This window comes from Pristiophorus japonicus, chromosome 4 (genome assembly GCF_044704955.1).
Source record: "Pristiophorus japonicus isolate sPriJap1 chromosome 4, sPriJap1.hap1, whole genome shotgun sequence".
Lineage (NCBI taxonomy): Eukaryota > Metazoa > Chordata > Chondrichthyes > Pristiophoridae > Pristiophorus > Pristiophorus japonicus.
The window spans coordinates 262,308,557-262,380,645 of record NC_091980.1 but is presented as its reverse complement, the minus strand read 5'-3'; positions in this window follow the sequence as shown (position 1 = coordinate 262,380,645).

Below are 72,089 nucleotides of genomic sequence, written 5' to 3'. Positions count from 1 at the left end.
GGCGGGTAAAGCAAGAGGTGTATGCTTACACCACGTGCAGCTTATAAATCTGAAGCGATTGTGGGATCAGGGGGCAGTGGGATGCGAGAAGGAGCATAACATATGAGGATACCGGCATCTTATTGTATTGCAGCTCTGCCGCTGACCAAGGGCTCAGCCAGGCCTTTGCCAAGAATGGCCAGCACCGTCTCCTCCAAGGGGGTGAGGTGAAGCTAGGAATGTGCAGTGTGCATCGTGTTTGGTAGACATTGATGGCAGGTGAGTGATGGGGGGGAGGGCGGCGGTGGCGGTGGGCATGAGGGCAGTGTTGTGCATTAAGCAGTGTGTGAGGCTAGTGGTACAGTTGGTAGGAGATGGCTTTTGAAGATGCAATCACTGACCTTGACCAATTATCTAAGTTCATGAAACTTCTTTGGGCACTGGGACCAGGTCGTGGGGACGACACTGCTGGCAGTGACTGCCTCAGCGCTCTGGTCCCACATTCTTCTTTCTGGGGACCTCCTGGCCCCCTGTGGGTAGAGGACCTCTCTTCCAGTGTTGAATCCCTGCACAAAGATTGACCGCTGCGTCCAAGACCGTGGGTGCCATTTCCCTGGCCTATTGAGCCATTTATGTTAATGCTGAAATGCTTTTAGCAGAACAGCAGAAAGCAGCTCACTGTTAAAAGGTTCAGCCTGCCTAGTTGTGAAGAATTTTAATGTTTTAATCTGCAGAAGGCAATTCAACTTTAAGATGTGCAGACTGCCTAGTGTTGAAGGAATTTTAATTTTTTATCTGCAAAAGGTAGCTCAGCTTTAAGAGCTGTAGATTGCCTTGAAGAGGAGCATGCTAGCTTTAAGTAAAGCTAGCCTCGCTCCAGTGATGCAAACTTTAGCCGCCTACTAAGTGCACAACCTGTCAGCAGCATGTTCTACGCTAGGCTGTGTGGTACAATAATGGTAATTAGCAGGCAGCACAAAATTAACATGCTTACTGCGCTTTTTGAACGGGCACAGGCATATCTCGCCCTTTTTCCAGTGTTAGTGAATTTCACCCCTCTGATTCTATAGTACTGGCAGCTCAGGAAGATTTCCATGCTTTGTCACGTTTCCTTTGCTTACAGTGCAAAATAGGAACAAGGTTAAAAATATCTGCCAGGAATTGCTGCAGGGTTTTCTACTGACCTCCTGTCGTAACTTCGGAACAAGATTAGCGGAAACGCCGGAGTGTTTCCGCCAACCTTCCAGCAAAGTTATGGCAGGAAATCAGAAGAACCCCTGTGGAAATTCTACCATATCATAACTATGGCCCCAAGCTTATAAAATATCCCAGAAGTGACTGGCACCTGTCACTACTCAACTGTATTAGAAGTAAAAACCTAAAATGTTGGAAGGATACAGCTAGTCCATCAGCATTTTCAAAGGGCAAATATAGGTTAGCATTTATTAGTAGAGGCCCTTCATCAGAACTGATTTTGTTTAAGTCATTGTATACAACTATAACATTGTCTTCATTGGGCCAATAATCAAGGAGTATTTCATTTGTACCTGAAAATGATTGAAAACTTTAAAAATTACTGCATAGAATATCTGCAATGAGTCAATATAGAAATGGGCACAAATTACCACAGAACAATTCACGTTACAAGCTCTTCTTTATTTATTGACTGCTTCATTGATTATTATACAATGGCTGTGGCCTCTCCTGCAGTGTAATCACAAAAGTGTGATATCAATTTTTTACAAGCCGGCGTTAACAATTCAGAACTGCACCACGTGGGTAGATTGCACATTGATCCTGTCAATCTCCTCCACAGCCGCAATTCAATGAAAAACAAACTGAAATATAATTTAAACTAAAAACACAACAACCCTGTACATAAACACTTAACCCTTAAATTCCTGACAGGGCAGGTCTCCATGGGCTGATCTGTAGTTTTTAAGGTTTTAGCTAGCAATAAAAGAAAACTGGTATTACACCAATTAATGCACTGAAATGTCAGAACACCTTCATTGCTAAAATATTAATCATATGCTACAAAAGTAAAATGACAATTTTCAACAAAATCCTCCTGTTCTGCCACTTCCCTTACCTATATTTATCGCTTCAACTTTAACTTTACTTTATTCTGCTTGGTTTAAATTAGCCTATCTATTCTATACCTTTTCTGATTAAAAATTTCAAACACCTTCCTTACCTGTTGTGTTCTTGCTCTCAGAGATGGAGCAACTTAGCAGAGCCCTGTACAATTGTAGCAAGACTTCCTTACTCTTGTACTGCTAGAGGGGTGGAGTACAATACTAAGGCAGCCTTGCTACAATTGTATAGGCTCTGGTGAAACCATACCTGGAGTGCTGTGCACAGTTTTGGTCTCCTTATTTAAGGAAGGATATATTTGCCTTAGAGGTGATGCAACGAAGGTTCACTAGAATGCTCTCTGAGATGAGAGGGTTGTCCTATGAAGGGAGATTGAGTAGATTTGGCCTATGCTCTCTGGAGTTTAGAAGAATGAGAGGTGATCTCATTGAAACATATAAGATTCTGGGGGGGATTAATATGGTAGATGCTGAGAGATTGTTTCCCCTTGGCTGGAGAATCTAGAACTAGGGCACAATCTCAGGGTAAGGGGCTGGTCTTTTAAGACTGAGATGAGGAGGAATTTCTTCACTCAGAGGGTTGTGAATGTTTGGAATTTTCTGTCCCAAAGTGCTGTGAATGCACCGTTGTTGAATATATTCAAGACAGAGATCGATAGACTTTGGATATTAAGGGAATCAAGGGATATGGAGATAGTGCGGGAAGGTGCAGTTGAGGTCAAAGATCAGCCAGGATCTTATTGAATGACGGAGGAGGCTCGAGGGGTCGAATGGCCTACTCCTGCTCCTACTTCTTATGTTCTTATGTTCTTCTGTTCTTATGTTCCAGCTTTTGGCTGGAACATGGCTTTTGTTTGGCAGAAAATCAAATAGGAACATAGGAACATAAAAATAGGAGTAGGCCATTTAACCCCTCGAGCCTGTTCCGCCATTCAATGAGATCATGACTGATCTGTCAGCTAACTCCATATACCCGCCTTGGTCCCGTCTCCCTTAATACCTTTGATTAACAAAAATCTATCCATCTCCGATTTTAAATTAACAATTAACCCAGCATCAACTGTCATTTGCGGAAGAGAGTTCTAAACTTATACCACCCTTTGCGTGTTTCCTAACTTCACTCCTGAAAGGGCTGGTTCTAATTTTTAGACTGTGCTCCCTAATCCTAGACACCCAAACCAGCGAAAATAGTTTATCTCCATCTACCAGTTCCCCTTAATATCTTGAAAAGTTTGATCAAATCATCCCTTTATTTTCTAAATTCCAGGCAATACAACACTCGTTTGTGTAATCTCTCCTCTTTTCCAGCCAATTGTAAGCCAAAATAGAAAATACTAAGCAATTGTGTTTTCTCTCATCTCATAGGCAGTCCCTCGAAGTGAGGATGACTTGCTTCCACGCCAAAAAGGGATGAATTCACAGGTGTTTCAATGAAGGACCGAATATTCCAGTTCCAGAACTACATCATGAAGGGTGGAAGATGCCTGTGCTTGGATTTTTTTAACGTGTGGTGGCCGTTGCACACCAGCCACCACACAGGCTTGACAGAGCTAGATCTTGGTCCAGTGGCAAGGGTTACCCAAGATTAGCTGGAGAACAGCTCTGCTGCACAGACCGAGCGCGCACACATATCGCAAGACCACCAGCATATATTCTACCCCTCTTGCAATAAAGGTCAACATTTCATTTGCCTTCCTGATTACTTGCTGTACCTGCATACTAACTTTTTGTGTTTCATGCACAAGGACCCCCAGGTCCCTCTGTACTGCAGTACTTGGCAACTTTTCTCCATTTAAATTATAATTTGCTTTTCTATTTTTTCTGCCGAAGTGGATAACCTCACATTTTCCCACATTATATTCTATCTGCCAAATTTTTGCCCACTCACTTAGCCTGTCTATATCAAGTTTGCGCCCTTTTGACTTCAGGGAGCAAAGATGAGGGCTGTACCAGGGGGAACAGCCAGCGTGGGAGTAATCTTTTTAATACAGACTAGGGAATTAAAGGTAGTGGTGAGGGTGTGGGTTGAGTAGATGGGTGGCTGCAGAATTGTCATTGTTAAAAGAGGGCCAAAGGTTGGACAGTTGTGAATTGATAAGTGCAGTTGTAAGAGAGATGGAGAGTTTTTTTTTCCAGGGGCAGATGCAGAAGGAAGTAGGTTTGGATTGGTGAAGGGAGATGTGGGCTGAGGATGTAACAAGCAGCGTGGATAAGGGGGAACCAGTGGATGTGGTGTATTGGATTTCCAGAAAGCATTCGATAAGGTGCCACATAAAAGGTGACTGCAAAAGTAAAAGTTCACGAGGTTGGTGGTTAATATATTAGCATGGATAGAGGATTGGTTAACTAACAGAAAACAGAGTGGGGATAAATGGATCATTTTCCGCTTGGCAAACAGTAACTAGTGGGGTGCCGCAGGGATTAGTGCTGGGTCCTCAACTATTTATAATTACAGGCATCTTCCACCGTTAAAATGAGTTAATCAGTCATCTGAGTACTAATTTTTTAGTGTGGAAGCAAGTCATCCTCGACCCTGAGGGATTGCCTATGATGATGATGATGATAATCTATATTAATGACTTGGATGAAGGGACCGAGTGTAATGTAGCCAAGTTTGCTGATGATACAAAGCTGGGTGGGGAGGACACAAAATTGTGTTTTAGACATGAACAGACCACATCACATCAGAAGGGCTGTGTCTGGACTGCTTTCCAGTGTTGTTATCAGTGGAGGCTGCAATTACAGCTTCAATTATTCTGTTAATGTGAATGCTCAGCTGGAATATTTGTTAAGGCTCCAATTCAAGTTCACATATATCCTTACAAAGCAAATTGTTGGTTTATAGTAATAGCTTATAATAGGCCTGTATTTCACAGGCATAATTCTCAGCTACTGCTGTAACTGATATCTTAATTACACTGGTAAATAAAATTACATTATCCAAAAGCAATAGTTTGAATTTATTTGGACTCAGTTAAGTAAGTTAGATTTTTCACAAATGGAGAACCACATCATCATCATAGGCAGTCCCTCAAAATCGAGGAAGACTTGCTTCCACTCTAAAAGTGAGTTCTTAGTGACTGAACAGTCGAATACAGGAATTGCAGTCTCTGATACAGGTGGGACAGACAGTCGTTGAAGGAAAGGGTGGGTGGGGAGTCTAGTTTGCCGCACGCTCCTGCCGCTGTCTGCGCTTGGCTTTCTGCATGCTCTCGGCGACGAGACTCGTAGTGCTCAGCGCCCTCCCGGATGCTCTTTCTCCACTTAGAGCGGTCTTAGGCCACGGACTCCCAGGTGTCGGTGGGGATGTTGCATTTTATCAAGGAGGTTTTGAGGGTGTCCTTGAAATGTTTCCTCTGCCCACCTGGGGCTCGCTTGCCATGTAGGAGTTCCGAGTAGAGCGCTTGCTTTAGGAGTCTTATGTCAGCCATGCAGACAATGTGGCCCGCTGGTCAAGTGTGGTCAGTGCTTCGATGCTGGGGATGTTGGCCTGATCGAGGACGCTGATGTTGGTGCGTCTGCCCTCCGGGGATTTGCAGGATGTTGCAGAGACATTGTTGGTGGTATTTTTCCAGCGATTTGAGGTGTCTACTGTATATGGTCCATGTCTCTGAGCCATACAGGAGGGCGGGTATCACTACAGCCTGTAGACCCTATAGTTTAAGTAAGAGCTGAGATTTTGTATAACTGGAACATTTTCTTGTAACAGACTCAATCCTAAGCAGGTTCATGCGCCTGTCCATTCACTCAGCAACTAATAAAAATAAGCCTGTTGGTAGAGATACGTTAATGCTTCTGGTTCTCAGGCATTCCCAGCACCTTTTCTTGATCAGGATCCGCACACATTTGGGGTGAAATTCGACAGGCAGCAGCACAAAACAGGCAATAGCAAATCGGTAGCCTGATTTAAAACCGCTCGGTTTTCCTTTCCATTGAAACAAGCAGTCGATTCGCCAGCACCCAAATTGTGCTATCGCTGAGGTCAAATTTCACTCCCATATTTCTAATTGTGTTTAAAAAATATATCATTGGATGAAAGAAAGAAAGAAAGAAAGGGATTTATATAGCATCTTTCACGACCACCGGACATCTCAAAGTGCTTTACAGCCAAAAAAGTACTTTTGGAGTGTAGCCACTGTTGTAATGTAGGAAACATGGCAGCCAATTTGCTCACTGCAAGCTCCCACAAACAGCAACATGATAATGACCAGATAATCTGCATTTTTTTGGTATGTTGATTGAGGAATAAATATTAGCCAGGACACCAGGGCTAACTTCCATGCTCTTCTTCAAAATAGTGCCAAGGGAACTTTTACATCCACTTGAGAGAGCAGGGGGTCTTGGTTTAACGTTTCATCCGTAAAACAGCACCTCTGATATTGCAGCACTCCCTCAACACTGCACTGGAGTGTTAGCCTCGATTTCTTTTTGTGCTCAAGTCCCTGGAGTGTGACTTGAACCCACAGCCTTCTGACTCGGATGCGAGAGTGCTGCCCACTGAGCCACAGCTGACACTGAAGCATGAAATGAATGCTCCAAATAAAATGGGGTTTTAGAGGCTCCAACTGGGATAATAAAAGGTCAGTTGAGTTTTTTTATTGCCTGCAACAGAATTAATTACAGCAGCTACTTCCTCATTGAGCTAAGTTGTGTAAGAGATTTACCCTACAGTACTGAGGACAGCTAGGCTGGAGTGAAGGCTCTATGGACATGTCCTAATTAGATAGTAGCCACATATATAAGGCAGACACAAGAAGTATAATTATGAAGTTTAAATTCATGAAGAGATTTGTAACTAAAGATTAGCTGGCACATTTGAAGATTTGTACAATAGACATGATTGGCCGATAGTAGTTTTAAAATGCTACTTGCTTAGTTAGAAAATTCAGAAAAGAAACTTGAGTTTTTTTTCTTTTGAAGCATAATTATATACTAAACTAAATATTGTATTTCTAAGCAAAGCGACTACAATGTGTCACCATAAAGCCTGCGCATCAATCCACTCCTAACCCCAGGATTGCAGTAAATATTCACGTTTCTGCTGGAGCAACTGGCTATAGAAAGGCAACAATTGATGAAAAAAACAAATGACAGCTATTGCCTAGCTGTGGCAGGATTATAGGTAAATAGTAGTGAGTTTGACTGTGATCTTCAAACCTGCTACCACACCAAGGGAACAGTAGCATAGCGATTATTATTATTGGACGAGTAATCCAGAGACCTGAACTAATGATCCAGAGATGTGAGTTCAAATTGAACCACAGTTTCTGGAGAATTTAAATTCAGTTAATTAAATAAATCTGGAATAAAAAGTTAGTATCTATAACGGTGACCATGTAACTATCGGGATTTGTAAAAACCCATCTAGTTCACTTTAGGGAAGGAAATCTGCTGTCCTTACCTGGTCTGGCCTGTATGTGACTCCATTGCTATGATTGACTCTTAACTGCCCTCTGAAATGGCCCAGCAAGCCACTCAGATGGGCAATAAATGCTGGGCTTGCCAGCAACACACCCATGTGAATGAAAAAAAACAATGACAGTGCTGAGCCGACATAATTCTGATATTCTATTGAGGGTCAATCAAATCCATATAGAGAATGAGCCAAGTGTTTCATTTGTTTGGTATCGTTGAGCTAGAGCAATGAATTAACAGTCATATTAAGGTCACATCTATATAGGCCTCAATAACGGTTTGATAAATCAATGCTATGGTTAGTCTCTGGAAGACTTCTATCAAATGAAGCTGCAACTATTAGGCATGAGAATTACGTGCCTTCATATGTACTTTTCCATTTGGGTGGTGGATTAGTTCAAACTGTAAATACGGAGATTAAATCGTTCTGTAAACATTGCATGCCGTGCATTTGGACACACAGTGAGAATCAATATAAAGCCCATGCAAGATCTAGATAACAGAACTCTTTAACCCATCATAGAGCAAATATTAATGTTCAGAATCTCACTAAATGGAATGGTTTCCTTTTTTAGAAAATGTCTGGTATTTATCAGAACTGGAATCAAACCTGACTTTAATGCAAACACTTTTGAGCCTTATTTCAAACACTTTTTGATTGTGTAGCGCCCGTTGTTTGTGTGTTACAAGTGCCGTTTTGGGTTGAAAATTGCCTCTGAGCCGTGCTCGCACAATTCTGGCACGGGCCGCACTGGATGGCGTCTTGGTGAGGACGTTAGTGTCGCGTCCACCAGAAGTGTGTAGAGCAGGCAGATCATGACATCAATCAGTGTGCAATGGTAATTTGACACCTGTGCTACTAATTTCATCCTCAACGCTGCAAGTAATGGTCTGAATTACCCACGCACAGCTGAACATGCGTTCAACCGCTGCAAGGATCCCCTACCACTGCTATTTAAAGGTATCACAAATCAGAGTCAGGTTAGTTGCTGATGCATTTCTCCTGGCTTTGTGTAGGTTTCTGGAAGATTTTGCAGCTTTCTAGAGGTGTTTAAAGTTAGTGAGGTGACGGGGAATGGTGCTGCAATGGTTCTGCTCAGACCACTTGCTCACAGTCATGGGTGCTCTAATTGTCAACCTCCTTGGCCTGCAGCTTGACAGGGAGATGGAGCAGAAGCAGCGAAGAAGAGGACAAGCTGTTCACAGAGAGAGAAGAACCAGGGGGAGAAGGCACTTAGCAGGAGGCCTCACCCATCTAGAATCTTTCGAGAGCAATTCTCCTACTCCAACCTGAGCCAGGTTCAGTGTGTGAGGCATCTGCGCTTTACAAAAGAGATGCTCACAGAACTCTTCCACCTCTTGTGGCCAGACCTAAAGTCTCCGACCAGGGCAAGGGCAGCAATGCCAGTGACTGTTAAGGTGACTGTGACCCTGAATATCTTTGCATCAGAATTCTTCCAAGCTGGAGCAGTCGACATCTATAACATCTCCCAGTTTGCCGTTCACTCCTGCACAAGAGAGATGACAGGTGCTATTTTTGCCAGGAAAGGGGATATTCATTATCTTCTCTCTGAACATAGAGAAGCAGCCGATGTGTGAACATGGCTTTGCCAGGATAGTGGACACCATCGACTGCACACATAGCTTTGCGGGCACCACATCTAAATGCTGAGAAGTACCTGACCCAGAGTATAAATCAAGAAATAATGGTGCCTTGGAAGAAAGGTACAGCAATAATCATGGGTGATTTTAATCTTCATATTGATTGGACAAATCAAATTGGCCAAGGTAGCCTTGAGGAAGAGTTCATAGAGTGTATCCGTGATGGTTTCCTTGGACATTACGTTCAGGTACCAACCAGGGAGCAGGCTTTCTTAGATCTGGTACTGTTCAATGAGATAGGATTAATAAATGATCTCATAGTAAAGGATCCTCTAGGAAAGAGTGATCATAACATGGTGAGAAAGTTGGATCTCAAACTAGTGTCCTGATCTTAAATAAAGGCGATTACAAAGGTATGAAGGCAGAGTTGGCTAAAGTGGACTGGGAAAATAGATTAAAGTGCAAGACTGTTGATGAGTAGTGGCAGACATTTAAGGAGATATTCCATAGCTCTCAGCAAAAACACATTCCAGTAAGAAGGAAAGACTTTAAGAGAAGGGATAACCATCTGTGGCTAACTAATGAAGTAAAGGCTGTTATCACGTTGAAAACAATGGCATACAATGTTGCCAAGATTAGTGGGAACCAGAGGATTGGGAAATTTTTAAAAAACAGCAAAGGACAACTAAAAAAATAATAAAGAGAGAGAAGATGGATTATGAGAGTAAACTAACAAGAAATATAACAACAGATAGTAAGAGTTACGACAGGTATATAAAAAGAAAGAGAGTGGCAAAAGTAAATATTGGTCCCCGAGAGGATGAGACTGGGAAATTAATAATAGGGAACAGGGAATGGTGGAGACTTTGAACAAATATTTTTTATCGGTCTTCACGGTAGAAGACACTAAAAACATCCCATTATTGGATAATCAAGGGGTTGTGGGTGGGGGGGGATCTAAAACAATCACTATCACTAATGAAGTAGTACTCAGTGAAATAATGGGACGAAAGGTGGACAAGTCCCTTGGACCTGATGGCCTGCATCCGTGGCTCTTAAAAGATGTGGCTGTAGAGATAGTGGATGAATAGGTTGCAATCTACCAAAATTCCCCGGAGTCTGGAGAGGTCCCAGCGGATTGGAAAATGTAAAAGTAACAGCCCTATTTAAAAAAGGAGGGAGACAGAAAGCAGGAAACTATAGACCAGTTAGCCTAACATCTGTTGTTGGGAAAATGCTGGAGTCCATTAAGGAAGCAGTAGCAGGACATTTGGAAAATCATAATACAGTCAAACAGAGTCAGCATGGTTTTATGAAAGGTAAATCATCTTTGACAAATTTGCTGGAGTTCTTTGAGGATGTAACGAGCAGGGTGGATAAGGGGAACAGTGGATGTGGTGTATTTGGATTTCCAGAAGGCATTCGATAAGGTGTCACATAAAAGGTTACTACACAAGATAAGAGCTCCTGGGGGTTGGGGGTAATATATTAGAATGGATAAAGGATTGGCTAACTAACAGAAAACAGAGAGTTGGGATAAATGGATCATTTTCCAGTAGGCAAATGGTGACCAGTGGGGTACTATAGCGATCAGTGTTAGGGCCTCAATTATTTACAATCTATATCAATGACTTGGATGAAGGGACCGAGTGTAATGAAGTCAAGTTTGCTGATGGGTGGGAAAGCAAATTGTGAGGAGGACACACAAAATCTGTAAAGGGATATAGACAGGGCTAAGTGAGTGGGCAAAAATTTGGCAGCTGGAGTATAATGTGAGAAAGTGTGAGGTGATCCACTTTGGCAGGAAAAATAAAAAAGCAAATTATTATTTAAATGGAGAAAGATTACAAAATGTTGCAGCACAAAGGGACCTGGAGGTCTTTGTGCATGAAACACAAAAAATTAGTATGCAGGTACAGCAAGTAATCGGGAAGACAATGGAATGTTGGCCTTTATTGCAAGTGAATGGAGTATAAAAGCAGGGAAGTCCTGCTACAACTGTACAGGGTATTGGTGAGATCACACCAAGAGTACTGCGTATAGTTTTGGTCTCCTTATTTAAGGAAGGATACACTTGTACTGGAGGCAGTTCAGAGAAGGTTCACTAGGTTGATTCTGGAGATGAGGGGGTTGACTTATAAAGAAAAGTTGAGCAGGTTGGGCCGATACTCACTGGAGTTTAGAAAATTGAGAGATGATCTTATTGAAATATATAAGATAATGAAGAGGCTCGACAAGGTGGATGCAGAGAGGATGTTTCCATTCGTGGTGGAATCTAGAACTTGGGGGCATAGTTTTAGAATAAGGGGTCGCTCGTTTACAACTGAGATGAGGAGTAATTTCTTCTCTCATAGAGTCATATATCTGTGAAATTCTCCTCCCCAGAGAGCTGTGGAGGCTGGGTCATTGAATATATTTAAGGTGGAGATAGACAGATTTTTGAACGATAAGGGACTAAAGAGTTATGGGGAGCAGGCGGGGAAGTGGAGCAGAGCCCAAGGTCAGATCAGCCATGATCTTATTAAATGGCGGAGCAGGGTCAAGGGGTTTGTGAACATGCTCAGCACATCATGATGGTGAATGCCCGGTATTCTGGCAGCAGTTATGATACTTTTATTCTGTGCTAGTTTGCTGTTTCCTCAGTCTTTGAGCCACCATGACAAACCAGGGGGTGGCTATTGGGTGACAAGGGCTCTCCATTAACAACATGGCTCATGACTCCGCTCTGCAATCCAATGGCTCATGGCCAGCATGCTTACAATGAGAGCCATGCTACCACACAGAATCTGATAGAGCAGACTATTGGCATTCTTAAACAACTTTTCCGCTGCCTGGTCCTCATTTCTCACGACTGAACAATCAGCTATGTTTTTGTTAATGTACAGACATTTATTTATAACACTTCAGGTAACTGCAATGGCGATAAGCAGTTACCAAGTAAAAAGTAAAGAAATTTAAGAATGAAGCACAAAGGCATGATCAAAGAGATAAGCCTTTAGGACTCTTCTGCTGGCAGCTAGGGACGTCTGCTAAACACACATCTTCACAAACTAGTTGGGCAGCCAACAGAATATCCTGTGGGAAAACAATGCATTTTAAATTGAAAGTGGCTGCTCCTAGAACCTCCAATGATAACTGTAGTGATGAACATTAATACATGATTAATATTCATCTGAATTATATTTCAAATAGTCATCTTTGTAAAATCCAGTTATGGCACTGGTTAATTCACACTGGGCGCAGACTGTCCGGCCCTGGAGAGATTACCGCCCTCGACTGGGGCGATAGGGAATTTCGGACCCCAGGTTTTATTGCAGAGACCGAGTGCTTTGCTAGCAAATAATGGGAGCAGAGTTCCACTGTTTACCAGAATAAAAGGATTCTTTATGTACACAGGTTTCTGATTTTATTGCAGCTTATGCACAGAGGAAATATTTCCCAGTGCTCTCTGATTCAAGGTAGTGCATGAAGGGCAATGTCACGGATATGGATTCTAGATTGGAATGTAATGCAACAGTAATTCTAACAGAATGGAGATGGGGAATGGGGAGTGAGGCCTACTTCACTGGACCACCATCAGCATGGTTCCCCTGGGACGCTGTGGCAGCAGCCCTGAGTTGCCCTTTGGGAGAGTGTCTTGTCACAGCTTCCTCTCCATCTAGTCTGCCCCAGTCTTAACTGTTGCCTCTAGTGGGACATCCATTCCGATCTTCAGGCTGCAATCTGCCCCTTTAAGATCTCTTGCGAGGTCTTCTGGTGCTGCAGCTACAGTATGCCATGCATGAGCCCTGACCCAGGAAAATGGATCAGGGTTGGGGTAGATATGCTGATGTGGGAGGCCCTGTTGAAACTCCGCCCTGAAAACAAGATCACTTTTTAAAAAAGGAGGGAGAGAGAAAACAGGGAATTATAGACCGGTCAGCCTGACATCGGTAGTGGGTAAAATGATGGAATCAATTATTAAGGATGTCATAGCAGTGCATTTGGAAAGAGGTGACATGATAGGTCCAAGTCAGCATGGATTTGTGAAAGGGAAATCATGCTTGACAAATCTTCTGGAATTTTTTGAGGATGTTTCCAGTAGAGTGGATAAGGGAGAACCAGTTGATGTGGTATATTTGGACTTTCAGAAGGCGTTCGACAAGGTCCCACACAAGAGATTGATGTGCAAAGTTAGAGCACATGGGATTGGGGGTAGTGTACTGACATGGATTGAGAACTGGTTGTCAGACAGGAAGCAAAGAGTAGGAGTAAATGGGTACTTTTCAGAATGGCAGGCAGTGACTAGTGGGGTACCGCAAGGTTCTGTGCTGGGGCCCCAGCTGTTTACACTGTACATTAATGATTTAGATGAGGGGATTAAATGTAGTATCTTCAAATTTGCGGATGACACTAAGTTGGGTGGCAGTGTGAGCTGCGAGGAGGATGCTGTGAGGCTGCAGAGCGACTTGGATAGGTTAGGTGAGTGGGCAAATGCATGGCAGATGAAGTATAATGTGGATAAATGTGAGGTTATCCACTTTGGTGGTAAAAACAGAGAGACAGACTATTATCTGAATGGTGACAGATTAGGAAAAGGGGAGGTGCAAAGAGACCTGGGTGTCATGGTACATCAGTCATTGAAGGTTGGCATGCAGGTGCAGCAGGCGGTTAAGAAAGCAAATGGCATGTTGGCCTTCATAGCAAGGGGATTTGAGTACAGGGGCAGGGAGGTGTTGCTACAGTTATACAGGGCATTGGTGAGGCCACACCTGGAGTATTGTGTACAGTTTTGGTCTCCTAACCTGAGGAAGGACATTCTTGCTATTGAGGGAGTGCAGCGAAGGTTCACCAGACTGATTCCCGGGATGGCGGGACTGACCTATCAAGAAAGACTGGATCAACTGGGCTTGTACTCACTGGAGTTCAGAAGAATGAGAGGGGACCTCATAGAAACATATAAAATTCTGACGGGGTTAGACAGGTTAGATGCAGGAAGAATGTTCCCAATGTTGGGGAAGTCCAGAACCAGGGGTCACAGTCTAAGGATAAGGGGTAAGCCATTTAGGACCGAGATGCGGAGGAACTTCTTCACCCAGAGAGTGGTGAACCTGTGGAATTCTCTACCACAGAAAGTTGTTGAGGCCAATTCACTAAATATATTCAAAAAGGAGTTAGATGAGGTCCTTACTGCTAGGGGGATCAAGGGGTATGGCGAGAAAGCAGGAATGGGGTACTGAAGTTGAATGTTCAGCCATGAACTCATTGAATGGCGGTGCAGGCTAGAAGGGCCGAATGGCCTACTCCTGCACCTATTTTCTATGTTTCTATGTTTCTATGTATTTATGACTATCCAATGATTTAAGCCCCGATTTTAACCTAACCCTCCAGCGCAATGGTCGGCAACAGATCTGTGCCAGCAGATTTTTAAAGACGGCTTTGCAGGTGTCCCAGGCAGCCACTTAAAACAGGCATTAGGCACCTTGCACATATCAATGAGGGGCCGAGCACTTGTTGCAGGACCTCACTGACAAATTGGGCTGTCCTAAGTAGAGTTGGTGCTCGGCCTGCCACGCTCAGGTTTTCCTGTCGTGGACACGGCCGAGCAAGCGGCCACCATCAAAACATGTTGACACAGAAATTCCGGCCTCCCAGGTCTGTACGGAGTGTGTACAGACCCGGGAAGGCATCGCAAAAGTTGTTTTTTAGCGCACAATGCGCTTGTGCTGAAAACCTGCTTTTCCGATCTGTTAAGCTGGATCATGACAGATCTTCCCTATCTCGGGAGCGAGGACATTCACATGGGCAAGATTGCGGTATTTACCCATATCTTGCCCAGCAAATGTCCTGAAAACTCTTGCGCGTGATAAAAACAGGCGCATAGCCTACTTTTACAGGCGTAAGAATTTTAAATACGCAAAAACATTTTTAAATAAAATTATAAAACACATTTTATTGTTAAAAACCCTCCCCATTACAATAAGTTTATTTTAAACCATAATTAAAAAAACTTTTTAAAAAATCAGAAAAATATATATTTTTAAATACATAAATATCTTAATTTAAATGAATAAAAATGTTGTATATCTGTAAAGCATGCACTCCCATGTTCCGCCACCAGGGAGCTCATCTCCTGAAGTCCCAAGGGATCCCAGCATCATCTGTGTTAGGAACACAATAACTGGCGATGAGAATACGAATCCAACGCAAAGATGCAGCAAACTGGAAAAATTCTCGGAGGGTGAGGACTGGGACGCCTATGTCGAACAGCTTGACCAGTACTTTGCAGCCAACGAGCTGGATGGAGAAGGAAGCGCTGCAAAAAGGAGAGCGGTCCTCCTCACAGTCTGTGGGGCACCGACCGACAGCCTCATGAAGAATCTTCTGGCTCCAGTGAAACCCACAGATAAGTCATATGAGGAGCTGTGTACACTGGTTCGGGAGCATCTTAACCCGAGGGAGAGTGTGCTAATCGGTTCTACACGTGCCAGCGATCTGAAGATCAGGAAGTGGCGAGCTATGTCGCCAAGCTAAGGCAACTTGCAGGACAATGTGAGTTTGATGGCTACCTGGAGCAAATGCTCAGAGACTTTTTTGTACTGGGCATTGGCCACAAGACCATCCTACAAAAACTTTTGACTGTAGAGACACTGACCCTCAGTAAGGCCATTGTGATAGCACAGGCGTTTATGTTCACCAGTGATACCACCAAACAAATCTCTCAGCACACTAGTGCTAGCAATGTTCATAAATTAACTGGAACTCTAAATGCAGAAATATACAGGGCAGAACCCATGAGTCTGCAACTGCCAGCAGGCCTCAGGTGACCCAGATGACTCAGAGTCCCAAACAAAGGATGAATGCAAGGCAATGCACAGCTTGTTGGCATTGTGGAGGCTTCCATTCAGCCTATTCATGCCGCTTCAAAGGGTATGTTTGCAAGAGCTGTGGAACAATGGGGCACCTCCAACGAGCTTGTAAATGAGCTGCAAGCTCTGCAGAACCTGCTAACCACCACGTGGCAGAGGAAGATCGGTCCCTGCTAGATCAAAGCAATTTCAAGCCACAGGCACACATTTTCGACGAAATGTCCACCTATAATGCTAAACATAAAATTAAATGGCTTACCCGTAGCCATGGAACTGGACACTGGCGCTAGCCAATCCATCATGAGTTAAAAGATGTTTGAGAGACTGTGATGCAACAAGGCATTCAGACCAGCCCTGAGCCCTATCCACATGAAACTGAGAACGTACACCAAAGAGCTTATCACTGTCATGGGCAGCGTCATGGTCAAGGTCACCTACGAGGGCATGGTGCACGAACTGCCACTCTGAATTGTCCCAGGCGATGGCCCCACACTGCTTGGAAGGAGCTAGCTGGGCAAAGTCCGCTGGAACTGGGATGACATCCGAGCGCTATCAAATGACAATGAGGCCTCATGTACCCAGGTTCTTAACAAATTTCCTTCCCTTTTTGAGCCAGGCATTGGAAACTTTTCCGGGGCAAAGGTGCGGATCCACTTGGTCCCAGAGGCACGACCCATTCACCACAAGGTGCGAGCGGTACCTCACATGATGTGGGAGAGAGTGGAAATCGAGCTGGACAGGCTACAACGCGAGGGCATCATCTCCCCAGTGGAATTCAGCGAGTGGGCCAGCCCGATTGTTCCAGTACTCAAAAGTGATGGCACGGTCAGGATTTGCAGCAATTATAAAGTAACTATTAATCATTTCTTGCTACAGGACCAATACCCGCTACCTAAAGCAGACGACCTATTTGCGACGCTGGCAGGAGGCAAGACGTTCACCCAAGCTCGACCTGACTTCGGCCTACATGACGCAGAAGCTGGAGGAGTCTTTGAAAGGCCTCACCTGCTTAAACACGCACAAGGGACTGTTCATCTACAACAGATGCCCATTTGGAATTTGGTCGGCTGCAGCGATCTTCCAGAGAAACATGGAGAGCCTACTCAAGTCGGTACCAAACACGGTGTTCTTTCAGGATGACATATTGGTCATGGGTCGGGACACAGCCGAGCACCTACAAAACCTGGAGGAGGTCCTGCAGCGACTGGCTCGCGTAGGGCTGCGGCTGAAGAGGTCGAAATGCGTCTTCATAGCAACAGAAGTGGAGTTTTTGGGGAGAAAGATCGCGGCGGATGGCATATGGCCCACAGATGCCAAGACAGAGGCTATCAGGAACGTGCACAGGCCACAGAACGTCACAGAGCTGCGGTCGTTCCTGGGACTCCTCAACTATTTTGGTAACTTCCTATTGGGGTTAGGCATCCTTTTAGAGCCCTACATGTGTTATTGCGCAAAGGTGCGAACTGGGTGTGGGGAAAAAAACAAGTAATTGCTTTTGAGAAAGCCAGAAACATTTTATGCTCCAACAAGCTGCTTGTATTGTATAACCCGTGTAAAAGTGTCATGCTAGTATGTGATGCGTCGTCGTACTGTGTCGGGTGTGTATTACAACAAGCTAACGTTGCGGGGAAGTTGCAACCTGTCGCCTATGTTTCTAGGAGCTTGTCTGAGGCTGAGAGGGCCTGCAGCATGATTGAGAAAGAGGCATTAGCATGTGTGTTCGGAGTAAAGAAAATGCAACAGTACCTGTTTGGACTCAAATTTGAGCTGGAAACCGATCACAAGCCCCTCACATCCCTGTTCGCTGAAAACAAGGGGATAAATACTAATGCCTCAGCCCACATACAAAGGTGGGCACTCGCGCTATCAGTGTATAACTATACCATCCGCCACAGGCCAGGCACCGAGAACTGTGCGGATGCTCTCAGTCGGCTACCATTGCCCACCACGGGGGTGGAAATGGCGCAGCCTGCAAACTTGTTGATGGTGGCGCAGCCCGCAGACTTGTTGATGGTCATGGAAGCGTTTGAAAATGATAAATCACCTGTCACAGCCCGCCAGATTAGGACTTGGACCAGCCAAGATCCTCTGCTGTCCCTAGTAAAAAACTGTGTACTGCATGGGAGATGGGCCAGCATCCCCGTTGAAATGCAAGATCCAATCAAGCCGTTCCTGCGGCGAAAGGACGAGCTGTCCATTCAGGCAGACTGCCTGTTGTGGGGTAACCGCGTAGTGCTATCAAAAAAGGGCAGGGAGACGTTCGTTTCAGATCTCCACAGCACACACCCGGGTATAGTCATGATGAAAGCGATAGTCAGATCCCACGTGTGGTGGCCCGGTATCGACTCTGACTTAGAGTCCTGTGTACGGCAATGCAGCGTATGTGCTCAGTTGAGCAACACACCCATAGAGGCACCACTAAGTTTGTGGTCCTGGCCCCCCAGACCATGGTCGAGGATCTATGTCGACTATGCAGGCCCGTTTCTCAGTAAAATGTTCCTGGTGGTGATGGATGCTTTTTCAAAATGGATTGAATGTGAAATAATGTTGGGAAGCACTGCCACCGCAACCATTGAAAGCCTGAGGGCCATGTTTGCCACCCACGGCCTGCCTGACATACTGGTCAGTGACAATGGGCCATGTTTCACCAGTGCCGAATTTAAAGAATTCATGACCCGCAACAGGATCAAACATGTCACCTCGGCCCCGCTTAAACCAGCCTCCAATGGGCAGGCAGAGCGGGTAGTACAAACCATCAAACAGAGCTTTAAACGAGTCACAGAAGGCTCACTCCAAACCTGCCTGTCCCGAGCACTGCTCAGCTAACGCACAAGACCCCACTCACTCACAGGGGTGCCCCCAGCTGAGCTACTCATGAAAAGGACACTTAAAACCAGACTCTCACTGGTTCAACCCAACCTGCATGATCAGGTAGAGAGCAGGCGGCAGCAACAAAATGTAAACGATGGTCGCGCCACTGTGTCATGGGAAATTGATCTGAATGACCCTGTGTATGTGCTAAACTATGGACATGGTCCCAAGTGGATCGCGGGCATGGTGATAGCTAAAGAAGGGAGTAGGGTGTTTGTAGTCAAACTAGACAATGGACAAATTTGCAGAAAGCACCTGGACCAAACAAGGCTGCGGTTCACAGACTGCCCTGAACAACCCACAGCAGACACCACCTTTTTCGAGGCCACAACACACACCCAAAAGATCAACAACACCACGCCGGACCAGGAAATCGAACCCATCACGCCCAACAGCCCAGCAAGGCCAGCCTCATCCAGCAGCCCTGCAGGGCCAACAACATGCCAGCCCAGTGAGGGTTCAGCCAACACACCGGAGCAGACATTTGTACCGAGGCGGTCCACCAGGGAAAGAAAGGCTCCTGACCACCTCACCTTGTAAATAGTTTTCACTTTGACTTTGCGGGGGGAGTGATGTTGTGTATCTGTAAAGCATGCACTCCCATGTTCCGCCACCAGGGAGCTCATCCCCTGAAATCCCAAGGGATCGCATTAAATACTGAGGTCACTGTTACTTTAACTTCCCTGTGTGCAGCCTCATCTGTGTTAGGAACACAATAAAAACTATGTGTTTTTTTCTATTTTTTAAATTATTGGTTTTGTGTGTTTTGGGGGCTGGTTCTCATTCATAATAATGGGAACTCCAACTTACGGAGTTCCCATTATTATGAATGAGAACATACTTTACCTGATTTGCTGCCCAGAGCCATGTGACTGCAGCACCAGATGTGCACGCATTGCGACGTGCAGTCAGAGGAGGCCTCAGGACCGGGAACTCGCGTGGGTGCAGCAGGATAAGGTAAGTGCGCATTTTTTTAACGTTTTTTAACCGATCGCCCACAGGAAGCAGTCGACTGGGATTTCTGGGCCGTTGTTTGTTTTTAAGCAGCTTGATATGGAGCAGCTGTGCTTTTCCCGACTCCATAGTGCTCCCAAGGACCGTTGCTGACCCACCATTGGCTCCCCTCCTGTTATCCTTCCCTCCTCTCGCGTAATACACTTCAGGGTCACTGTCGGCAAGACAAGCGTTCCGAAATTAATCTTGTTGAAAAGGCCAAGCTGTCTCTCAAGGCATGAAAGGCCATGGAAGCCAATCTTTACTTTAATTTCTTCTTTGGATGCGCGGCCCATTCCAATTTCTGCAAATTAGTGTTTTTCCCCCATTGTGAAGCCGGCAAGTAGCCTGCGCGGGACATCCAGAGCTCTGCGTGGCTGCACAGCTTGACTGGAACATTGCTAGCAGCTCACTCAAATTATTGAAATGAGTCCCAACGCCCAATTTTCAATGAGTTTCGGGACGCTTTAAGTTTATGTTTCCTTTTTCAGATGCTGTCTGACCTACTTGTCCATATTACAGATTTTCACATTTCGGGTAATTTTTTTCATTCTTTCACCGGATGTTGGCATCACTGACAAAGCCAGCATTTATTGCTCATCCCCAATTGCCCTTGAGAAGGTGTTGGTGAGCTGCCTTCTTGAATACAACTGAGGCAGTTAAGAGTCAATCACATTGCTTTGGGTCTGCAGCCACATACAAGCCAGACCAGATAAGGGCAGCAGGTTCCTTCCCTAAAGGACATTAGTGAACCAGATGGGTTTTTACGACAATCGAATAGTTTCATGGTCACCATTACTGATGCCAGTTTTTATTCCCGATTCATTTAATTGAATTTAAATTTCCTAGCTGCCGTGGTGGGATTTGAACTCGTATTTCCAGATCATTATTCCAGTAACATAACCACTATGCTACCGTACCCGGTATTTTGGCCTAACCCCATCTGCAAAAAACTGATGGGATCGGCTGAGCCGCCCATTTACACTTCATCTGATTTGTTCTTTCCAAATAGTTAGGTTAAAATTACACCCTTTGTTTCCTGATAAAGAAAGTATGAATGTTCATCGGTAGTGCACACTACTGCACACTAGATCCAGAAGTTTCCAGCAGCTTGTTGCCCCTTGTGGGGAGATCTGCCCTGTCACAGAAGAGTCAAACACGTGCACACTCACACAAACTTGATCTTCATGTCCCTCCATTTTAGCAGAAGGCACACAGTAACAGGAATAGTTCAAATAAGTAATTACAGTAATTCAAGTAAATGGCAATGTTCTTTTAAACTATTGTCATTTTCAAGATAAGCCTACAAGTGGCCTGTTTATTACAGCTTTTAAGCAAAAAAGAAAGAAAATGAAGACATAATTATAGGAATTGAAGTAGAGGATGATGAATCTTTATCACAAAGCTTTAAGCACAGTATGGTTTGCCAGCTGACTGTGAAATTGTTCACTTGGACTGTTTCTAGAAAGGAAATGGTGCAACACGAAATAAGCAAACTGTTTTAATTTAGAAGGGCTCAGATACAAGCACCCTGAATTTCTATGCAGTGAGTTGCACTGCTGATGCTCTGCAGAGGTATTTTGACCAGAATTTATTGGGTCAGCTCATTTGCATATCCATTGGAGTAGTGATTGGTATAAACACTGTGTTAAAAGGAAGTAATATGTTGCGGTGTTTGTGAATTAAAGGGCAGCCTTTGAAAAAACAGTTCTGGCTGAAACTTGAAGCAGCTGACTGGGGAGCAGCGGGTAAATAATAGATGGTGGACCGAAGTCTGGTTTCTTGCCCAGATTTTTAGTTCTGTAGTCTCCGCGTGTGAAGTACCTCGAACCATGCTAAATATGTTAAACCTATTTTTCTAAAGCAAAAACCAAATGTTCCCAAGTCTAAAAATTGAGTGTTCCTGAGAAATGGCCAAAAAAAAAGAAAAACATAAAAATGGTTGCTATGGATTTTCTTTTCCCCAGGAACAGAGACATATCAGTGCTCTTGCCAAATTTTAAGCATGGATAGTGTAAGTATTGATAAAAAGAAGTATCACTGAGGACATCTCAGGTCTGGACGCATCATATGGTGCAATTATCCATAAATCTAAGTTTTGTTTTCATATCCGTTGCAAAGAAAGAAATCTACCAGAGCAACCATTTATTTCATGCACATTTATTGACATTTCAGATGGACACCCGCACTCATTTGTCAACCATATAATTATAAAAGTAATAATATTGATTTTTTTAAAAGATAGAAGTACTGAAAAAAAGTTAGAGGCTGAAAAGGAATGCATATAGAAACATAGAAAATAGGTGCAGGAGTAGGCCATTCGGCCCTTCGAGCCTGCACCACCATTCAATAAGATCATGGCTGATCATTCACCTCAGTACCCCTTTCCTGCTTTCTCTCCATACCCCTTGATCCCTTTAGTCGTAAGGGCCATATCTAACTCCCCCTTAAATATATTCAATGAACTGGCATCAACAACTCTCTGCAGTAGAGAATTCCACAGGTTAACAACTCTCTGAGTGAAGAAGTTTCTCCTCATCTCGGTCCTAAATGGCTTACCTCTTATCCTTTAACTGTGTCCCCTGGTTCTGGACTTCCCCAACATTCTACCTGCATCTAACCTGTCCAGTCCCGTCAGAATTTTATATGTTTCTATGAGATCCCCTCTCATCCTTCCAAAGTCAAGTGAATACAGGCCCAGTCAATCCAGTCTCTCCTCATATGTCAGTCCAGCCATCTCGGGAATCAGTCTGGTGAACCTTCGCTGCACTCCCTCAATAACAAGAACATCCTTCCTCAGATTAGGAGACCAAAACTGAACACAATATTCCAGGTGAGGCCTCACCAAGGCCCTATACAACTGCAGTAAGACCTCCTATACTCAAATCCTCTCGCTATGAAGGCCAACATGCCATTTGCCTTCTTCACCGCCTGCTGTACCTGCATGCCAACTTTCAATGACTGATGTACCATGACACCCAGGTCTCATTGCACCTCCCCTTTTCCTAATCTGTCGCCATTCAGAAAATATTCTACCTTCGTGTTTTTGCCACCAAAGTGGATAACCTCACATTTATCCACATTATACTGCATCTTCCATGCATTTGCCCACTCACCTAGCCTGTCCAAGTCACCCTGCAGCCTCTTAGCATCCTCCTCACAGCTCACACCGCCACCCAGCTTAGTGTCATCTACAAACTTGGAGATATTACACTCAATTCCTTCATCTAAATCATTGATGTATATTGTAAATAGCTGGGGTCCCAGCACTGAGCCCTGCGGCACCCCACTAGTCACTGCCTGCCATTCTGAAAAGGACTCTTTTATCCCGACTCTCTGCTTCCTGTCTGCCAATCAGTTCTCTATCCACATCAATACATTACCCCCAATACCATGTGCTTTAATTTTGCACATCAATCTCTCTTGTCAAAAGCCTTTTGAAAGTCCAAATACGCCACATCCACTGGTTCGCCCTTGTCCACTCTACTAGTTATATCCTCAAAAAATTCTAGAAGATTTGTCAAGCATGATTTCCCTTTCATAAATTCATGCTGACTTGTACCGATCCTGTCACTGCTTTCCAAATGCGTTGCTATTTCATGTTTAATAATTGATTCCAACATATCTATGAATCATCATCAGAATCAAGGTTACCTATTTCCTTAGCCCTAGACGTCTAGGGCAAAGATGCAACATTCTCACAACCTACACTTGAGCAGATATCTGAGCAAGGTAGCTTGTTGAGAAGCCAAGAGCACTTTCATTGTGCACACTGGGTCTTTTTGCATGAACAATGTGCAAGCTCCATTACACTTGTTGGTGCTGGAGGAAGTGTCATCCAGTCTGTGACAATTCATCATCTTCAAGTTTCCACTCATGGTCCTTTGGAGATGGGATTCATGGCATGTTCTCAAGACATTACCTATGAATTGCAGACTGTTAATTGGCACGCTGTATATGCTTGTACAGTGAATCTTTATTTCGTTTCAAGCATTTTTCTGCCTAACTTCCGGTCTTGAATATTTGACATCTGGCCTGGTTCACATCTCTGCATTCACTTTGCCCGTAAAGTTCACAAGTGTATGCCTCTAGTTCTTCACAAAGGGATTGTGAAACAGCAAACGAGGTCCCTAACTTCTCAAATGTCGAACAATGCTCTTTGCTGGCTGGCGATCAGGACTTTTGCTGATTTCACCTTTCCCATTCCATACAGAGCACTCACTGAATCACATCCTGTAAAGCAGTGAAATCCTATCAGTTGGGTTTTCGGGTGGTTTGCGGCCGGGTTCTCACCTTGTTTTGACCCTCTGCGGCCAAAAACCGGGAGCTCAGCTGTTTCACGCCCGGTCGCGATCCTCAGCTCGATTTTTGCAGCGGCGCTTGCAAGCACCGCCAGGGAGTGCTGTACCGGGGTGTAATGATTCAGATTGCGTTACCATCCGAGTTTTGGCACTCACCCAATCCGTACGCCATGCCCAGAAGACACCCGCTACTTTGGCTTGTTGTAAGGTACCCCCAACCCCAGATGATAATACATCATTGGCCGCGAAAGACCACTCACATGGGTTACACAGTGCAAACAACTTATTGGATCGTAGTGGGTACCTGGCCTTCTCAGCGGCTGCCCCTTTACCTTTGCCCCAAGCCCAGTCATCTTCCTTGCTGGGCAACACATGCCTCTGTTTCGTTTCGGCGACACCCCATGGTCTGGACGTTCTCTCGTCCCATGGTCTGGACGCTTTCTCGTCCCGTTTTCTGGACGCACTTTCGTCTCGTTGTCTGGATGCACTCTCGTCTGTGTCGGTGATGCCGACTGCCACAATCTTCCTCCCCAGGGATTTTGCCTCTGGCGTGGGATCATTTCGGCCGGAGTCCCACTCTGCTTGGTCGACCTGGAGCCTCTTCCATCGTCGCGAAGAGGTCGTCAGCTTTGGATGGTGGGTACCGCACCTGTTCCGCTGCTCGGTTGATCTTTACCTCCTCGTGGTCGTGATGAGCGGGCTGTGCCTCAGGGATCTGTAAATGGATCTGCACTTCGATGCCTGGTTCAGCTGAAGGTGGGGGCTTGCTCAGCCTTTGAGCAAGGGAGACGTCGTTCGCCGGAGAAGGTACGCAGAGGTCTTCCCAGTTCCATCGAATCTTCCCCATCCACCTTCTACCAAGCAGCGTTGGCCCATCACCTGAAACAATCTACAGTGGTAAATCGTGCACCGCTCCCTCATGGGATACTCTTATGTCCGCACTACCAACAACTGATATCAGTTCCTTGGTGTAGGTGCGCAGCTTTGCCTGAATTGGGATCATCTTGGGTCGCTGTGCTCTGTCACCCCACAGCATCTCGAATGCCTTCTGGCTCATTATTGATTGACTCGTCCCCATGCCCAATTCCATGGAGACTGGAGTGCCATTGAGTTTAACTTTTAACATTATTGGAGGGCTTTTGGTGTTGAAGGTGTGTATTTCATATATATCCTCTTCATCCTCAGGTTGAGATGTCTCTCTTGCTCATTCAGAGTGATCCTCGCTGGATCGGTTGTCCTCTCCTGACTTTGCCACGTGGTGAGTCACAGGTCATTTGCACATTCGCTGGAGGTGCCCCATTGTTCCACAGCTCTTGCACACATAGTGCTTGAATCGACATTGATGGGCGCTATGACTGCCCCCGCAACGCCAACATCGTGTTAATGGATACGCATTCACGCCCCATGGCGGACTCTGAGTCGCCCTAAGTCTGGTCGTGTAGGCCCTGCCATGTACAGTTCTGCCTGCTGAAAGCATTATTTTATGCACAGCACTTGCCGGTGAGCTTCGATTCTGTGAAGATATCTGTTTCCTGTTGTCGCTCGTGGATATGAAAGCCTGGGCAATCGTGATGGCCCTGTTCAGATCTAGAGATTCGGCAGACAGCAGTTTGCGAAGAATGACCTCGTGGCCAATTCCAAGCATGAAAAAGTCCAACAACATTTCCTCCAAAGATCTGTCAAATTCACACTGTCCCGCAAGGCGTCTTAGGTTGGCGAGAAAGCTTGCAACGTTCTGGCCCTCGGAGTGATGGTGCGTGTAAAAGCGATACCTGGCCATTAAGATGCTCTCCTTTGGCTTGAGTTGTTCCTGAACCAGCGTGTACAGCTCTGTGTAAGTCTTGAACGTTGGTTTGTCCAGTGCCAGCAGGTTTTTGAGGAGGCCATGTATCAAAGAACCACATACGGTGAGGAGAATCGCCCTGTGCTTGACCGCAGTCTTAGCCTTGTCCAGTTCGTTGGCCACAAAATACTGGTCGAGACGCTCAGCGAAGGCTTCCCAATCATCACCCTCAACAAATCTCTCAAGAATACCAGTGGCAGCCATTACCACGTGAAAGTTCGTGATCCGTTACTCGTCGTCAATTTGTTATGTTCAGAATGACTCCACAAGACTGTATTGTAAGCTCAAACTGTTGTGACCTTGGTCTCTTTATTCAGACTCCAGAGTGAGGAAGCAGCATGGTAGATTACCTTTTATACCTGCTTGCCCAGGGTGCACAGGTGACCCTTAGGTCTCCCACAGGTGTGCCCCCTAGTGACAAGTCTTACATTTTGGTGAGGTTTACATACATAACATAACAGTGTCTCTGGGTGCGAAGGTGGGTGCGGTGGATATGGGTGATGTTGGGGGGCGGTGAGGGGTGGAGGAAGGAGCTGGTGTATTGGGCTGCTGACAACGTCAAGGTAGAAGGCGTTGGTGTCACACACTGCCTTTGTATGCCAGAGGTGGATGGGCTGCATTGCTCAGTGCTGTCCGAATCAACATCTGCAAATAGAGGACAACGTTTCAGTGTATAGCTGGGGTTGGGATTGCTCAAGCTGACATGTGATCCGTAACATTTTACATTCTTACTTCAAGGACTTCCATCGCTACATGAGCACACCATTAATGGCCGACACAGAGTGCGTCAAAAGACATTTGACTTAACATTGCTTGATATTGCATGACATGAGCGTAACGCAGACCGGAGATTAGTATAAGCTTACCATGCTCCAGCATGGGATCTGCAGCGCCCTTTGTGGTGGCACGACGGTGATCACCCACCAATGCCAAGGCAGGCTCCTCTAGGCTGCTCAACTCGACATCTGCTGGGCCCCCTCCCGTGCAACTCAGGCTTGATAGGTTGGCTGATCTTTCTTCTGCAGAAAGAAAAGTTGCAGCCTTTACCTGTTTTACTCATGCAACACATACACACACACACACACAGACACACACACAACTGCCACAGAACCTTTTGGAGTAGCACGGGAGTGCAACAATAAATGTTTACTCACTCTTGCTGACGCCACCACATCGTTCTGTCGTTTCCGACACGGGTCTCCATCACGCACAATGTTGTCCGCTGAGGACACGACCTCACCAATCTCGCTCCAGTTGTGTCTATATTAGGGTGGTGACGCTTGCCAGGACCATCCCGGGTGAGGTCTTTATACCGGCACTCCACCTCAGATACAAGTTCATAGAAACATAGAAACATAGAAAATAGGTGCAGGAGTAGGCCATTCAGCCCTTCTAGCCTGCACCGCCATTCAATGAGTTCATGGCTGAACATGCAACTTCAGTACCCCGTTCCTGCTCTCTCGCCATCCCCCTTGATCCCCCCCAGTAGTAAGGACTTCATCTAACTCCCTTTTGAATATATTTAGTGAATTGGCCTCAACAACTTTCTGTGGTAGAAAATTCCACAGGTTCACCACTCTCTGGATGAAGAAGTTTCTCCTCATCTCGGTCCTAAATGGCTTACCCCTTATCCTTAGACTGTGACCCCTGGTTCTGGACTTCCCCAACATCGGGAACATTCTTCCTGCATCTAACCTGTATAAACCCGTCAGAATTTTAAACGTTTCTATGAAGTCCCCTCTCATTCTTCTGAACTCCAGTGAATACAAGCCCAGTTGATCCAGTCTTTCTTGATAGGTCAGTCCCACCATCCCGGGAATCAGTCTGGTGAATCTTCGCTGCACTCTCTCAATAGCAAGAATGTCCTTCCTCAAGTTAGGAGACCAAAACTGTACACAATACTCCAGGTGTGGCCTCACCAAGGCCCTGTACAACTGCAGCAACACCTCCCTGCCCCTGTACTCAAATCCCCTCGCTATGAAGGCCAACATGCCATTTGCTTTCTTAACCGCCTGCTGTTCCTCCAGCTCCTCTTCATTAAACCAGGGAGCTCTGGGCTTCTCTCCATCAGACTTCTTGGAAGCTTTTTTGCACTCATTATAAATTCCCTAGATGGATGGCTGATGATGATTTTGTTTCTCTCTCTCCAACTGGCAGGTGCTAGTGAGTACACAGCTTTTAGAGCATAAGAACATAAGAACATAAGAATTAGGAACAGGAGTAGGCCATCTAGCCCCTCGAGCCTGCTCTGCCATTCAACAAGATCATGGCTGATCTGGTCGTGGACTCAGCTCCACTTACCTGCCTGCTCCCCATAACCCTTAATTCCATTATTGGTTAAAAATCTATCTATCTGTGACTTGAATACATTCAATGAGCTAGCCTCAACTGCTTCCTTGGGCAGAGAATTCCACAGATTCACAATCCTCTGGGAGAAGAAATTCCTTCTCAACTCGGTTTTAAATTGGCTCCCCCGTATTTTGAGGCTGTGCCCCCTAGTTCTAGTCTCCCCGACCAGTGGAAACAACCTCTCTGCCTCAATCTTGTCTATCCCTTTCATTATTTTAAATGTTTCTATAAGATCACCCCTCATCCTTCTGAACTCCAACGAGTAAAGACACAATCTACTCAATCTATCATCACAAGGTAACCCCCTCATCTCTGGAATTAGCCTAGTGAATCGTCTCTGTACCCCCTCCAAAGCTAGTATATCCTTCCTGAAGTAAGGTGACCAAAACTGCACGCAGTACTCCAGGTGCGGCCTCACCAATACCCTGTACAGCTGCAGAAGGACCTCCCTGCTTTTGTACTCCATCCCTCTCGCAATGAAGGCCGACATTCCATTCGCCTTCCTGATTACCTGCTGCACCTGCAAACTAACTTTTTGGGATTCATGCACAAGGACCCCCAGGTCCCTCTGCACCGTACCATGTTGTAATTTCTCCTCATTCAAATAATATTCACTTTTACTGTTTTTTTTCCCAAGGTGGATGACCTCACACTTTCCGACATTGTATTCCATCTGCCAAACCTTAGCCCATTCGCTTAACCTATCCAAATCTCTTTGCAGCCTCTCTGTTTCCTCTACACATCCCGCTTTCCCACTAATCTTTGTGTCATCTGCAAATTTTGTTACACTACACTCTATCCCCTCTTCCAGGTCATCGATGTATATTGTAAACAGTTGTGGTCCCAGCACCGATCCCTGTGGCACACCACTAACCACCGATTTCCAACCCGAAAAGGACCCTTTTATCCCAACTCTCTGCTTTCTGTTCGCCAGCCAATTCTCTATCCATGCGAATACATTTCCTCTGACTCCGCGTACCTCTATCTTCTGCAGTAACCTTTTGTGTGGCACCTTATCGAATGCCTTTTGGAAATCTAAATACATCATATCCATCGGTATACCTCTATCCATCATGCTCCTTATATCCTCAAATGATTCCAGTAAATTTGTTTAACATGATTTCCACTTCACGAATCCATGCTGCATCTGCTTGATTGCACTATTCCTATCTCGATGTCCCGCTATTTCTTCCTTAATGATAGTTTCAAGCATTTTCCCCACTACAGATGTTAAACTAACCGGCCTATAGTTACCTGCCTTTTGTCTGCCCCTTTTTTAAACAGAGACGTTACATTAGCTGCTTTCCAATCCGCTGGTACCTCCCCAGAGTCCAGAGAATTTTGGTGGATTATAACGAATGCATCTGCTATAACTTCCGCCATCTCTTTTAATACCCTGGGATGCATTTCACCAGGACCAGGGGACTTGTCTATCTTGAGTCCCATTAGCCTGTCCAGCACTACCCCCCTAGTGATAGTGATTGTCTCAAGGTCCTCCCTTCCCACATTCCTGTGACCAGCAATTTCTGGCATGGTTTCTGTGTCTTCCACTGTGAAGACCGAAGCAAAATAATTATTTAAGGTCTCAGCCATTTCCACATTTCCCATTATTAAATCCCCCTTCTCATCTTCTAAGGGACCAACATTTACTTTAGTCACTCTTTTCCATTTTATATATCTGTAAAAGCTTTTACTATCCATTTTTATGTTTTGCACAAGTTTACCTTCGTAATCTATTTTTCCTTTCTTTATTCCTTTCTTAGTCATTCTTTGCTGTCGTTTAAAATTTTCCCAATCTTCTATTTTCTCACTAACCTTGGCCACCTTATATGCATTGGTTTTTAATTTGATACTCTCCTTTATTTCCTTGGTTATCCACGGCTGGTTATCCCTTTTCTTACCGCCCTTCTTTTTCACTGGAATATATTTTTGTTGAGCACTATGAAAGAGCTCCTTAAAAGTCCTCCACTGTTCCTCAATTGTGCCACCGTTTAGTCTGTGTTTCCAATCTACTTTAGCCAACTCTGCCCTCATCCCACTGTAGTCCCCTTTGTTTAAGCATAGTACGCTCGTTTGAGACACTACTTCCTCACCCTCAATCTGTATTACAAATTCAACCATACTGTGATCACTCATTCCGACAGGGTCTTTTACTTGGAGATTGGTTATTATTCCTGTCTCATTACACAGGACCAGATCTAAGATAGCTTGCTCCCTTGTAGGTTCTGTAACATACTGTTTTAAGAAACAATCCCGTATGCATTCTATGAATTCCTCCTCCAGGCTACCCCGTGCGATTTGATTTGACCAATCGATATGTAGGTTAAAATCCCCCATGATTACTGCCATTCCTTTTTCACATGTCTCCATTATTCCCTTGATTATTGCGCGCCCCACCGTGAAGTTATTATTTGGGGGCCTATAAACTACGCCCAGCAGTGACTTTTTCCCCTTACTGTCTCTAATCTCCACCCACAATGATTCAACATTTTGTTCATTAGAGCCAATATCGTCTCTCACAACTGCCCTGATATCATCCTTTATTAACAGAGCTACTCCACCTCCTTTCCCTTCTTGTCTATCTTTCCAAATTGTCAGATACCCCTGTATGTTTAATTCCCAGTCTTGGCCACCCTGCAACCACGTTTCTGTATTGGCCACCAAATCATACCCATTTTAATGATTTGTGCCGTCAACTAATTTACTTTATTTCGAATGCTGCATGCGTTTCGGTAGAGTGTTTTAATACTAGTTTTTAAACCATGATTTTTAGTTTTGACCCCTTCTGCAGCCCCTTTACATTCAGTGGCTTTTTTTGTTTTTTGCCTTGGGTTTCTCTCCCCTCCAGTTTTAATCATCTCCTTTCTGTTTTTTGCTTTTGTCACCTTTTTGTTTCCCTCTGTCTCCCTGCATTGGTTCCCATCCACCTGCCATATTAGTTTAACTCTTCCCCAATAGCACTAGCAAACACTCCCCCTGGGGCATTGGTTCCGGTCCTGCCTAGGTGCAGACCGTCCGGTTTGTACTGGTCCCACCTCCCCCAGAACCGGTTCCAAAGCCCCAGGAATTTGAATCCCTCCCTGCTGCACCACTGCTCAAGCCACGTATTCATCTGAGCTATCCTGCGATTCCTACTCTGACTAGCACTTGGCACTGGTAGCAATCCTGACATTACTACTTTTGAGGTCCTACATTTTAATTTAGCTCCTAGCTCCTTAAATTCGCCTCATAGGACCTCATCCCTTTTTTTAACCTATATCGTTGGTACCAATGTGCACCACGACAACTGGCTGTTCACCCTCCCTTTTCAGAATGTCCTGCACCCGCTCCGAGACTTCCTTGACCCTTGCACCAGGGAGCAAACATACCATCCTGGAGTCTCGGTTGCGGCCACAGAAACGCCTATCTATTCCCCTTACAATCGAATCCCCTATCACTATCACTCTCCCTCTCTTTTTCCTGCCCTCCAGTGTAGCAGAGCCAGCCACGGTGCCATGAACTTGGCTGCTGCTGCCCTCCCATGATGAGTCATCCCCCTCAACAGTATTTAAAACGATGCATCTGTTTTGCAGGGGGATGACCGCAGGGGACCCCTGCACTACCTTCGTTGCACTGCTCTTCCTGCTGGTCTTCCATTCCCTAGCTGGCTGTGGACCCTTCACCTGCGGTAAGACCAACTCACTAAACGTGCTATTCACGTCATTCTCAGCATCGTGGATGCTCCAGAGTGAATCCACCCTCAGCTCCAATTCCGCAACGCGGTCTGTCAGGAGCTGGAGTTGATACACTTCCTGCACACGTAGTCGTCAGGGACACCGGAAGTGTCCCTGAGTTCCCACATGGTACAGGAGGAGCATATCACATGACCGAGCTCTCCTGCCATGACTTAACCCTTCGATACACTTAAATTGGCAACAACAATGCTAAAGTTTACTCACATGCGCAGCTGTGCCATCAGCCCCAATCGCAGCAAAAGTGATATCATCGCACACAAGAAACTACAAAAAAAAATCCCAAATCCCGCGCATGCGCGGTTCATGGCCTCCGATATTTGCCAAGTCGAGAGGCCTGCATCTACCGCCCACTGCTGCCGCCACCCGCTCACACCTGCTCACGCCGGCTGACTCCTGCTGCCTGCCATTGCCACCGCCGCCGACAGAACCACAGCGAAACTCCCGCCCGACTGACCTCTGTGGCAGCGGGTGACAAAACTGAAGTTCCGCCCGGGGACCACCCAGAAATGGGCGGGTCTTAGCTCTGACCAAGTTCGGGCCCTATATGTTTTGAAGATAAAACAATTGTTTCTCAATAGTCAATAAAAATCCAAATGGATCCACCCTCAGTCTTTATTCTGTACTCATGGCCCAGGCAGGCTTTGTGCAAGTCATCTGCCTTCACTTCCCAACCAACCAGAATTGCCCTGAAATTGTTCGTTCCACTTCTGGATAGTATCTGTGACCAAAAGCTTAGGAGATCCAAGTATTTCTCAATCTACACACTTTGACAACATTTATAAAAATAATTTAGATTTTTTAAAATCACTAAGATTAGTATTTAATGTTGCAGATGAAGAGGCAGAATTTATTTGTCCTTGGGATGTGGGTGTTGCTGCCAAATCTGCATTTATTGCCCATCTCTACTTGTCCTGAGAAGATGATGGTGGGCCTTCTCCTGTAGTCCTTGAGGTGATGTTGTGCCCACAATGGTGTTAAATAGGAAATTCCAGGCTATTGACCCATTGAAAAATGTGATAAGACAGTTCAACAAATTACAACCTCATAAGCTGAATGAAATAGAATTATTTAACATGACATAGATTCCAATATCAAACCTCCGACCTCAATTTTCCCCCCTATACTTCCAAATTTGGAGGATCAGGCAGAGATTCAAAATTGGCGACCTATTTATCTCATCCACATAGATGTCAACATTTTGACAAAGAAGTTAGTAAACAGAGTGGAAAATATCTCTACTCAGATAAAGTTTTCTTCATTTAGATTTGAGCTTTGTTGAAAAATTATGCTGTTACTTTTATCTGCTTGGGCCATAAGGAAGACTGATGTCTCTATAAAGTAGGTTTCTCTTGGTGTGGCAAGATATTTAATAGAATGGACTAAAGATACTGCCAGTTCACATTGAGACAGTTTAACTTGCGGGACAACTTTCTATGATGGATGGAGCCTGCGCCGGATCATAAGATACATATAGATGAGGAAGGCTATTCAGTTCATGTTTGCTCAACTATTCAGAGGAAAAAGCAGACAGTCCCTCCATTAAAGCACTCAATGGGGCGGAGGCGGGGTGGGGGGTGGGGGGGCGATTTATTTTTTTAACCCTCAAGAACAAGTAGGTTAGGAGCGTGTGGAGGGGTCACAGTTTTAGATTTTGAGGTGGGAGTGCAGCCGGTCTTGAATTGCCCACTTCCATGTTTAATGGATGCACAATTGGATGCCAGGGACAAACATAAACGCTAAAGTCGGGGATTTTTAATTATTGCATGCGGACAGGTACTTATTTGTGCTATTAGCATTCTTAGGAGACATTAATAAGGTTTTACAAATTGTTTTTTACGGCTTCAAATTTAACTTGTGCAGCATGGGTTTCCTGGGGCTTGGAAAACTAACCTGGGAATAAGGCGAGTTTGGCCAGCAGTTCAGGTGGGTATTTAAACTTGTCATTGTCCCATTGGAATAAAAGCTCACTTATATCAGCTGTCTCAGTTTCTTTTGACAAATGTTATTCCGAGTGTGCTTTTGTGGATACAGCATTATTCAAGCTTGGAGGCTTTCACACTGACAGCGTCAGGATGGTTGGAGCATTGGATGTGTTTGGCAGCACATCAGAAAAGGAAGGCCATCACCATCCATGGCAACCACGACGAACTGTGGTGAGGTGCACATGAGAGAGTTGTACAGGTGGCAGGTGCACAGGGGGGAGGGGCACAGGAGGGTGGTGCACAAGGGGGAGGGGCACAGGAGAGAGGTGCACAGGACCAAGGTGTACAGGAGGTCATTGAACATGTCATGCATGTACATTCTGGCTGTAGCCACCAGTTGTCGTCATTGTTGGAGGCAACTGAGCAGCACGCACATGGTGCTGCTCAGGTATAAAAGGCCAGCCATTTTTAGAGTCAGGCACTTTGGGCCTAAATAAAGCAGAGCCAAGCTTGTACCTTGCTTAGTTAAATAGTACTCAGTTTGAATTGCATACATAACGGCATAGGAGGTCATTGCACAGCGGGGAGGGGAACAGCAGGGAGGGGCACAGGAGCGGGTCACAGGATGGGGGCACAGGGGGGGGGCACAGGAGGGAGGGGCACAGGAGGGAGGGGCATAGGAGGGAGGGCACAGGGAGGGGCACTGGGGGAGGGACGCAGGAGGGGGGCCACCGGGGGGAGCGGCACAGGAGGGAGGGGCACAGGGGGAGGGGCACAGGGGGAATGGCACAGGGAGAGGGGCACAGGAGGGAGGCCAAGGGTGGAGAGGCACAGTGGCGAGGGGAACAGGAGGGAGGGCACTGGGGTGCACAGTGGGAGGGGCATGGGGGGCACAGGGGGAGGAGCACAGGAGGGGGACACAGGGGGAGGGGCACAGGAGGGGGGCACAGGGGGGAGGGGCACAGAAGGGAGGGGCACAGAGGGGAGGGGCACAGGAGAGAGTTGTACAGGGAGGAGGGTCGCAGGGAGGAGGGGCACAGGAGAGGGGCACAGGAGAGGGGCCGAGGGCACAGGAGGCATTACTCACGTCACAGCGTTTACAGGCAGAGGCTCAGCTTCCTTGACCTTTCGGAATAGCACAGCCGCCACAGCCATATCAGGTGGTGGAAGACCTGCTCCTTGCTGGACCTGGTGGCCGCGCATTAACAGTGTCTGTGAAAGTGATTAGCGCTCTCAACTTTGCTGCCCGGGATGCCACGGTTGCCTTAATATTGCGAAGGTTGATCTTTACCCCTCTCTCCTGTGCATATCTCTGGTCTGGTGATGGGTGGCCCATTTTCAGCCTTCTCCACCTCAATGTTCTCCTCATCGGACATTAATTGCTGAGTCCCGTCATCTTTACCTGTTGTCCGGAATTCCAGGGCTGCCCTAATATTGCGAAGATTCACTTAGTGTAAAACAAAAGAAATGAAATCCTGTGGTCTGCTTCCACCACCAGGACCAATTCCCCTGACCCTCCGCCCCCTCACCCCATCCCCCCTGTACTAAACAGTCCTTTAGCCACGCATGCACCCATTGCACATCTGCCCAATGGGGACCATCATGTATTGACATTCATCATGAAGCAAGTGAAAGGGTGAGTTCACACTCGGGATGCAATAATGGGCAAGACATGGAAGTTGTGCCAATCCAGAAATTTTATGTGTCATTATAAAAAAAGGAAACACAACAACATAACATTTTGTGAAACACCCATGCGCATACCCTTCGTAAATTAATATTTCTTCACCTTACAATTCCTGCTGCTTCTCCATGGTGTATCCCATGTGGCTTCAGCAGAGGTAGAGACCAGCTGCTCAGATCCTATCCCTGACTGCTGAGAAGCTTTTGTCCGACACCCTCTGGGGTTTGATACCCCTCCGGGCCCCACCAAAGACTGCTTCATCTGCACCTGTAGACGAGGCAGCATATCGGGTACTGGCTTGGGAGGGGGTAACGGATGAGAAGTGAGGGCACATTGAGTGGAGTTCCTATTTCCATGGCCCCTTCTGCCATCATCCCTCCCCTGGGCCAGCACCATATCACTCTACCACACTGCTGCACATCAGCTTGGTGGAGATCAGCGACGCGTGGTAAGGCCATAAATAACGTATCTGTCATCCTGTTTAAGCCGGCAGACAAGTTAGCATCCAAAGTCTGGACGGCTGTGGTCATGTCCTGCATGGACTCAGTTGAGAACAGTGCTTGAAGCTCCATGGTGGCGGCGACACTCTCCATGGCCGACATTGTCGCAATTACCTGGGCCACAAGCAATCAAGTTGGGCTCCTCCACCCTCTCCGCTTTTGTGGAACATGTGTCGGTACCTGGCTAATTTACTGATGCACCTCGAACAATCTCCTTCTCAACAGTCGTCCCCAGGGTTCAGCATCTTAGTCCAGCTGAGCAGATGTTGGCGAGGATTGCATGCCCCCCTTCCCCCCCTCCTCTTGCGGACTCCCCGCAGTTGTCCCTGTTACCAGAGTCTGCTTGTGCTCACTTGTGAGTTGTGAATCACCAGGTGCAAACCCAACTTGCTGAAGTGTGCGTATCAGCGCTGGTGCATGGCTGTCCATCCTGTGATAGTGCATCCTCAGAAGGAATGAGTTCCTCTGAGGAATCATCCTAATAACTATCCTGTGACATTTGCTGCAGGCAGGAAGGCCCTGGAAGACAAAAGAAAGGGATATGAGTTAGTCGTTGCAAAGTCACAATCTTGACAATCAACATACTCAGCAGTCCCATCATTCAGTCAGTGATGAAATAAAGTCAACATATGTGTGTCAGAGATATTTGTAATTCTGTCACCAGATATCGGCTAGCTCTCTACCTCTCTATCTCCAACTGAGAGGGACACTGATGTGTCACTTATCGCCAGGGCCTCCTCCTCTGCATCTATGAGCTGGACTATTTGTGGTGGCCCTCTGACCACACAGACCTGTGAGCAACTGAAGATCAGGTATTCACTCGATGGATGTAGTGTGTTCGGTGAGAGTGATTGTGAGGCAGATGCATCATATTGCATAAGGATTGGGATGGGTGGCAGCGGTGGATGGATGAATGTGGAGATGATGAAGTGCATACAAAGTGAAGGATGTGCACTGCTGAAAGGTGAGTGTGAGTGAGGAGTGATGTGATGGAGTACGCTTAGCAAGCCAGGGTGAAAGGGGGCAGGCTTAAAGCAGCAAATGTACTCACTGTCCCTGGCCTGGCTAGGTCATTAAACAGCTTCTTACATAGCACAGCACTGCCCCCCAGGCATCAAGATCCACGGCGCGGCCCTGGAGAACGTGGACAACAGCAATCGGGAGCAGCCAGTGGGAGCGGGAGGCTCGAGGCCTATAAAAGGCCAGTGGCAGTCAGAGGAGCAGCAGTTGGGAGCAGCCAGCGAAAGCGAGGGGCTCGAGGCCTATAAAAGGCTAGCGGCAGTCAGAGGAGCAGCAGTTGGGAGCAGCCAGCGAAAGCGAGGGGCTCGAGGCCTATAAAAGGCCAGCGGCAGTCAGAGGAGCAGCAGTCGGGAGCAGCTAGCGAAAGCGAGGGGCTCGAGGCCTATAAAAGGCTAGCGGTAGTCAGAGGAGCAGTAGTCGGGAGCAGCCAGTGAAAGCGAGGGCCTCGAGGCCTATAAAAGGCTAGCAGCAGTCAGAGGAGCAGTAGTCGGGAGCAGCTAGCTGGTGCAGGGACAGAAGGCAAAATAGAAGTAAAAAGAAATCAAAGTGTGACGTCACAGCCAAGCGGGTAAGTGATTGACTGGTGGATTGGTGAGTATTTTTCCTTTTTCTTTTTCTTTTTCTTTTCTTATCAGTAGGAAACTTTTGGCATTGTTAATCTAAGGGTTAAGTCATGGCAGGAGAGCCCAGAGCTGTGTCATGTTCCTCCTGTGCTATGTGGGAAGTCAGGGCTACTTCCAGTGTCCCTGGCTACTATGTGTGTGGGAAGTGTGTCCAGCTGCAGCTCCTGTCAGACCGCATTGTGCATGCATTCACTCTGGAGCATCCACGATGCTGAGGTCATCATGGATAGCATGTCTAGTGAGCTGGCCACACCGAAGGTAAAGGTTACACAGAGAGATAAGGAATGGGGGACCATCAGGAAGAGCAAGGGAAGGAAGGTAGGGCAGGGGTCCCCTGCAGTCACCTCCTTTCAAAACAGATATACCATTTTGGATACTGTTGAGAGAGGTGGCTCATCAGGGGAAGGCAGCAGCAGCCAAGTTCATGGCACCAGGGGTGACTCTGCTGCACAGGCGGGCAGGAAAAAGAGTGAGAGAACTATAGTGATAGAGATTCTATTGTAAGGGGAATAGATAGGCATTTCTGCAGCCGCAAATGAGACTCCAGGATAGTATGTTGCCTCCCTGGTGCAAGGGTCAAGGATGTCTGGAGGGGGAGCATTCTGGAGGGGGAGGGTGAACAGCCTGCTGTTGTGGTGCATATCAGTACCAACGATATAGGGAAAAAACATGATGAGGTCCTTCAAGCTAAATTTAGGGAGCTAGGAGTTAAATTAAAAAGTAGGACTTCAAAGATAGTAATCTCAGGATTGCTACTAGTGCCACATGCTAGTCAGAGTAGGAATAGCAGGATAGTTCAGATGAATACGTGGCTTGAGGAGTGGTGCAAGGGGGAGGGGTTCAAATTCCTGGGACATTGGAACCGGTTCTGGGGGAGGTGGGACCAGTACAGACCGGACGGTCTGCACCTGGGCAGGACCGGAACCGATGTCCTGGGCGGAGTGTTTATCAGTGCTGTTGGGGAAGGTTTAAACTAATATGGCAGGGGGATGGGAATCTATGCAGGGAGACAGAGGGAAGTAAAGAGGGGGCAGAAGCAAAAGGTAGGAAGGAGAAAAGTAAGAGTGGAAGGCAGAGAAATCAAGGACAAAAATCAAAAAGGGCCACATTACAACATAATTCGAAAAGGATAAAGAGTGCTAAAAATATAAAGCCTGAAGGCTCTGAGTCTCAATGCGAGGAGCATTCGTAATAAGGTGGATGAATTAACTGCGCAGATAGCTGTTAACTGATATGATGTAATTGGGATTACGGATACATGGTTCGAGGGTGAGCAAGGCTGGGGACTCAACATCCAGGGGTATTCAATATTCAGGAAGGATAGAAAACATAGACATAGAAAATAGGTGCAGGAGTAGGCCATTCGGCCCTTCGAGCCTGCACTACCATTCAACAAGATCATGGCTGATCATTCCCTCAGTACCCCTTTCCTGCTTTCTCTCCATATCTCTTGATCCCCTTAGCCATAAGGGCCATATCTAACTCCCTCTTGAATATATCCAATGAACAGAAAGGAAAAGGAGGTGGTGTTAAAGAGGAGATTAACGCAATAGTAAGGAAGGACATTGGCTTGGATGATGTGGAATATTTATGGGTAGAGCTGCAAAACACCAAAGGGCAGAAAATGTCAGTGGGAGTTGTGTACAGACCACCAAACAGTAGTAGTGATGTTGGGGATGGCATCAAACATGAAATTAGGGATGCGTGCAATAAAGGTACAGCAGTTATCATGGGTGACTTTAATCTACATATAGATTGGGCTAACCAAACTGGTAGCAATACTGTGGAGGAGGATTTCCTGGATTGTAAAAGGGATGGTTTTCTAGACCAATATGTCGAGGAACCAACTAGAGAGCAGGCCATCCTACACTGGGTCTTGTGTAATGAGAGAGGATTAATTAGCAATCTTGTCATGCGAGGCCTCTTGGGGAAGAGTGACCATAATATGGTAGAATTCTTCATTAACATGGAGAGTGACACAGTTAATTCAAAGACTAGGGTCCGGAACTTAAAGAAAGGTAACTTCGATAGTATGAGACGTGAGTTGGCTAGGATAGACTGGCAAATGATACTTAAAGGGTTGACGGTGGATAGGCAATGGCAGACATTTAAAGATCACATGGATGAACTACAACAATTGTACATTCCTGTCTGGTATAAAAATAAAATGAGGAAGGTGACTCAACTGTGGTTAACAAGGGAAATTAAGGATAGTGCTAAATCCAAGGAAGAGGCATATAAATTGGCCAGAAAAAGCAGCAAACCTGAGGACTGGGAGAAATTTAGAATCCAGCGGAGGAGGACTTAATTAGAAGGGGAGAAATAGAGTATGAGAGGAAGCTTGCAGGGAACATAAAAACTTACTGCAAAATCTTCTATAGATATATGAAGAGAAAAAGATTAGTAAAGACTAATGTAGGTCCCTTGCAGTCAGAATCAGGCGACTTCATAATGGGGATCAAAGAAGTGGCAGACCAATTGAACAAATACTTTGGTTCTGTCTTCAATAAGGAAGACACAAAAAATCTCCCGAAAATACTAGGGGACCGAGGGTCTAGCGAGAAGGAGGAACTGAGGGAACTTATTAGTCAGGAAATGGTGTTAGGCAAATTGATTGGATTGAAAGCCGATAAATCCCCAGGGGCTGATAGTCTGCATCCCAGAGTACTTAAGGAAGTGACTCCAGAAATAGTAGATGCATTGGTGGTCATTTTCCACATTCCATGGACTCTGCATCAGTTCCTATGGATTGGAGGGTAGCTAATGTAACCCCACTTTTTAAAAAAAGAGGGAGAGAGAAAACAGGGAATTATAGACTGGTTAGCCTGATATCGGTAGTGGAGAAAATGCTGGAATCAATTATTAAAGATGTAATAGCAGCGCATTTGGAAAGCACGAACAGGATCGGTCCAAGCCAGCATGGATTTATGAAAGGGAAATCATGCTTGATGATGCACTAGTAGAGTGGATAAGGGAGAACCAGTGGATGTGGTGTATTTGCACTTTCAAAAGGCTTTTGACAAGGTCCCACACAAGAGATTAGTGTGCAAAATTAAGGCACATGGTATTGGGGGTAATGTATTGATGTTGATAGAGAACTGGTTGGCAGACAGGAAGCAAAGAGTGGGGTTAAATGGGTCCTTTCCAGAATGGCAGTAAGTGACTAGTGAGGTACTGCAAAGTTCAGTGCTGGGTCCCAGCTATTTACAATATATATTAATGATTTAGAAGAAGGAATTGAATGTAATATCTCCAAGTTTGCAGATGACACTAAGCTGGGTGGCAATGCGAGCTGCGAGGAGGATGCCAGGAGGCTGCAGGGGGACTTGGACAGGTTAGGTGAATGGGCAAATGCATGGCAGATGCAGTATAATGTGGATAAGTGTGAGGTTATTCACTTTGGTGGCAAAAACAGGAAGGCAGATTATTATCTGAATGATGACAGATTAATAAAAGGGGAGGTGCAACGAGACCTGGGTATCATGGTACATCAGTCATTGAAGGTAGGCATGCAGGGTGCAGCAGGCAATTATGAAAGCAAATGGCATGTTGGCCTTCATAGCGAGAGGATTTGAGTATAACAGCAGGGAGGTTTTGCTGCAGTTGTACAGGGCCTTGGTGAGACCACACTTTGAGTATTGTGTGCAGTTTTGGTCTCCTAATCTGAGGAAAGACATTCTTGCTATTGAGGGAGTGCAGCGAAGTTTCACCAGACTGATTCCTGGAATGGCAGGACTGACATATGAAGAAAGACTGAATCGACTAGGCTTATATTCACTAGAATTTAGAAGAATGAGAGGAGAGCTCATAGAAGCATATAAAATTCTGACAGGATTGGACAGGTTAGATGCGGGAAGAATGTTCCTGGTGTCGTGAAAGTCCAGAACCAGGGGGTCACAGTCTAAGGATATAATCATATTGAATGGTGGTGCAGGCTCGAAAGGCCGAATGGCCTGCTCCTGCACCTATTTTCCATGTTTCTATGTTTCTACTTCCCTTATTTCGGGAGCCTCCTATCAACAAGAGCAGGCATTGACGACGAAATCCAACATCGCCAGTGCAGCCTTTGGCCACCTGAGGAAAAGAGTGTTTGAAGACCAGGCCCTCAAAACTGTCACCAAGCTCATGGTCTACAGGGCCGTAGTAATACCCATCCTCCTATATGGCTCAGAGACGTGGTCCATGTACAGTAGACACCTCAAGTCGCTGGAGAAATACAACCAACGATGTCTCCGCAAGATCCTACAAATCCCCTGGGAGGACAGACGCACAAATATTAGCGTCCTCATCCAGGCCAACATCCCCAGCATTGAAGCACTGACTACACTTGATCAGCTCCACTGGGCAGGTCACATAGTTCGCATGCCAGACATGAGACTCCCAAAGCAAGCACTCTACTCGGAACTCGTCCTCGGCAAACAAGCCAAAGGCGGGTAGCGGAAATGTTACAAGGACACCCTCAAAGCCTCCCTGATAAAGTGCAACATCCCCACCAACACCTGGGAGTCCCTGGCCAAAGACCGCCCTAAGTGGAGGAAGTGCATCCGGGAGGGTGCTGAGCACCTCGAGTCTCGTCACCGAGAGCGTGCAGAAATCAAGCGCAGGCAGCGGAAGGAGCGTGCGGCAAACCAGACTCTCCACTCACCCTTTCCTTCAACCACTGTCTGTCCCACCTATGACAGAGACTGTGGTTCTCATATTGGACTGTTCAGCCTCCTAAGAACTCATGCTAAGAGTGGAAGCAAATCTTCCCCAATTCCGATGCCTGGGCCTGGGCAGCACGCTCTTGCTGCTCACCTCCTCAACTACCTCCAACCACGCTTTCTTGGTGAACAGGTTATTGCACTTACTCACCAATAGCCTGCTCACTGATACCCAGTTTGCATTCCACCAGGACCACTTGGCTCCAGTCCTTAGTGCTGTCTTAGTCCAAACATGGACAAAAGAGCTGAAATCCAGAGGTGAGGTGAGAGTGACTGCCCTTGACATCAAGACAGCATTCGACTGAGTGTGGCATCAAGTAGCCCGAGTAAAACTGAAGTCAATGGGAATCAGAGGCAAAACTCTCCACTGGCTGGAGTCATACCGAGCACAAAGGAAGATGGTTGTGATTGTTGGAGGTCATCATCACAGCCCCAGGACATCGCTGCAGGAGTTCCTCAGGCAGTGTCCTCGGCCCAACCATCTTCAGCTGTTTCATCAATGACCTTCCCTCCATCATAGGGTCAGAAGTGGGGATGTTCGCTGACGACTGCACAGTGTTCAGTGGCATTCACAACTCCTCAGATAATGGACAGTCCATGCCTGCATGCATCAAGACTTGCATGACATTCAGGTTTGGGCTGATGTGGCAAGTAACATTCACACCACACAATTGCTAGACAATGTCGATCTCCAACAAGCAAGAGTTTAACCAATGCCCCTTGACATTCAACTGCATTACCATTGCCAAATCCTCCCACCAGCAACATCCTGGGAATCACCATTGACCAGAAACTTAACTGCACCAGCCAAATAAATACTGTGGCAACAAGAGCAGATCAGAGGCTGGGTTTTCTGTGGTGAGCATCTCACCTCCTGACTCCCCAAAGCCTTTCCACCATCTACAAGGCACAAGTCAGGATTGTAATGGAATACCCTCCACTTGCCTGGATGAGTGCAGCTCCAACAATACTCAAGACGCTCGACACCATCCAGGACAAAGCAGCCCACTTGATCAGCACCCCATCCACCATCTTCAACATTCACTCCCTCCACCACTGGCGTACCGTGGCTGCAGTGTGTACCATCTACAAGATGTACTGATAGCAACTCGCTAAGGCATCTTCAGCAGCACTTCCAAAACTCGGGACCTCTACCACCTAGAAAGACAAGGGCAGCAGGCGCATGGGAACACCATCTCCTGCAAGTTCCCCTCCAAGTTACACACCATCCTGACTTGGAAGTATGTTGCCATTACTTCATCGTCACTGGGTTAAAATCCTGGAACTCCCTACCTATCAACACTGTGGGAATACCTTCACCACAAAGAAGGAAGCAGTTCAAGAAGGCAGCTCACCACCACCTTCTCAAGGGCAATTAGGGATGGGCAATAAATGGTGGCCTTGCCAGTGACGCCCACATCTCATGAACAAATTAAAAATAAAGCCGCAGGTTTCTTCCTTCTATTTCTGGGGAAAGTATGTCCCTCCTGCCCATGACTGCACCCAGCAGTAATTCTAACAATGCATCATTGAATCTGAGTGCTACCCTCACCCTATGTCCACCATCCATCCTGAACACTGCCAATTTCCATATGTGCACTGTCCCTTTAAACACAGCTGAGATAGTCTCATGTGGGTGTACATCATGGCCGCTGCGCTGCTTAGAGATGCAAAATGCGGAACTCAAAATTAATTTTTACAATTGAATTGAGATCGCAGATTCTGACTCTTCCCCCCACACCCACTCGGAAGCTGCCTTCATATTAATATCAAGACCCAAGGTTTTCACCAGACGTCTGCTGGAAATACAGCGACAGAGCAGAAGAAGTCAGGAGTGAGGCACTGAAGTTGCATGATCAGCCATGATCATATTGAATGGTGGTGCAGGCTCGAAGGGCCGAATGGCCTGCTCCTGCACCTATTTTCTATGTTTCTATGTTTCTAAGTCGCGATTTCCAGTGTCAAATCTCTTCCTTAGTTTAAATGCACAGTTCAAGCAACAGTTGCTTGAAAAATGAAATGTAATTAGATCCTTGTGAAGAACTGATGAAAATAACCCATTGGAATAGCTTAAGGATGCAAGCCCCCAAACAGGATAACAACAGAGGGTAGGACAGTTTCACAGAATAGTTTGGAAAAATTGTATCCGTGACCTTGCGCAGACTGTTCCTTTTTTAATCTTTCCTCTTCTATTTAAATTGCAACCCAGCATAATATTTGCTGATCTCCATACAATCAGCATCTGTGAGACACACAAGACTGTTGCTCAAAAATGGACAAGGACATTAGCCTGCTGGAAAATACTGTGCACCTTCAATAGCTGAGACTTTATTCCAAGGACATAGCAATCAGCCTAAATGGGGTAGGTAAAAAAGCGATAGGTTTACCCAAGGATGTAATAAAAAGAACATCAAGGACATTCTTTGCTTGCACTTACCAAAGTCATTAGTAAAATGTATTGATCTGCACACCCCCGCACCTTCCCTCCATCCCCGCCCTAAATTCTGGGACCTACTGATGACATTCAAACCTTATTAAATATTGGCCCGTATTTTGCGATCTCTACGGATGCGTGCGAGGTGCATACGCGCCGGTAGGGATCTTCATGGATCCAACGCATCCCCGGGAAAAGGGCATCCATGGGCGGAGAGTTGGGCTATTTGTCCAATTTCTGCCCAGCGAATGCCCATGAAACTCTTACACCTGGTAAAAGCTGGCATAAAGCCTATATTTACCAGCATAAGAGTTGACTTTTTTTTCAATCATTTAAACATTAATAAACTTGTACAAGAAGGTAAAGTTATTTTAGCCCCTTCAAAACATTTAGGGGTGGAAATTCGATATCGCCCATTTAGAAGCAGTGACACCACCTGGTTGGTAATTTTACCACCTGCCGGTAATAACCGCCGCCAACCGCGAAATTCAGTTATGTCACCTGAAGAGGGGATTGGAACGGGAAATCAGGTGTTACCACTCTTGAGGTGCTGAACAGCGGTAAGTGGGGCGGTAAAATCAGAGCGGTATTCAGCATTTGCAGCTGCGCAACAGACATGCTGGCGCCATCTACATTCAATTGAGGCGGTGATATGACGTGGCACTGATTCATGCTTGACTTCGCTGCCTGCGCACTTTTACTGAGAGGGGGAAGATGGAAGGGGCGAGAAGTCGTCAGCGTGCGTACTGGTTCTCGGACACTGTCGTGGATGCACTCCTCGATGCAGTGGGGAGGCGACAGGAATTGGTGCAGTCAGAGACTGTCAGGAAGCCACAGCCGCAGGCATTGAGTAGATTATGGAAGCAGGTGGCACAGAGCATGTCTGGGAGGAACATGGTTCCCAGGACAGCCATGCAGTGTAGGAAAAAGTTCAACGACCTGATGTGGTTCATCAGGGTGAGTATCTTTTACATTAACGTTAGCATGCCATGCTCTGACCACAACGTATAGTGTATGCAGTCTCTACTCAATCAGTATGTGTTGGACTCCATGTTCTTCATAGGTGAGCACAGATGCAACGTTCGTATTTGCAGCGTCAGCCACTCCCTGGGCCTGCATGCGCAGTTAACCTTCCTGCTCCGTGGTTGAGAACCACTCCTGTTCCTATTACCTCCTCAGATGCATGTAGAAGATAGCAACCTCACCTTAAATGTTATGTGCTGGCCCTCACATTCCAGTATCGCCATGCCTAGTGCGCGCAGCTATTCCGAGTGATATTGACATACAATTACATCTACTCAACTATGCAAGGCACTTTGGACAGACGGATAGAAGCACACTAACTCAGACATTTTGTTTCATAAGAATTATGAGCAGGAGTAGATCATTTTTCCCCTCGAGCCTGCTCCGCCATTCAATAAGATCATGGCTGATCTGATTCTGGCCTCAATTTCACTTCCCCATCCGCTCCCCATAACCCTCGACTCTTGGCCCTCATTCAAAAGTCTGTCTATCTCCACCTTAAATATATTCAAAGACCTAGCCTCCACAGCTCTCTGGGGTAGTGAATTCTAAAGATCTTTGCGGAGTGGAGGCATTTCCCCGCGGGAAGCCTCTGACCGCAAATTCAGAGCCATGAAGATACGTTCATGCAATCAGTTTATGACAGTGCAACGAAAAAGAGAATTTTTATGTAATGAAGGTCACAAAATCATTTTATTTTAGAATGTTCTGTGTACATTTCATAGTTTGTTAAACAACAATTCCAGACACAGAGGTTAAAACATGTGTAATAAAAACAGAAAATGCTGGAAATACACAGCAGGTCAGTCAGCACCTTTAAAGAGAAAAGACAGATTATTGATGTTCCGGGTGTGTAATTCTTTTCTAATAAAGTGCCTTCAGTCAGAACATTAATATCCTTTCATTTCTCGTTACAAATGCTGAGAGGTCTGCTGTCTATTTCCAACATTACGGGCTGAGTTTTCAATTTTTGGTTACCTGACGGCTCAGTTAACGGCCAGAGGGGGCGTTAATGGGAGCATAAGAGGTTACCGACCGGGAGCACAGCGTTTGGTGCCCCGACTGAAAATTCATTACAGACTCACTTGGGGTGCAAACCAGTAGCGTCTGGCGGCTGACGATCACTCCGATCACGATGTATTCCTGGTGCCTCATTTAGCACCTGCCAAGAACAACGTCTGGAAAAACAGTCGGTACAGGCTTGCAGAGTCGTTAACTGGTGGCTACTTCAAAGGATGAGGAAGTGCTTCCCTCAGAGGTCACAGTCAGTGCAATGTTTACACACAGCATGGTGTGTGAGTCTCTGGGTTTGCAGCGGCAGACAGACATAACAGTTGAGCTTGAGAAAACTTATTTGTAAAACTTTAATGGGGGCATTACTCGTTCGCCAGCGTCACATCCTGCATGCTCTAGCAACGCGTGCTGAAGAGAGAAGGGCTGTTGGCCATGTCGGCGCCAGAAGGAGGAGAGCCCCTAGACATCGGGGCAGGATGCCTTACCTCCTACTGCTTTACCGGCACCAACGCTCATACCTGGACCTGCCCGACGAGCAGTGTGTCAGAAAGCTGCGCATCCAAAAGGAGGTTGTTACAGAGATATCCCATTTCCTGCCAGCAGACCTGCAGCCTCACATCGGCACTAGGACTGCACTGCCCATCGCAGTGAAGGTCACAGTGACACTCACCTTCCATGCCTCCAGCTCCTTCCAGGCTGCATCAGGGAACATATCCTGTGTCTTACAATTCACAGCACATCACTGCATCCGCGACGTCACACAGGCTCTCTACACATGCAGAATGGACTTCATTACCTTCCTGGTGACTAGGGAGAAACAGGATGAGCGTGCATGTGGGTTTCCCAGGATAGCGGGCTTCCCGAGGGTTCAAGGAGCAATTGACTGCATGCGCATGGCCTTGCGAGCACCATTCCAGAATGCAGAAGTCTTCAGAAACAGAAAGGGATACCACTCCCTAAATGTGCAACTGGTGTGCGACCAAACGCAGCGCATCCTTGCAGTCAATGCTCGCTTTCCTGGAAGCACACATGACGCCTTTATCCTGCAGGAGAGCACTGTGCTCTGACTGTTTCAACCCCCACAGCAAGGCCGAGGCTGGCTGCTTGGAGACAAGGGATATGGACTGGCCACCTGGCTAATGACCCACCTCCGCAACCCCACCACAGAGCCTGAGGAATGCAACAATGAGAGCCATGCCGCCACCTGCAACATCATCGAGCAGACTATAGGGGTGCTGACGCTGCGATTCCGATGCCTGGACCGTTCTGGCGGCAGCCTTCAATATGCCCCTCAATAGTTCTGACTATTCATTGTGGTGTGCTATGTTGTGTATAGAAGAACTCCACGAGGCTGAGTACTGTGATCTAAACGCAGTGTGACCTTAGTCTTCTTTATTACAACTCCAGAGTGGCTAAAGAACATGGCAGCCAACCTTTTATACTGGCCCTGCACATGTGTGCAGGTGACCATTAGGACTCCAACAGTCGCGCCTTCTGGTGGCAAGTATTACATAGATACATACATAACATCACTCCCTCCAAAGTCTTCGGTACAAGTTATTTACAAGTTGAGGCGATCCGGAGCTCTTTGCTCCCTGGTTGATCGTCTAAGTTCAAACCCTGGCGTGTGTGAGTTGGCCGGACCATTGCTGCACTGCACCGCGGCTGGTCTGACCAGACTGTCAGGAACGGTGGGTTCATCCTTGTGATTGACAGCGAGGTCAATTGCTGGTTGGGTGTGTGTTGGTGGATCGTCGATGGTGATGTCCTCTTCAAGTCGTTCCTGGTTGTCAGTAAATTGCAAGTTGGTCTGATCTAAATGCTTTCTGCACGTTTGGCCATTTAACAGTTTGTTATAAACACCCTTCCTTGGCCAAAACAGTGCCAGTAATCCACTTGGGACCATGACCATAATTCAGGACAAACACAGGGTTGTTAACATCAATGTCACGTGAAACAGTCGCCGGGTTTCCACGTGATCATCAAAATCCAGGTGGACTAGGGAGAGCCTGGTTTTGAGTGCTCTCTTCATCAACAATTCTGCCAGGGGAACCCTGGTGACCGAGTGGGGTCGCGCCCGGTAACTGAGCAGATTGCAAGACAAGCGGGTCTGCAGGGAGCCGTCCGCCACGTGTTTTATGCTTTGCTTGATTGTTTGGCCTGCCCTCTCCGCTTGACCATTTGATGCGGGCTTAAATGGAGCAGACTTGACATGCTTGATGCCATTGCGGGTCATAAACTCGTTGAATTCCGAGCTGGTGAAACACGGTCCATTGTCGCAAGGACATGGACATGGGTGCCGAACATGGCCCGGAGGCTTTCAATGGTGGCTGTGGACGTGCTGGATGACATGATTGCGCATTCAATCCATTTGGAATAAGCATCCACAACTACTAAAAACATCTTTCCTAGAAAGGGGCCGGCAAAACCTACGTGGATCCTGGACCACGGTTTGGAGGGCCATGACCACAGACTCAGTGGAGCCTCCCTTGGTGCATTGCTCAGTTGCGAGCAAGTGTTGCACTGATGCACGCAAGACTCCAAGTACGAGTCAATGCCGGGCCACCAATTGCCTTCATCATGACAATGCCTGAGTGGTGTTATGTATGCAACCCTATGCAACCTGTATCATACCGCCACCAGAGGGCATACCTGTTGGAGTCCCAAGGGAACCCAGCATCCTGTATATAAGCAGGTCTCCCATGCTGTACCAGCACTCTGGAGTTTGAATAAAGACACTTACTCATGTCTATAGTACTCAGTTGCATTGCTTTAGTATGAACATAACAACTGGCGACGAGATAACAAACAATCACGTGAAAATGCAGAGAACTGTTGGTATCCTGGAGAAATTCTCAGAAGGAGATGATGGGAGGCCTTCATGGAGTGACTCGACAAATACTTCGTGGCCAATGAGCTGGAAGGAGATGAAAACGCTGCCAAATGAAGGATGATCCTTCTCACTGTCTGTGGGACAACAATCTAAGGCCTCATGAAGAATCTTCGAGCTCTGGTGAAACCAACAACCAAATTGTATGAAGAACTGTGCACGCTGGTCCGGGAGCACCTAAACCTGAAGGCAAGACATCGATTTTACACATGTCAACGGTCTGAAGGCCAGGAAGTGGCAAGCTATGTCGCCGAACTAAGGCGCCTTGCAGGACATTGCGAATTGTGAATTCGATGGATTCCTTGAGCAAATGCTAAGGGACTTCTTTGTGCTTGGCATTAGCCATGAGGTTATCCTTCGCAAACTATTGGTTGTTGAAACACCGAAACTGAGCAAAGCCGTAACGATAGCCCGGGCATTTATGTCCACCAGCGATAACACCAAACACATTTCACAGCATAAAGAGGTTTCGGCAAGTACTGTACACAAAGTAACATCGTTTTCAGGCAGGACTGCACATGGCAGAACATACACGCCTGCAGCTGCATGACCTCAGATGACCCAGAGTCTGCCATCGAACGTTAATGCGAGGCAGTTGGTGCTGCGGAGGCGATCATCGAGCCCATCAATGCCGCTTCAAACACTATGTGAGCAAAGGCTGTGGAACAATGGGATACCTCCAGTGAATGTGCAGACGAGCTGCAAAACCTGCAAACCACCACGTTGCAGAGGAGGATCGATCCATGGCGGATCAAGCTGAACTAGAGACTCGAACCAGTGCGGAATTCAAGGAATTCATGACCCACAATGGGATCAAGCACATCACCTCTGTCCCATTCAAGACCGCATCCAATGGTCAGGCAGAACGGGCAGTCCAAACCATCAAGCAAAGCTTGAAAAGCATGTCAGAAGGCTCCCTGCAGACCTGCCTGACCCGCGTCCTGCTCAGCTACCGCACCAGACCCCACTCACTCACGGGGTTCCCACAGCCGAGCTGTTCATGAAAAGGGCACTCAAAACAAGGCTCTCTCTTGTCCATCCTGATCTCCATGATCATGTCGAGGACAGGCGGCATCAACAAAGCATGTACCATGATCGCGCAAAGTTGTCACGCAATATTGAAGTCAATGACCCTGTATTTGTACTCAACTATGGGCATGGTCCCAAATGGCTTGCGGCACTGTCATAGCCAAAGAAGGGGGTAGGTTGTTTCAGGTCAAACTTGCTAATGGGCAAACTTGCAGAAAGCATTTGGACCAACCAAACTGAGCAACCTGAAGAGGACACCACCAACTTCGACCCTCCAACACACACACAAGCGACATCCTGGTTGACCAAGAAGCTGAACTCACCATCCCCAGCAGCCCAGCAAGGCCAGCTGTCCAGCAGCCCAGCGAAGAACCAATCAACTCACCCACACCTGCATTTGTACCGAGACGATCGACAAGGGAGCGAAAAGCCCCAGATCATCTCACCCCCAGATCATCTCATAAGTGTACAATTGACTTTGGGAGGGAGTGATGTTATGTATGCAACCCTATGCAACCTGTATCATACCACCACCAGAGGGCATACCTTTTGAAGTCCCAAGGGATCCCAGCATTCCTAGGGAGCACTGTATATAAATAGGCCTCCCATGCTGTACCAGGGTACTGTGTAGGTCGTGTATAAATGTTTCCCTGCTTTTTTTGGCAAAACCACACGATTACCCCATAAGAATCAATCCGACTGGATGAACATTTCATCTTTGCATCGGTGAGACTGCTTAATTTCATCTTGCATTTCCCCGGGAACGGTCGACCAGTTCCCATTTAGGATGCAACTCTTTACTTATGATAGCACAGGATCCTGGCTGGTCCAGGTCCTGATCTGGCGAGCTGTGACGAATGACCCCTCACTCTCAAAAGCATCCACGACCAGTAGCAAGTCTGCGGGCTGCGCCATTTCAAACCCAGTGGTGGGTAATGGTAGCTGGCTGAGAGCATCGACACAATTCTCAGTGCCTGATCTGTGGCGGATAACATAGTCATAAGCAAATAATATTAGTGCTCATCTTTGGATGCGTGACGAAACATTGGTATTTATATCTTTGCTCTCTGAAAACAGTGAAATGAGCAGCTTGTGGTCAATTTCAAGCTCAAACCAAAGTCCAAATAGATATTGGCGCATTTTCTTAACCCCATATACACATGCTAATGTCTCTTTCTCGACCATACTATAGGCTCTCTCAGCCTTAGACAGACTTCTAGATGCACATGCAACCGGTTAGAGGTTGCCCGATACATTGGCTTGCTGTAACACACAGCCGACCCCATACGATGAGGGGTCACAAGCTAGCACTAAATGTTTACACGGGTCATAGTGTACAAGTAACTTATTTGAACATAGCAGGTTCCTGGCCTTCTCAAAGGCTGTGTCTTGAGGATTGCCCCAAACACAGTCATCACCCTTATGTAGCAACATTTACAAAGGCTCTAATAACGTGCTCAACCCAGGTAGAAAGTTACCGAAATAGTTGAGGAGTCCCAGGAACGAACGCAGCTCCGTCACATTCTGTGGTCTGGGTGCATTCTTGATGGCCTCTGTCTTTGAGTCCGTGGGCCTGATGCCGTCTGCTGCAATCTTTTGCCCCAAAAATTCAACTACTGGTGCCAGGAAAACACACTTGGAGCATTTCAGCCTGAGTCCCACTCTATCTAGGCGACTTAAAATCTCTTCCAGGTTGTGTAGATATTCGATGGTGTCACGATCAGTGATCAGGATGTCGTCTTGAAACACAACAGTGCGCGGATCAGATTTCAGCAAACTCTCCATGTTTCTCTGGAAAATGGCTGCAGCTGAGCGAATCCCGAAAGGGCACCTGTGGTATATAAACAGTCCTTTGTGTGTGTTGATGCACATCAGTCTTTTCGAAGATTCAGCCAGCTCCTGTGTCATGTAGGCGGAGATTAGGTTCAACTTGGTGAACGATTTCCCCCCGCTAACGTTGTGAACAGGTCATCCACCTTAGGCAGCGGGTACTGGTCCTGTAGTGAGACTCGGTCAATCATTACCTTGTAGTCTCCGCAGATTCTGACCGTGCCATCGCTTTTCAACTCATTGAACTCGACTGGCGATATGATTCCTTCGCGTTGGAGTCTGTCCATTTTGATCTCAACTTTCTCCTTCATTATGTATGGAACCACCCAAGCCTCGAGATGGACGAGCCGTGTATCGTGGCCTAGATGGACATGTACCTTGGTGCCTGTGAAGTTGCCGATGCCTGGTTTGAATAGCGAGGGAAACTTGCTCAGCAATTGAGCACACGAGGCATCATCCACTGAAGATAGTGCTTTGATATCGTTCCAATTCCATCTAGTCTTTTCTAGTTAGCTTCTGCCGAACAGCGTTGGGCCATTGCTTGGAACAATCCACAATGATAGGTCATGTACAGCTCCATCATACGATACCTTCACTGCCTCACTGTCAATGACTGGCATGAGCTCTTTGGTGTAGGTACGCAGCTTTGCATTAATCGGTTTGAGCCTTTGTGCTTTATTGCCCCATAGTTTCTCGAAAGCCTTCTGGCTCATTATTGACTGACTCGCACCATTGTCCAAATCCATGGATATTGGAACTCCATTTAATTTGACTTTCAGCATGAGAGGAGTGCTCTTGGTGGTGAAGGTATGTACGCCATACACTTCTTCCTCGGGTTGAGTTACCTGTGCTGCGTGAGCCGCGCCGGATTGATCATCCTCTGCCACGTAGTACGTCGCAGCACATTTGCACATTCGCTGGAAGTGCCCCATCGTTGTGCAGCCTTTGCACACATAGTGCTTGAATTGACATTGATGGGCCTGATGTTTACCCCCGCAGCACCAACACGGAGCTAATGGATTCACATTCACCCCTGATGGCGGATTCTGAGTCATCACAGGTCTTGCAGCCGCAGATGTATAGGCCCTGTCATATGCAGTTCGGTCTGCAGTGATGTTATTTATGTACAGTACTTGCCGGTGAGCTTTGATGTTGAGAAGATATCTGTTTGGTATTATCTTCCATGGCCATGCATGCTGGGCGATCGCGATGGCCCTGCTCAGGTCTAGGGCTTCGGCAGGCAGCAGCTTTCGAAGAATGACCTCGTGGCTGATGCCCATCACGAAAAACTCCTGCAGCATTTGCCCCAACGCAGCTGCAAAATCGCAAAGTCCCACCACGTCCTGGCCCCCAGAGCGATGGTGCATGTAAAAACGATATCTGGCCATGAGGATACTCTCCTTCGGCTTGAGGTGGTCCCAGTGTGCACAATCTGTATATTCCTTCTCCCTTAGTTTTGTCGGTGCAAGCAGATTCTTGATGAGGCCGTATATTTCAGGCCCACAGACGGTGAGGAGAACCGCCCTGCGTTTGGCCACGTTAATGTCTCCTTTCAGTTTGTTGGCCACGAAGTACTGGTCAAGATGCTCGACAAAGGCTTCCCAATCATCACCCTCTATAAATCTCTCTAATATTCCAACCACAGCCATGGTTGCGTGAAGGTTCGTATTCTGTTACTCGTCGCCAATTGTTGGGTATAGAAGAACTCCACGAGGCTGAGTACTGTGAGCAAAACTTAGTGTGACCTTAGTTTTCTTTATTACAACTCCAGAGTGCCTAAACAACATGGCAGCCAACCTTTTATATTGGCCCTGCACGTGTGTGCAGGTGACCATTAGAACTCCAACGGTCGCGCCCTCTGGTGGCAAGTATTACATAGTTACATACATAACATGCTGCATGCTGCACAATATAGCCATCATGAGGGCCCAGGCTTTGCCAGTGGGGATCGAAGGCCCACCTCAAAAGGACGAGGAGGAGGGGGAAGACGAGCAGGAGGAGGAAGAGGAACCTGCTGATGCCCTGAATGTCCAGCAAGACAGTGACGACCAGCAGCAACCACGGAGGAGGCAGTGTGCAAATGTTGGCGGTGGCAGGACTATTCAGTGGTGGCTCACAACGAACTGCTTCATTTAAGTGTGCTGAGGAAAACAGCTAATAATGAGTGCGTACTGAGGCAAGATAATGCCACCTCTCCATTACAAGTCAACAGTCATACACCAGAGGCTGCAGGAAACGTTCAATGTAACACTTTATTGCAAAGAAATCCGTCCAAAAATCCCGGCAACCACACCCCCTGAAACAATACAAAATGGAGCACACGGGCCTTCAAATCATAGAACATATGAGTGACTTATGCAGCAATATTTACATGTCACCCATGGGAATACCTTTAATTAATGGACCCAAAATTCTTCGACATACCGGCCACTAACACCCGCTTACCACTGGCTTAGCACTCAAAAATGGAAGTTTGGTCAAAAAACACATCCATACCGCCGACATAGCACCCAATGGAAGATTCATCATTGACATACCGCCGAGCGGTATGCACACTGTCCGCCATGCAGAACAGCCCACGTACGGCCCAAAAAGTGCAAATTTGATGATATACCGTCGGCATACCGTCCTGGAGAAGGTGGTTTTACTCGACCTTAAGTGGGCGGGAATGGGTGGTAGTGCTCGGTGCCACCATTTTGAAATCGGGAACAGTCAGCTAAAGCAGCACCTCAGTATTTATCAAGTAAGCAGTGACTTTACAGTGGGATTTGCAGTGGGAAAGGTATTTATATTAGTACTGAGTACATTATTAAGATCGAAGGCATTTTAGTTATATTTTTTTCATTGAAAAATCTTCTGGAGATTTAAAAAAAATGTGGCCTGTACTATCTCAGCCTGTATTGCTGACTACCTGCTTAATGCAGGATCCAGATGGGAGAAGGTTTAAATAAGTTATCAGGGTAATGGAGGAGGTCGCATACTGATAAGGAGGAGGAGGCCTTACCCGCAAAGGATTTTCAGGAAGAAGCACTCATTCTTGGACCTGACCAATCGACAGTGCGTTCGAAGGATACGCTTCCGAAAAGAGGTGATCAATGAGATGTGCCAGCTCATTAAGGCAGACCTGCAGCCCAGTACCACCAACATTACTGCACTCTCTGTGAGGTGAAGGTGACTGAGGCACTATCCTTTTATGCATGTGGCTCTTTTCAGGCATCAGCTGGGGACCTATGCTGTATTTCTCAGTACTCTGCCAGTAACCAACCGAAGCACTGTATGCACGCCGGATGGAATTTATAAACTTCCCAATGACCAGGGAGGCACAGAGTGACAGGGCTTTGGGATTTTGCATGCATTGTCGGCTTCCCCAAAGTGCTGTTGACTGTACCCATATTGCCCTGTAAGTACCATTAAGGGAGGCAGAGGTGAAACCATAAGGGATCCTACTCCCTCAATGTGCAGCTCGTCTGTGACCATACACAGCGCATAATAGCAGTGAATGCCAACATTCCAGGGAGCATCCATGATGCGCACATCTTGCATGAGAGCACTGTGTCTGACCTGTTGAAGTCTGAGCCACAAGGTAAATGCTGGACGCTGGGGGACAAAGGGTGCAACCTCGCCACCTGCAGAACCCTCAGACAGAAACCGAGCAACAATAGAATAAGACTCACATAGCCACACGTAATATTAGCGAAAAGACAATTAGTGTGCTAAAGCAGCACTTTCGATGCTTGGACCACTCGGGAGGCAGGCTACAATACCACCCTGAGGAGATTGCTCAGTTCACAGAGGTGTGCTGCATGTTGCATAATTTAGCAATCATGCGGGGACAGGAATTGCCACAGGGGACTGCAGGACCACCTGAGGAAAGAGTGCAGGAGACGGACGAGGAAGAAGAGGAAAATGAGGGGGAGGAAGATGAGGAGGAGATTCCAGATGAACCCATGGCACCACTCCCCCCACCTCCCCCAACACCACAGCGGAGGGCACGTGGAGCGTATGCCACTGCAAAATTGTAACATCAGCAGCTCATAAATGAACACTTTGCTTGAATGTGGAGAGCTGTGTTTTGGGGCCCTGATGACTGTTACCCCAAAAGTTTGACACTGTACAAGATTACTTAAATTCAATTCAAACGTTTATGTAAAAATGTAAAAAATATACAAAATTTTTAAAACTTTGTAAAACTTATAACGATATTTGAACAACCGTAACAACTTTAACAACTTTAATAACAACTTGAACAAAACTTTAACAACTTGAATAAACTTTTAAAATCAAACTTCAATTATTAAATGAACAACTACAACAAAAGACCTTTTACTGTCCTCGACCTCGACCATGTGCTCCACCACCCTTGGGACTTTTCGCCCTTTTCTTACTCACGCCCTTCCCTTTCCCATTGCCCCTGAGCCCGGAACTCCCCGTGGTGTTACCAAGCCGGCGTGCAGCACTGCACTTGGGGGTCAGACATTGCAGATGCAATGAATGGGGTCTCAGGAGAAGCTCGTGATCCGGAAGACACGGCTTTAGGGCTGGAATCTGCTGACAGCTCCCCACCCTCAGGTGCTGTCGACCCGACTACTATGGCACAGGGGGATTCCACGCCATGTCCCGATCCCGTCGATTGCTGCATATCCTCCGAGTGTTGTTCTGATAGCGCCGCGATGTTTGCGGCTATCATAGCCATGGCCTTGAGCAGCTCTTGATCTACGTCAACGCTGGCCTGTGACAGATGCACTATGTCCTGGTACGCGCCTATCTGTCGTGCAGCAACTGACCTTTTCTGCACCAACCTCCATCACTGCGACAAAGATGCTACAGCGCTGGGGTGCGTTTATGCATCACTTGGTCCCGCAGAATCAGAGGAGCCATGGGGGAATCCCGTGAATATAGACTTGGTGGTGGAGGATATTCCAGCTAGCCCACATTGAACTGGTGTATGCTCCTCCATCTCCAGCCACACCTCCATCTCCACTGGCTCCAGGATCAGCAGCTCTTCCTCTTCCTCTTCCTCTTTGTCTCCATCATCTCTGGCAGTGGTGAAGCTGGGAGAGAGCTGGGTGATGCCTGAGGTGGAAGCAGTGTGTCTGTTGTCTTGTCTCTCTGCGGAGGTCTGGTCTGAATCGTCCAATTCTGAAAGTAAAAAACAACATTTAAAATGCTTGGCACCAGGGGAGGGGTCAGGGTTATATGAGTACATGTATACAGTGACTTAGCGCAGCCTTACTTAAATGACCACCACTGCTGCATTACTGCATTACATATCGCAGACAGACAATACATATATGCATTGCGTTACATGCCCCCAACATTGCAGTACATCACATGAGGCCAACATTACAGTGCAATAAACTCATATTCCATTACATGAGGCCAACATTACAGTTACAGTTACATTACATGACCGCAACACAGACCAGGGATTGTATTGAACTGACTATCCTGTGTGTGTGGGTCAGTTCCAACATCGGTGGTGGCACAGTTGCTATCCCTGACCAGGGACAGGGCACAGATCTCTATTTCTGTCAATGGTTCTTGTGTAGTGGGTCCTCCCCCCATACGCCGCTGATCCGCTGCTGTTGCAGATGTCTTCTTCTGCAGAAAGTGAAGTAAACGAAAGTTAAAAATCTTCAATCCATTTACCAGCACAGACACACACACACACATCAAAACACTGCGTTGATCATTTTGGCATTGCCTGAAAGCACAAATACATCACCGTAACCTTAAGATAAATAACATCATCCATGTGACACTGAACCAACATTTACCTGGTACATAGCACATGGGCGGTTGCATAAATAAAATCATTACTTACTCTTGCTACCCTCACCAGGTCGTTCCACCTCTTATGGCACCTTTCCCCGGTGCGTACTATGGTACTTGTGGAGGACATAGCCTCTCTGATCTCATCTCATATTATTTGTACTCCTTTCGGGGGAGGGAGGGCTTTCCATGACCACGTTCATGAGCTCGGAGTATCTCTCTGTAATATTCTCCAGCAGGGCAGGTAACCCCGTCTCGTCGAAGGCGAGCGTCCTCAACCTCCTGTCCTTCTCCATGTTCCTGCGCTTCGACTTTTCTTTCAGCATTTCCATTATACTTATATGCTCCTTCTCACTGTCTCTCCCCCCTGACTTCTACTCACTGCGCATGCATGGGTGACACCTGAACCCCGAAATCGCGGGTAAAAAGCTTCTCTGGGAAAAATAAAGGAAAAAAAAATCGCACGTGTGCAGTATAGTGCCGCACCGTCCATCGGCAAGAAAGTCGATCTGGATCAGTTACAATGCTACATACCGCCCGCTGCACACCGCTCACACACCACTCGCATACCACCGAAAAAAAGTCTACCAAAATTGCGCTCTTCAGTCTCGGCGGTATGCCAGCAGTTTGAAATGACGCACCACCGGCATACCGCCGAGAAATGGGCCGACCTTCTGTCCTGACCAATTTCAGGCCTAACGTGTTTATGTCGGCATTTCCCACCCCCCCGCCCCCGCTCTGCTTCACCCACCTCCCTTGCCTACTGCTCCTTCTCAATGGTTCCTCAGTGGTTGCAGCAAGGCTGCTTGAGGGCTGCTATGTCTCTGAGGAATGCAGGTCAGATGGCCGAGGAGGACGCCCTCGATCAGCTGTGGGCATGGAACGGCCGACTGCAGACTGCACCACCTCAGGATGGGCAGCAGCAGTGTGGGATGGCTGGGGTGTAGGCCATGTCGGGTGCAACAGCAGACTGGCAGTAGCAAGAACCGGAATGCTGTCATCGTGAGGAACGACAGTACCTTCCAGTTCCAGCAGCACACGGCCACTCCTCCGGGGCGGAGCCAGAGCATCACGAGCAATATGTGCAACTACAGATTGCTGACCTGCTGCGGCACCGTCTGCTCCCCGTCTGACTGTAGGAAAGACAGAGAGGATAGCGGCAGACAAAGCTTGCAGGGCATCACTCTGAGATTGATAGACTGGTAGCGCATGAAATGCTGCAGTCTGTGAGTGGATGGCAGCAACCTGTCTGCATGACATCACGATGACCTTGCGTAGCTTCGGCCTGTGATGTCATGGCTGCTGCCATGTCAACAATGACATGCGCTAGGACCTCTGGAATCCCACTGTCACGCACTGAGGCCGGTTGCTGGTCGAGACAGGCAACGATGGTCTCAGTGGACTGCTGAGAGGCATGGGCCATGGTGAAGCTGGCCTCCGCCACACTCACACCAAGTGCAGCCATGCTCTGCGGCACAGTCCCCAAAGCACCCATCATCTCACGGTGCATCTGCGATGACTCCCTGTTCAGAGCCTTCCAATCGAGATCTTCCTCTGTCTAACTCTTAGCGGGCCTCCTGGGCCGACTTACCCTCTGCAGAGGTGGCCCCGAACTTTCCCTACGCTGCGTGTTGCTGCAGGACACTGGGTTATCCTGGGTCATCCAGGAGCGTCAGGATCTGGGAAATTGATGGTGCCCTCTCCCGAGCTGCAGTCCCCACTCGTGGGCACTGGTGTCGACTCCCGGTCGGTGGCGAGAGACGTCCCGATATCCTCCTCATCCTCCCCCTCATGCGAGGACGCTGGCTGATGGGCAGGCGGTGGCACATTTGGTTAATCATCTGTCGGCACAAAGCAACACAAGTGTGGGTGGCAGTTGGGGAAGGGCCAGGAAGGCATGAAGGAGGGTAATATGTCCTTACTACACAATATAAATGCACACGAGGCCCATACTAGAGAGAAGGTCACTCTGTGACCGGTAACCTTTATTAGCCAGCAATGAAGTGATGAAGATGGGTGGAGCTTCCCCTTTTATACCTGAAAGTCCAGGTTAGGAGTGTCTTCCAGAAGTTCACCACCTAGTGGTTAATGTTCTCACGGTGTACAACTTAGGTCAGTTTATACATGAGTTACAATGACAGTAGAATACATGACATCACCTCCCCACCGAAAGTCTTATTGGGATCACAGGTTAAGTCTCTCTGGTGGTTTACACTCCCTTGTAAAGCGCCTGAGTTGGGGCTCCGGTTGTTGGGCGCTGGCCTGAGTGCTGTTTGTGGTGCCTCAGGCCTGTCCAGACTGCCCACAGTGACTGGGCTCTCCTCTACTTGGTTCCGGTGTTCGGTCACCTGTGGTGGAGTGAACTCTACATCGTGTTCTTCCTCTGCTTCTTCTATGGGGTTGCTGAACCTCCTTTTTGTTTGATCCACGTGTTTGCGGCAGATTTGTCCATTGGTAAGTTTAACTAGCAGAATCCTATTCTCCTCTTTGGCAATCACAGTGCCTGTGCGCCATTTGGGCCCTGCAGCGTAGTTGAGGACAAAGACAGGGTCATTGACATCGATACATCGCGCCCTCGCATTCCTGTCATGGTAGTCACATTGTGACTGGCGCTGGCTCTCAACAATTTCTTTCATGGTGGGGTGTATAAGGGATAACCTGGTTTTAAGCATCCTTTTCATTAGCAGCTCTGCGGGTGGAACCCCTGTGAGCGAGTGTGGTCGGGATCTATTGGCCAACAGGAGGCATGATAAGCGGCTTTGTAGGGAACCCCCTTGGATTCTGAGCATCCCGTTTGATTACCTGCACTGCTCATTCCACCTGGCCGTTAGAGGCCAGCTTGAACGGTGCTGTTCTGATATAGTTGATAAAATTTCCTGCCATGAAGTCCTGAAATTCAATGCTTGTAAAGCACGGGCCATTGTCGCTGACCAAGACGTCCAGTAGACCATGGGCGACGAACATTGCCCGTAAACTTTCTACCGTGGTAGAGGATGTGCTTGAATTAAGAATGTCACACTCGATCCATTTGGAGTAGGTGTCTCCTACAACCAAAAACATTTTTTCCATGAAAGGACCTGCATAGTCCACATGGATGCGTGACCATGGCTTGGCGGGCCAGGACAAGGGGCTAAGGGAGGCTTCCCTGGGCGCATTGCCCAGCTGAGCACACGTGTTGCACCTGCGAACACAAAGTTCCAGGTCTGCATCTATCCCTGGCCACCAAACGTGTGACCTGGTAATTGCCTTCATCATGGCAATGCCCGGGTACTCATTGTGGAGTTCTCTGATGAACACCTCTCTGCCCATCTGGGGCATGACTACTCGGTTTCCCCATAGTAGGCAATCGGCCTGAATCGAGAGTTCATCCTTGCGCCCGTGAAATGTTTTGAATGCCTCAGGGCATGCCCCGTACGTGGCTGCCCAGTCCCCATTCAGGACACATTTCTTGACAGTAGCGGGTCTCTATTTGTGCAGACTTTGATCTGACGGGCTGTCACGGGTGAGCCTTCGGTTTCGAAAGCTTCAACAGCCATGCTCGGTTGCCATCTCGATGGTGGCTAGTAGGAGCCTGCTGAGTGCATCGGCGCAGTTTTCAGTGCCCGGTTTGTGCTGAATTGTATAGTCATAGGTGGCTAACGTGAGTGCCCACCTCTGTATGCGTGCCGACGCATTTGCATTTATGGCCTTGTTGTCGGCCAAAAGGGACGTTAGGGGTTTGTGATCTGTCTCCAGCTCGAATTTCCTGCCAAACAGGTACTGGTGCATTTATTTTACTGCATATACACATGCAAGCGCTTCCTTTTCTACCATCCCGTAGCCCCTTTCTGCCTGGGACAGACTTCTGGAGGCATAAGCTACCGGCTGTAACTGACCCTTGGCATTGACATGCTGCAACACACACCCAACCCCATAGGACGATGCATAGCACGTTAAAACAAGTTTCTTACATGGGTCATATAGCATTAACAGATTATTGGAGCATAACAAATTGCGTGCTCTATCAAAAGCCCTTTCCTGGCTGTCCCCCCAGACCCAATCGCGACCTTTGCATAAGAGCACGTGTAGTGGCTCGAACAGCGTGCTCAATTTGGGAAGAAAGTTACCAAAATAGTTCAGGAGCCCCAGGAACGAACGCAGCTCCGTCATGTTATTCGGTCTGGGTGCTCTCTGGATCGCTTCCGTTTTGGACGCAGTAGGTCTGATCCCGTCTGCTGCTACCCTCATCCCGAGGAATTCTACCTCTGGAGCTAGGAAGATGCACTTCGTCTTTTTCAGTCGCAGCCCTATCTGGTCCAGTCTGCATAGCAGCTCCTCCAGGTTGTGGAGGTGTTCTTCAGTATCGCAACCCGTGATGAGGATGTTGTCTTGAAAAACCATTGTCCTCGGAATCGACTTGAGGAGGCTTTCCATATTTCGTTGAAAGATCGCGGCGGCCAAGAGAATCCCGAATGGACAGCTGTTGTACTCAAATAACCCGTTTTGTGTCGTGATGGTGGTCATCTTCTTCGACTCACTTGCCACCTCCTGGGTCATGTAAGCTGAGGTCAGGTCCAATTTTGAAAAAAGTTTGCCACCGGATAGCGTCGCAAAGAGGTCCTCCGCTCCCGGTAGCGGGTACTGGTCTTGGAGTGATACACGATTGATGGTGGCCTTGTAATCACCACATATCCTGACCGACCCATCCGCCTTGAGCATCGGCACAATCGGGCTTGCCCAGTCACTGAATTTGACTGGTGAGATGATGCCTTCCCTCAGTAGGCGCTCCAATTCGCCTTCTATCTTTTCCTGCATCACATACGGCACCGCTCTGGCCTTGTGGTGTACTGGCCTGGCGTCCGGGTTTATGTGAATCATTACCTTGGTCCCCATGAAAGTGCCAATGCCGGGTTGAAATAATGAGTCAAATTTGTCAAGGACCTGTGAGCATGATACTCGCTCCACAGAAGAAATTGCATTGACATCGCCCCTTTTCCAGTTCATGACAGCAAGTCAACTCCTCCCCAGCAGTGCGGGACTATCCCCGGGACAATCCAGAGTGGCAATCTGTTCTCCGAATCTTTGTGGGTCACGACTACCGTGACGCTGCCTAGCACCGGAATGATCTCCTTTGTATATGTCCATAGCTGTGCGTCAATTGGCAATAATTTTGGCCTCCTGGCCTTGGACGCCCACAACTTATCGAACTGTTTGATACTCATTAGAGACTGGCTGGCCCCCGTGTCTAGCTCCATTGATACTGGGATGCCATTGAGGAGCACTTTCATCATTATCGGTGGCGTCCTGGTATATGAACTGTATATGTGCTCCACATGAACTCGCTGAACTTCAGCTTCCAGCGATTTCCCCCAGTGTTCATTTGGCCTCGTAGGGCTTACATCGGGCCCGTCCTCCTCATACATCAACCTGGTTGCAGGCTTCCGGCACATACGCGCCAAGTGACCGCTGACGTTGCAGTTTCTGCAGGTATATTGCTGATACCTGCAAGTTCTGGCTGTGTGTTTGCCTCCACACCTCCAACATGAGCCGTTGTTGGAAACAAAAGGTCCATTTCCAGTCGATCATCTCTGACTGTCTCTGTAACTGTCCTTAAGCGCACCATTGACAGGTGTTGATGGCTCCATTACTGGCCGCATTGTCCCTTGCGATGGCATGAATCATCATTCAGCTAGCCATTGTCTCTGTTGAATTCCCCCTTTGGGTTCGATGGCTCCATTACTGGCCGCATTGTCCCTTGCGATGGCATGAATCATCATTCAGCTAGCCATTGTCTCTGTTGAATTCCCCCTTTGGGTTCGACTACTTGCTCGGGCATGTCCGATCGCCCTTGCCTGCCTGGAGATCTGTGTCCCGCATTAACAATGTTGACTCCCTGTCCATTTGCTGCATTTAAACTAAGATTTTTGTCAAACATCATTCTGGTCTCTTCCTCCCCTGAGATAACTGTCTGGGCCATCAAAGCCGCCGTTTCCAGGGTCAAGTCTTTGGTCTCAATCAGTTTCCTGAAAACCCCAGTATGCCCGATGCCCTCAATAAAAAGTCTCGCAGCATCTCCGCTCTGCATGCATCTGGGAACTTATATAGGCTCGCTAGTCGCCAGAGGTCTGCCACGAAGTCTGGAACATTTTGTCCTTCTCGCCGCCAGTTGGTGCAAAACCGGTGTCTCGCCACGTGCATGCTGCTCGCCGGTTTAAAGTGTTCCACGATCAACTTACTGAGCTCTTCAAAAGTTTTGTCCGTCGGCTTCTCTGGCACTGGAAAGTCCTTCATCAGGGAGTACGTCCTGGATCCACAAACCGTCAGGAGATGAGACCTGCGTTTGTCGGCTGAATCCTGTCCCAACCATTCCTTAGTGACAAAACTTTGCTGTCGTCTCTCAATAAAATTGTCCCAATCATCACCAACACAATACCTCTCGTCTGAGCTGCTAATGGCCATGCTCGTGTGGTTTAAATCCCAGTTTCTCAGTATAAATGCACACGAGGCCCATACTTGAGAGAAGGTCACTCTGTGACCAGTATCCTTTATTAGCCAGCACTGAAGTGATGAAGGTGGCTGGAGCTTCCCCTTTTGCACCTGAAAGTCCAGCTTAGGACTGTCTCCCACAAGTTCACCACCTAGTGGTCAATGTTCTCACAGTGTACAACTTCGGTCAGTTTTTTCATGAGTTACAATGACAGTTGAATACATGACAGAAGGGGAATCTTTATATTGCAGATACATGTTGTAAGGCATGTGGAATGAAGGGTGAGGTGTATCACAGAACATGAACATCTCATTGACACACCGTCAGTGTCCTGCGGGGGCTCTGCCTGTCCGACCACCACTGCTCCGACTGCTGGGCCGGTGAGGACATTCACTCGCCCCTCAATGGCAGTGAGGTCCTGGAGGTCTGGCTCACCTCCTCCCATCTGCTGCTGCTCTTGCCTGATGTGGGCGAGCTTGGCCAGCAATGAGCAAAACAAGAAGTTGTCAATGGGTGTGTAACTACTGGTGTGCAACATCCGTTTGTAGTAAGCTACTGATGTTGCAACCTCACAATGCCTGTATCTCAGCCTGTGTGGCAGCTCAGAATGGATGTGTAAAAGGTGGGATCTGGGCACAAGGAGGTAAGAGTAAGTAAGATGCCTGTCACCACATATGGAGACTTAAAAGGTCTTGTTGGGTTCCTCAGGCTGAGTCAAGAGCTAGATGTGTGAGAGGCGCATGGATGGGCGGGGCATGTCTGGGGAGGCTAGGAGGGTGTGTACAGCAATGAGGAGCATGGCCTGGCTCACATAGAGAAGGTGTGGGAAGTGTCAAGCAGTTAGGCTCACAGGAAGGCATTGCAAGCATAATGTAACGGGTACTCACCCTGACGAATCTAGTCAGGTCATTGAATTTTATCCAACATTGAGTGGCCATCCTGGGCACCGTGCCATGGGCAGAGACATGCTGTGCCACCTGCCACCACAGCCTCCTGAAGACTCTAGGGGATGGCCTACGCCCCCTCCAGGCAGCAGGGCACCTTGCCGCGTTCACGGCCTCCAAGAGCGCTTCAAGGGCTGCAGCCGAGAAGCGTGCACCCGTTGCCTCACTGCGTCCACATCCATCCTCCCGGACTTAGGTGAGTGAGAGTCTTGAAGTGCACATGCTGAGAGTTGAGTTGCCGCATTTTCAAGGGTCTGACTGGGATTTCAGCGCTTTCGCAATGGGTCCTCAGAATTTACCGACCCAACTTTCCTTATGGCCCCCCCCACCGCCCCGAGTTCTGCTGTGCAACGGCTGATTTAGCATCTCTGGTAGATCTTCAACCGATTCTGACAAATTTCTGGGCAGAGGGCACAAACTTTTTCAAGGCATTAAAATTACCGCTCTGTCTGGGTTGCCGCTCCAAATGGGACGCGACCAAATTTCCACCCCTAAATTAGTGTTTTTATTTCAACATTTGCAGTTTTTATTTTCCTTTTACATTAACATATGCATCATTATTATTCCTTGCTAAGCTCATTCATTTCATGGGAAAAGATTCAGACCTATGTGCCTAACATCGATCATATCAATAAACTAGTTGATGCTATTCCTGGGAGTAGACCGTGATAATTTATTTAAAAACATGAATTTAGAAGTGGCAGATTCTGTCTATAAAATATTCTTTAATTCTTTGAGGAAGTTGCAGATAAAGTAGTCATGATATAGTCTATGTAGACTTTCAGAATTTTTTCACTGACTCCCTCGTGATTGACTTCTAATTATATTGAAAGCTACAGGAATCCAGGGTCAACCTTGGAAATGGATCAGAAATTAGTTACAGAATAGAAAGCAGCGTACTCGGAAGAAGAGTAATGTCAGAAGGGGAAAGTGCTGAGTAGAGTCCCACAGAGGCCAATACTTGGACCCTTGTTGTTTCTAATCTGTATTAATGACCTCAACATCGAAACTAAATGTCAGCTTGTCACATCTGACACTGACACTAAAGTAGGGCATGTAGTCGAGACCATGGGACCGAAATTCAGCCACCCGAAAAGGGCGCTTACCGCTGGAAAGCGGCGGCCAAGCGGCGGAATCGAGTGGCCGCCGATTTGGAGTCCAATGGCCAGCGTCGGCAAAATTCTCCTCGGTGATTTTTTCGGCAGTCCCCACTTCCATCCTGCTGCTGCCAACCCCTCCTAAGTGTATCAGCAGAGGGTGCACCGCCAATCTCCCGCACCTCCATCCATATTCAGCATAAAAATCTTCGGGCCGCCAAGTGATGCTCCCGACAGCTTTTTCTGTTGGTGCACTGTGTTTTCTGTGTATGGGACATGGCTGCATGGCGGCCATTAAAGGGAGGGCGCACTGCTGCGGCTGCCATTTTATTTTATTTTCCGGACGACTTCCTGATCGGCCGGCCAATTATGCCCCTGGGTTCAACCGGGCAGCCAACAGGCAACCTGGCACCCCCTCTTGGGTGCCAGGACGCTGGCCCAGCCGAAACCCTCCCTGGTGGCCCAGTGGACCTAACTTATAGAATCGCAGAGCTCGCAGCGGCCCTCCCCTTTAAGTGAAGGGGAGAGACGTGGTGACACACAAGCGTCGTGACATCATCACCGCTCCGCTGATGAATGACAGCGGTGGAACTCTGTCCCGCCCCCACTTCCGCCTCTCTTGTGGTCAATCTTCTGCTCACCGCCCCATTTCCGCTCCTATTATGACCGACTACCAGTCCGCCTGAACAAAAATGACAAGGAGCTAAATTTCGCAAAAGAGGCCACCTCATCCAACGCGCTGGAAAAAGCATTTCTAAATCATTAGGTGCAGCTTGACTTTCAGCCCCCATAGACCCCCAAGGATCTATAGCAGAATTTAGATTTGGCAATTGGGCAACTGGAAGATGAATGTTAACACTAATAAATGTTAAAAAAAATGTATGTTCAGTGACTTTACTTAGAGCGATAAATTTTTGGAATAATTTGCCAAGGAAGGTAGTGAAGCAATAATATGAAGAACTTTACAAATGAGGTTGGTGCTACATGGGAAAGTTAGAGTACAAAAGGGATGCCTTTTGATAGGCCAAATAGACTTTGTCATCCTTGATTTTCCTGTATTCTTAAATAAGGCATTAACATTTGATGAGTCTCATGAGGTTGAGGCTTTTCTTACAAATTGCTCATGGGATGAGAATGTTCCTGCTCCAGAAGAGGAGACATAATTCCCCACGAAGATTATGACAGATATTAATTTTGTAGAGGTGTACTCAGGATCAGCCCGACATGTTAATCCAAACCTTGATCTTTTGAATAGGTATAACTGCTCTACTTAAGCCTGTAGAAAAGAGAGGAAAGTAATCTGCGTGACTTGGCAGCTGAGGAAATGGTTGAATTATCAGGCTTTAACGGTCTGCAGTCTATCTGAAATTTCAGCTTTAATTGGAGCAATTAGAAAAATCTTTTTCTCAGCTATACTGCTAAGAAAGGATTCTCTAAGCTGCCCCTTAGCAATTTCAGGCAAATAAATAAGACTTACGGTTGTATAGCACCTTTCATGACCACCAGACTTCTCAAAGCAGTTTACAGCCAATGAAGTACTTTTGGAGTGTAGTCACTGTTGTAATGTGGGAAACGCAGCAGCCAATTTTCACACAAGCAAACTCCCACAAACAGCAATGTGATAATGACCAGATAATCTGTTTTTTATTATGTTGATTGAGGGATAAATATTGGCCAGGACACCAGGGATAACTCCCCATGCTCTTCTTCAAAATACCATCATTTACATTCCCTTGAGAGAGTAGACATCTCATCTGAAAGACAACAGCTCCAGCAGTACAGCATCCCTCAGGAATGTCAGTTTATATTGATGTGCTCAAGATCTTTGAAGTGGGATTTGAACCCACAACTTTCAGATTACAGAGGCACAGGTATTACCCACTGAGCCACAACTGACAATGAATGTCCTGTATGTGGAGACAGATCTGGAGTAGGAGGATAAGGAAGTGACAAAGGCACATAGGATAATGTTATGCCAAAGAAATAAAAGACCAGCTCGGAGGTATCCTTCCAGCAGAGTGTGCAGACCATGCCACTCCCTCGAGAATGTCTCAGAAGAGATCCACTTACTAAGGCAACAATTCATTAAGGAGACATGGAAGGAGCTACTAGGGTAAGAGAGGCTTTGGACGATAGTGTAAAACATGGGTAGCCTGGTCTTGCATCCTGTCACCACCATAAGCAAGCATCTTATGATGCATCTCATGAGCTGTCACCAGGATCAAGGACAGCATTACGAAGTTGAACTCTAGGTATGTCACTTGTTCTGAACCCTGAATCTGAGTGCCGACTGATCAATGAGAAGGCAGAGCCAATAGTATTGGTTAGATCTTGCAGATCCTGAAAGCTGTCACCCCAAAGCATCCCTCTTTATAAAGGGCAGTTAGGGCTAGAAATTCGACAATTAGCGCTATGACTATTCTTTTGGCGCTAATCGCGGTGGCGTTTTTCTTTAGCGGCGGAATATTGCTATCACTATAGGTTGCAAAATTCACGGCGATAGCGATTGCGGTAAATTCTGGCGTTGCACAACTGAATTTGTGTGCTGGAGCCAAATCTACCGACCTTAAAGAAAATGGACCTTCTGCGCATGTGTAAAAAAAAAATTCCCCGGTTTTTTCCTTCCACTTTTTTTTCCGCGATCCAGGTCAGCTGTCAGGGTGCACCCTCACATGTAGAGTTTCAGCCATTTTTCAAACAGCATTTTAAAAACAAGATGGAGGAGAATCAAAAATGCAAGCCGGATTCAGCAGGAAGTGGGCCAGAAAGTTTACTGCAGATGCCAATGAGGCCCTCATTACTGCAACAGAAAGCAGGTGGGGGAGTTTAATAAGAAGGGTCGATCTAAACTCCCCCCAGCTGCTGTAAGAAGACTCTGGAAGAATGTGGCTGAGGAGGTTTCGTCAGTAAACTTGATAAAGAGGGACCATGTCCAGTGCAGGAAGAGGTGGAATGACCACTGCAGGGTCATCAGAGTAAAACATATTTTTATTGATGCACTCCCATTACTTAAATTGCATAGAAACATAGAAACATAGAAAATAGGTGCAGGAGTAGGCCATTCAGCCCTTCTAGCCTGCACCGCCATTCAATGAGTTCATGGCTGAACATGCAACTTCAGTACCCCATTCCTGCTTTCTCGCCATACCCCTTGATCCCCCTAGTAGTAAGGACTTCATCTAACTCCTTTTTGAATATATTTAGTGAATTGACCTCAACAACTTTCTGTGGTAGAGAATTCCACAGGTTCACCACTCTCTGGGTGAAGAAGTTTCTCCTCATCTCGGTCTTAAATGGCTTACCCTTAGACTGTGACCCTTGGTTCTGGACTTCCCCAACATTGGGAACATTCTTCCTGCATCTAACCTGTCTGAACCCATCAGAATTTTAAACGTTTCTATGAGATCCCCTCTCATTCTTCTGAACTCCAGTGAATACAAGCCCAGTTGATCCAGTCTTTCTTGATAGGTCAGTCCCGCCATCCCGGGAATCAGTCTGGTGAACCTTCGCTGCACTCCCTCAATAGCAAGAATGTCCTTCCTCAGGTTAGGAGACCAAAACTGTACACAATACTCCAGGTGTGGCCTCACCAAGGCCCTCTACAACTGTAGCAACACCTCCCTGCCCCTGTGAAACATGTTGGTACAGGTAGGCTTAATGTTGCAACTTATTTGCCATGAATGATCGTCACATATTATTAAGACTACTTTTTGACATCTTAAAAGATGTTTTTGCACTTCGATTTCTTCCTCATGAACCACGTGCAACTACCAGGGCCATTAAACAGAGGACTGTATTATATGCACACATTATGGTATAAGTGCTTTGATGACTATCTGTGCGTAACACAAGAGCAAAGGGCCCTCTGGTAACCATTTGTATTGTCAGCTTTGCAGGAAAAGTTGTCAGAGAACCGCACAGATGGCGGTCCGCCCCAAACAATCCCATCACGGACCTTGAGAAGCAGGTGGCAGGTCTCATTGGTGCCTCAGGAAGGTCAACTACACGTGGGGGTGCTGAGTCCCTGTTTTCAAGTGAGGGTAAGTCCTGCAAAATCCACGGGCTGGGTTGGGGCAATGTGATGTACTCTCTGTGGGCTCGGGTTGGGGCAATGAGCTGTATTGTCTGTGGGCTCAGGTTGGGCAATGTGCTGTACTGTCTGTGGGCTCGGGTTGGGGCAATGTGATGTACTTTCTGTGGGCTAGGGTTGGGGTAATGTGATATACTGTCTGTGGGCTAGGGTTGGGGCAATGTGATATACTTTCTGTGGGCTCAGGTTGGGGCAATGTGCTGTACTGTCTGTGGGCTCGGGTTGGGGCAATGTGATGTACTCTCTGTGGGCTAAGGTTGGTTAATGTGATATACTGTCTGTGGGCTCGGGTTGGGGCAATGTGCTGTACTGTCTGTGGGCTAGGGTTGGGGTAATGTGATGTACTGTCTGTGGGCTCAGGTTGGGCAATGTGATATACTGTCTGTGGGCTAGGGTTGGGGCAATGTGATATACTGTCTGTGGGCTCAGGTTGGGGCAATGTGCTGTACTGTCTGTGGGCTCGGGTTGGGGCAATGTGATGTACTCTCTGTGGGCTAGGGTTGGTTAATGTGATATACTGTCTGTGGGCTCGGGTTGGGGCAATGTGCTGTACTGTCTGTGGGCTAGGGTTGGGGTAATGTGATGTACTGTCTGTGGGCTCAGGTTGGGCAATGTGATATACTGTCTGTGGGCTAGGGTTGGGGCAATGTGATATACTGTCTGCGGGCTAGGGTTGGAGTAATGTGATGCAGTGTCTGTGGACTCGGGTTGGGGTAATGTGATACGGTGGCTGTCGACGACATACAATGCAGTAGTGGTGGTCCTTCAAATTAGCCAGTGCTATGTGACCTTACTCATGTCACCCTGCCCCCTCCCCTGCTACTAACCAGTTGTCTGTTGTTTTCTATTTTGCAGATGAGGATTCTGAGGCATCACATCCTGCAGTTGAAGCCCCCACCTCGGCCGATTCTGCGGCGGAGGACGATACAGATGTGAGCAATGCCGAGGAACCTCCAAGTGGGACAGAGGAGGACGAAAAGGGGAGGGTGGGTGTGAGTGTTGGGGGGGGTTGGGGGC